This window comes from Rousettus aegyptiacus, unplaced genomic scaffold (genome assembly GCF_014176215.1).
Source record: "Rousettus aegyptiacus isolate mRouAeg1 unplaced genomic scaffold, mRouAeg1.p scaffold_m13_p_6, whole genome shotgun sequence".
Classification (NCBI taxonomy): Eukaryota; Metazoa; Chordata; class Mammalia; order Chiroptera; family Pteropodidae; genus Rousettus; species Rousettus aegyptiacus.
The window spans coordinates 12,363,996-12,426,257 of NW_023416309.1; the positions used below are offsets into that span (position 1 = coordinate 12,363,996).

Sequence of the window (62,262 nt, forward strand, 5' to 3'; positions counted from 1 at the left end):
TAAGCTTCATTTTGTGACCCTAGACTCTTTATAAATGTAATTTATACCTAATTATGGGTATGGTAGCACCTAAGAGGCCACTGGATGCAAATGAAGACAAAGAGCTCAAATCTATATCCTTCAGCAACAAAGCCAAGCCTAGAACTCAGGTCTCTAGGCTCCCTCTCCAATGCTCTCTGCAATTCCCGCAGATGGAGAGAAATTACCATGAGGCTACCATGAGCTACCATGTCTACTCCTTTTCTTTGGGTCAGCCACAGTAGTGTGCTGGTAAATATTGAATAAGCAGCTCTTTGGGAAACAAACCAACCAACAACAAAAAAAAACTTAACTTGTAGCTTTTTCCATTTTCCGTAGTGTAAACATTCCTATCATGGTCAATTTTAAATTGCCAATGTGATGTCCCTGGACGGAGTTGTGGGCAATCCAGCACACCACTGTTCCTTCCACAGTCGAGGAAGGATTCCAGAAAAGCTGGCGCTGCTTGGAAGTCAACCTAATAGGCTCCTTCCAATTTAGCTTTAGATCAATGAGTCCACCATCCAAGAAGGCTCAGAGTGGGAAGGTTGCTGATCGCAGATGAGGTAAATCTGTCCATGATAGCTTTTGATGCCAAAATAGACCAATACGCCAGTGTCATTAACTAGATGTGTAAATGATTCAGAATGAATTGAAGAAAATATGGTGTCATGGGTTAGAGAATGGACTGTGGCGCCAGAGAGCGTGGGTCCAATCCTAACTAGCTGTGTGACCTTGGAGATGTAACTTAACCTACCTATGAAATAGGGAGAGCAGCAGGGCCTGCCTCATAGGGGTTGTGAGGATTCAGTGAGAAGTATGCACACAAACCTCTCAGTGAAGTGCCGGGCACACAATAAATACTACCCAGATGTTCGCTATGTTTACAACTCAAGTCAGGGTGGTCAGCTGATACTACCACATAAGTCAGGATGGAAGACAAACCAGGATCAATACATAGTGATTGCTGGACTAGAAGCTCCATGAGGGCAAGGACTTTACCTCCGCTATGTCCCCACACACAGAACAGCACCTAATACATTTATTGAGTAGGCACTCAATAAATATTGGTTGCACATTGAGTATGGCATCTAACAATATGTAAATATTTGTATTTCTTTAGCTCTTGCTTTAATCGTATCCTCTATTTAAAAATAACCATGAGTAACCCTGGCTAATGTTTATGTCTACTTTTTCTAAAAGACCATTATCTCTTTTCAAGTTCATTTGAATGGAAATGAGAGCCTACCTCACTCTTAGTTAACCATACCCATGGAAATCTGCTGGTATAGATTATAAACCAAACAATAGGTCTTCTTGGTGTCAGGACTCCTGAATAAAGCAAAGGGCTCAGACAAAAACCTTCCTAGCACTAGCCTTATACACCTCCCTGCCCTGAAGTGACGGACGCAGCTAATCCCAGCCCAGGTCCTGACCACCACCCGCACCATCCACCTAGAATGAGGGAGGTGGTAATATTCTTGACCTGGGTGGGGGTTGGGGGGATTCTGTCTTCCATCTCTACTGTGCTCTCTCCTGTGTTCTCCTTCATATTGTCCCCCTCAATCCCCTTTCCTGTCCTCCAGAGCAGACCCCAGCCTGCCCCCTCCACAGGCCTCTCCCCACTCTCTACTCTCCAAGACTTGTTTGTTAGGGCATGAAAAATGGCTCTGTGGAATAAAGATGTTTCCCCTCTGATGAGCACATTTGCAGAAGATATGTCAGAGATCCTACGGGTGGGGTTGGGCAGTCTCTCCAGAAAGTTGTTTTTCCCCACCGCTTCTTTCCCTCCCTCTCTTCTCCATCGGCACCCCCGCCCTTGCTTACTTATTGGAAGAGTAATAAATATTGGGCCGACAGGCCCTTCTCACAGTTACAAAGCCTACCTGTAAGCGAGCTCAATAATTAGCAGTCTTGAAGATGATATATGACTTTCATTACCCTTTGGGACTGGAGACTAAATGAGGACAGAGCTAATTGCCGTGCAAAGCAGTTTGGCATGAATGAGAAAAATGCAGGCCCTGTCTCCTGCCAAAAAAAGGGCCCTATTGCTGCTCTGATCTCAAGGCTGGTTTCTGCCGCAGGAGTTCACTCGGTGTCCATAAATCATGGGCTGCTTACAGCTGGGGCTGCCCTGAGTCGTCAGCGGGCTGTGTGCTGAGTGACAGATCCCAGCCGACCGCATTAGAACTTCAACTCACTCCTTTCTTCTCCTCCTCCTGGTCCTCTTCCTCCTCCTTTTCTCACTGACCAGAAAATTAAACCCAGACTCCTTGGAGAGGAGAGGCCCAGGGTAGGGTGGGGGCTGTTGACTTGGGTGGGTTCTCGATGCCCATACCCAGCTGCTCATTCTCTGCACATTGCCTCCCCCCTGCCCTCAAAACATGCCCTGGGCCCCAAAGCCAGGGGAGGATGGCTCTCTACAACCTTGGAGAGGCAGACCCCTCCTGGAATGCTCCAGACTGAGCTTTTGTCCTTGGTTTGTCTTCTAGACAAATGTGGCCTCCCTTCTGGCTGCCTGTCTCCTCTTCCCCCACCACCCTTCAGGAAATACTTCCCTCCCCTTAAAGGGGAAGGACTGACAACAGCCACATGTGTGTCTGCAGCTGACAGCTGGAGTGCACAAGCCATGGAGGGCGGAGCTAGCCAGAGAGGGGCAGAAGTGACAGAGGGGACACCTCCTGGAAACATTTTCTTCTCCACCCCTCAGCCCCATCCCTCGGTCACTCCTCAAGGAGCCCATCTTCTGAGGGTCCATGATGAAACATGCGCTGGCCATGCAAAGCACCATCCCTGGCCCCTTCCACTCGCTTCCCTGGGTGAGGGAGGGAAGTCCCCTCCCTTGTGGTCAGACACCAATTTCACAATCAAAACTGAGCTCCCTGGCTTTTGTAAGGGCAATCACATAATTAATTCTTAGTGTTGCCAAATTATATTTGACACTTAATTTAAAACTCAAGGTTCCATAATGCAAAATCTTCTCCTGGCAATAGAGGTGACATGCACAGTGAATGTGTGCAACATGACAGCTGGGGTTGGCAGGGGTGAGGGAGGTGCCGTGTAACTCCCGGAGAGGGAAGGGGCTGACTTTTATTAAGCAGCTACTTTACACCCAGGGAGTTCCTGGGCTTGTTTGTTTATCTCTCGCACCCCATTCATTACCTCATTACCTGTCCTGCATCAGTTACGCAGACCCAGGAAACCAAGAACCAATGAGAGGAAGAGGTAAAGCTGGGGTTTATGATCTTGGGAGCCTCTCAATACTTTGTGCCATTTAACTCCTCCTTTAAGGATGGGGACAGGGTTTCCTTTGACTGGAAGCCTCAGCTGTTTCACAGGGATGGAAGTCAAGGCCATACTTGGGCTGCACGTCACAGAAGGCCTGGCTATAGCAGCTTAAACAATTACAGGTTGTTTGTCTCTCATAACAAAAATGCCAGCAGCAGGTCATCGGGAACTGGTGCAACTCAACAATGACTTCAAGAACCTAGACTCCTTCTATCTTCCCACACCACTATCCCTGTGTTCTAGCTTCTTACATTCTGGTTACAAAGTGGCTGCTACACCACTGAGCATCATGTTGTCAGTGCAGGGAGAGAAAAAGGGTTAGAGGGAAGGAAGAATAGGAATTCTCCAGCCAGGCCTCTGTCTTTTTGTTTGGGAAGAAAAAGCCCTTTCCAGTGGACTTCCCTTTGCATCTCATTGGCCAGAACTGCATCTCATATCCCCCATCTTCTCCTCCATCTAGACCAGTCATTGACCAATGAGTTGCCATGATTCATTTAACTCAATCATGATTTATCTCCTGGGCCAACCAGGGATCCAGTCTCTTAAAGATCAGCAACGCTCCAGCTGTTAATTGCACAAATCACATTGTTAACAGGGAAGGAGAGGGGGTGGCTGTTAGGTATGTAATGGACAGTGCCTGCCATGCCCAATCCTTACGTTTAGCTACCTCTTATTCTCAAGGAAGAGACCTGGATCCCACCTGGAGGAAAACTGATTTGCTGGATATGTACACAGACAGTTTTGGGGAGTTTTGGAAATTTTTTTCCCTCCTAAGCTACCATCTTCTCTGAGTTTTGCCTACCCGATTCTCCCTAGTGGTGGAGTTAGTATTTTGTCCTCTGGAACTGGACTTGTGGATCTATGTGTGTTGGGGGAGAGGTGACACCATGATCACTCCCTTACGTGTGAGCTCCAGAGCCAATTGTGGCCTGTTTGGAGAGACAGCATACTGAGTAAGTGAAAAGAGGGGTAACTCCCACAGCAAGGGGAGACCAGCATGCTGAAGACCACAGGCACGAAAATAGGAGCCTCATCATTTTAGTCATACAACTCACACTCTTGTTTTGTAAAGTCTTTGACAGTCAAATTGATCTAGGCTATTATAAGAGGATTGTTCCTCTCCCACCCCCACCTGCAGCTGGAGCAGGATGAGGTGTCACCCCACATCAGTCTGTGGCACCATGGTCCAGGTCTCACCACTGTCTCCCTCCTATTCAACTGGGGGCAGATTTACTTGCTGGCAAGGGCAACTCTCAGGAAGCAGGTGGGAGGCAGGTGGCACACTCAAACAGGGCTACTAGGTGGTTGCTGCACAGCAACAGTAACCAGTTTGCTGCCCATACCAGCGGACTCCACTGGCCATTTCTGGGCTCTTGGCTGCCTCTCCCACTCCCAGATTTCTGCTATTTCCCAAAACTTTCTCAAGAAGCTCCTCCATTAAGATGGGAAAGATGTTGAGAGGTTTCTGAGGGCTATGGCCCTACCTCAGGCCCTCCAGGTACAAATTAGGTCACATCTTTCTTTCCCTGAGACCCCAATGGCTTCTCATACCCTTGAGAATAAAACTCAAATTCTTTAACTTGACCTACAAGTAGGGTGACCTATAATCCCAACATTATTATTAGTAGCACCCCTTTCAGTCTCAAATATGCCCTGGCCTAGATGATAAATTATGTAGTCACCTTATCAGGCAGTTGGCTCTGCATGTCCCAGCCCTGCCTCTGTCCCCAGGCTCTTCTACTCTGCTCACACCAGCTCACATGCCTCTCTCCAGGCTGGGTCCTTGAAGAAGCCAAGCTCTTGCCTGCTCATGCCCCTTGTGACCAAGTCGCTCCACCTGGAACACTCTGCCCCACTCCTTCCTTACTCAGCTCTGAGGTCTCATTTCAATGTTCCTTTTACAGAAGGGTCTTCCTTTGTCTTTCTGCCATGAACCTTAATTATATCATACAAATGCTGTTATTTTTCTCCATTGCCAGAATCATCAATTCGATGACCTGTTTGTTTAATGTGTTTCCCCCACTACATGTTAAGTAGAGACCCCTGCATCTTCAAAACCTAAGGCTGTTGCACAATAACTGTTTTATGAATGAATGGACAAACGAATACACACTGTTTCTCCCAAATGCACACCTCCACTCCCAAGATACCAAGTTCACTGCGATCATCTGCAGAGAGATATAATTCTTGCACAATTTGAGCTTCCCAGCAATATAACACTTCACTCTGAGCTGCCCATCACAGGAGGAATTCAAACGAAGGCCATTATGGAATGAAAGACACTATACCATAAGGCTTTCCCTGCACCTGGTTCTCATCCTATCTCAGGCACGATATCAGACAGATTGTCTCCAACTCCACACCATCATATACAAGGCCTCAGTAAACATGGATGTGTCCCTTTATGGACCTGTGATAAAATATAGATTTTCCCTGTAGCTGAACTGATGGGTAATTAGGGATATAAATATATTTATTTAATACACATAATTGGGTTAAATCTCCCCCACACACACTTTTTTTTGGACAGCATTAATACTAGAAGTCTTGGGCTGATTATCCATCTTGAAAAGTGGAGCCTTAGACCAAATTTAATTTGATTAATAAAAATGCACCTTGCTTCTATTCTAACTATCATGATAAATTTGCTACCTGTTAATAAACAGTTTTATGTGCTATTGCCCACTCTTATGAAAAAGGCCTCAAAATAAGATGGATGCTATGGAGGTGGCCTGGACAATGTCAACATTTGCCCACGCCCTGGTGTAGGTGACAGGAACAAGAAAGAAAAAGGAGAAAGTTCTGGTAAAGGCTGGATCTCCTGGAATTACAATGACATGCTCCTGGTTCTCCTAGAGGCTCATGGGAAAATCCATTGTGCAGAATACTAGGTCTTGCTTCTCTTAAGACCTGCACTGGGCTGATAGCAACAACCAGATCCCTGCTGTAACCAGAGAGACCAGAAGTCAAGCCAGGAGAGACAAAAAAGTCAGCCTGGGGCCTGTGGGATTGCTGTGAGGAAAAAAGGAGAGGCAGGCCTCCAGATCAGCCCCAGCAAACTCAAAACAGAAAAGCCATTCTTCTCCCACCTGTCTTCCTAACTAAAACCACAAAAGACTGGTCCATCTGCAACCTGTCCATAGGCTAGCCCAGGCCTGATGAACTCTGGTGTGGGTCATTCAGAAATTTGGCAGAATGACTGTATGAGCAGCCTGGAGTTTCACCTGAGCAGACAGAAGGAAGGATCCTGTTCTGGGGGCAGCAACAGACAGCTTCGCAGACTCCAGTAGAATGCATTCAGACATACAGACAGACGTGTAGACAGATCTGTAGAGAGATGTGCAATCAGGGATAATAGATACACAGCTACGGGCACAGAGAATCACACTTGTTCATATGAACTGACCCTTCTTCTTCCAGCCAGTCCCATGACACACATCAGTCTCCTCCAGAACTGCTAGCCTCCTAGTTTTATGGCACTATTGCTGAAAGCAAAATAGCACTGAGTGCCTTCCACTTCCAGCCAAGATATAGTAACAGGGACTGGATTTACATTCCCACCTGAAACAACTAAAATATAGTACAAAGTCTATGAGACAGTTTTGAGACACTGAACATCAAGCAACAGAGATGGGAAATCAATGATGTAAGTGAGCCATTCACTTTTCCCAACTTACTGCCTTGAGAGAGTTTCCAGGCCACAGCAAAGGGAACAGTAATCCCAGACAGAGCTTAGTTAAGGAGGTAAGTTAGGGAAATGGAGCTAAGATGGTTTCTGAGGAAATCAAGGCATCTGGCATTTGCAAGGTAGAGTCTGGAGAGGAGAGAGTTGCACAGAGAGATAATCTCAGAGATGTGCAGCCCCCTCAAGTACTCAGCAAAGTACTGACCAGTGCCTGGTATATGAGGATGCTACCCAAGGCCAAGGAAAGAACTACCAGAAAAGATTAGAGAGCCAAGAATATTTGCTGTTTCCACCAGCCAAACTGGAAACCCTCATTTTTCACTGGGTTAATAGAATACCGAGAATAGTCTTAACTCAGTAATGGGACAAAATTAGCCCTAGACTAATACTACTCTGGTACCATCTAACAAATCTTAAAAGCAAGACCTAAAAAGATCAAGTTGTTTTGTGCAATTTAATCATATGCAGAGCAAAGCTCAAAAATATTTACAAGAATACAATGCATCTAAAAAAGTAAAATTAAAAATGTCCAGCATCCATCAAAAATTACTACCCATACAAAGAAGTAGGAAAGTGCAACTCATAAAGGAGAAAAATCAATCAATAAAAACCTAGAACTCGTACAGACATTAGAATTAACCGACAAGAACATTAAAACAGTTATAATTGTATTCAGATATTCAAAAGCTAAAGGAAAGAGTATACATGATAAGTAAAGACAAAAAAAGACCCATATCAGCTTCTAGAAACATAAAACTGAGCATAATATCAGTGAACTGTAGAACAACTCAAGCAGCCTAATATATAACATGTATATTATATATTATCTATATAACACACAAACACACACACAAATATATGATTAGAATCCCCAAAGAAGAAATAATAGCCAAAATTTTTCATCAAATTGCTAAAGATCATTTAAGAAGAAATAGATATCCTGAATATTCCTATAACTATTACAGAAATTGAATTTGTAGCTATAAACTTTCCCAGGCCCAGATGACTTCACTAGTGAATTTTAGCAAACGCTTAAGACATAACATCAATTCTACACAGTCTTCCAGAAAATTGAAGAGGAGAGAATAGTTCTGAACTCATTCTATGGGGCTAGCATCACTCTACCAAAACTATACATTACATTATTAAAAAAGCAAACTGTCACTATTGTAAACTATTACTATTACTATTTACTATTTGTAAAACTATTAGAAAAACATTATTAAAAAAGAAAACTATTGACCAATATCTCTCATGAACTTGATGCAAAAATTAACAAAATTTTATAAAATTGAATTCAATGATATATAAAAAGAATACAGTAGGACCAGGTAGGATTTCCCAAGAATGCAAGCTTGATTTAAAATCTAAAAATCAATTAATGTGATATACCATATTAATAGAATGAAGGGGATAAAAGCCAGTTGATTATCTCAATTGATGCAGGAAAAAGACTTTGGACATAATCCAACACCCATTCATAATGAAAATTCTCAAGAAACTAGAAATAGAAGGAAACATCATTGGCCTAATAAAGGGTACAATGGAAAATTCACAGCTAGCATCATATTTAATGGTGAGAGATGGAACGCTTTTCCATTAAAATCAAGAACACAATAATGATGTCCGCTCTTGCCAGTCTAGAAGTTCTAGACAATCTAACAAGGCAAGAAAAGATTTATAAGAAGTCATCTGGATTGGAAAAGAAGAAGCAAATTCTCTTCATTTGCATATGACATGATCATATATGCAAAAACCCATTGACATCTACAAAAATCTACTAAAACTAATAAATGAGTTTAGCAAGATTGCAAGATACAAGATCAATTTCCAAAATGGATTGTATTTCTACATATTAGCAATAAACAATTGGAAATATAAAGAAAATTCAAATTCTATTCTAGTGGAAATTAGAATGACTATCGTCAAAAAGACAGGAGATAAGTGTTGGCAAAGATGTGGACAAAAGGGAATGCTTGTATACTGTTGCTGGAAATGTAAATTGATGTACTTACTATGGATCATAGTATGGAAATTCCTCAAAAAATTAAAAATAGAACTACCAAAAAAATAAAAATAGAACATCCAGCAATATCACTTCTGGGTATATACCCAAAGGAAATGAAAACAGGATAACAAGAGATATCTGTACTCTCATGTTCACTGCAGTATAATGCACAATAGCCAATATAAGGAAACAACCTGAGTATACATAAACAGATGGATGGATAAAGAAAATGTGATACATATACACACACATACACGCACACATTGGAATATTATTCAGCCATGAGAAAGGAAATCCTGCTATTTGCAACAACATAAAAGACACTTGAGGACATTTTGCTAGAGAAATAAGCCAGACAGACAAAGACAAACACTGCATAATACCACTTACATGTGAATCTAAAAAAGGTCAAACTCATAGAAACAGAGAGTAGGAAAATGGTTGCCAGGGGTTTGGGGGAGAGGGACATAAGGGAGAAGTTGGTTAAAGGGTACACACTTTCAGCTATAAGATGAAAAAGGTCTGAGAATCTAATGTATAATATGGTAACTGTATTATATATTTGAAACTTGCTAAGAGAGTAGAACTTAAATATTCTCACACACACCACACACACACACACACACACACACACAGGTAGATATGTAAGTTGCTGGATGCATTAAACCTGTTAGTTAAACCTGATGGGGGAATCCTTTCACCAAGTATATGTATACCAAATCACCATGATATACACTTTAAATATCTTACAATTTTGACTCAATAAAGCTTAAGATTTTTTAAAAATCCTTTACAATACCATCAAAAACATGAACTATTTAGAGATAAATCTGACAAACGATGTGAAACACTACTATATTGAAAACTATAATCCATTACTGAGAGAAAATAAAAAAAGACCTAAATAAATGGAGAGATATACTGTATTCATAGATCAGGAGATTGTTAGAATGTTATTTCTCCTCAAATTGCTGTGCAGCACCAAAGCAATCCTAATCAAAATCCTAGCAAGCATTTTTATGGAAATCACAGGCTGTTTTTTTAAATTTAGATAGAAATACAAAAGACTAAGAATAAAAATAACTTTGAAAAATAACAAAGTTGGAAGTCTAGCACTACCTGATTTTAAGCTTGAGTTAGTAAGATAGTGAGTGTGGTATTGTCATTAAAACAGACAAAAGATCAATGCAACAGAAAAAAAATAGACACATATGTGTACAAATAATTTTAACAAAGATGCAAAGGCAATTCAGTGAAGAAATGTAGTCTTTTCAACAAATGATGCAGAAACGATTGGATATGTATACATAAAAAATGAAGTTCAATCCATACCACCTACCATATGCAAAAAAAATTAGATCAAAATAGAGTATAGCCTGTACATGTAGAATCTAAAACTATAAAATTTCCAGAAATCTTTGTAACCTTGAATTAGGCAAAAATTTCTTAGATATAACATCAAATAGATAGAAAAGGAAAAAATGATAAATTGGACTTCATCAAAATTAAGGTTTTCTACTCTGCAAAAAATGTTGTTAAGAGAATGACAAAACAAGTCATATATTGGGAGAAAAATGTGCAAATCACATATCTGAGAGAGGACTTGTATCAAGAATATATAAAGAACATAAAATTCAATAATAAGAAAATAATCCAAAAAAATCAGCAAAAGATATGAACACTTTCCCAAAAAAGATATACAAATGGCAAATAATAGTCAATAGGCAAACGCAAATTAAAACTACAATGAGATTCCACTACATACCTATTACAACGAATAGTTCAAATTAAAAAGGCTGACCATATTAAGTGTTGGTGAGGATATAGGGGAACTAACACTCTCATACACTACTGCTAGGAAAGCAAAATGGTACAATCACTTTGGACAACAGCTTGACAGTCTCTTTGAAACATACACCTAACATATGATCCAGCCCACTCCCAGATGTTTGCTCAAGAGAAATGAATGCACAGGTCCATATGAAGACTTGAAGACAAATGTTTGTAGCAGCTTTATTTATAATAGCCAAGAACTAGAAACAACCCAAATGTCTATCAACAAATGAATGGACAAACGAGTACTGTATTAAAAGAACAAAGTGTTGAAGATATATTTGTACACTTATGTTCATAGCAGCATTATTCAATAGCCAAAAGGTGGAAGCAACCAAAAGGTGCATGGATAGATGAATGGATAAATAAAATGTAGAACATACACACAGTGGAATATTATTCAGCTTTTAAAAGGAAGAAAATTCTGACAAATTCTATACCATGAGTGAACATTGAGGACACTATGCTCAGTGAAATAAGCCAGTCACAAAAAGACAAATACTGTATGATTTCACTTATATGAGATATTTAAAGTAGTCGAATTCATAGGAATGGAAAATAGAAGGGTAGTTGCCAGGAGCTGGGGTGAGAGGATAGGGGGTTATTATTTAATAGGTACAGAATTTCAGTTTTGCAAGATCTAAAGAGTTTTGTGGAGAAATGGTGGTAGTGGTTGTGCAAAAAATGTGAATGTACTAACACTACTGAACTATACACTTTAAAATAGTTAAGATGGTAAATTTTGTTATGTGTATTTTACCACAATTAAAAATTTTTTAAACTTTTTTTAAAAAGTGCCAGGAGAAGGAAGAGATTCCTTACACCTTGAAAGAATCCTAGACAGCTTCCTGGAGGAGGTGTCATTATGTGGTCCAGGAAGGACAGTAAGATTTACCTAGAGGACAGACATCGGGCATCCCAGGCAGAGGACATCTCAAAACAAAGGCAGGGGGGCTGGAGTGGGCTGGAGGTTATGAGGTCAGAAAGCTGGCAGCAGGGCACCCAGGGTTGAGGGGGGTAAGTATGAGGCTAAAAAGTAGCCTGGGCCCACCCCTCAAGGGCCTCCCAGCCTCAGCTAGAGAGGAGAGACATTTGTAAACATCAGCCCTGAGTGAGCCAGATGCACAGCAGTACGGCTCCATCAAGACGGCTATTCGGGAAGGGAAAAACTTGAGGTTGGCTCTGGACAGTCGTCAGAAAATAAACATGTCCCTGGACATTCAGGAAATGCTCAGCAAGGCTTTGTCCAGGAGGGGCTGTTTGCTTATTTGTGACTTTCCTGCTTTCCATCACCCTGTCAGTGGCCACCCTGCCCCCATCCTGACCCTGGCACCCAGCCAGGCCTGGTCTCAGTCACTGGCTTGGAAGAAAATCTGTCCCTGGGAGGGGAAAGGGGGCAGGAGGAGCAGCAAGAGTGCACATAGAAGGCCAGCGGGTGAGTATGTGTGTCAGAGCACATTTTCACACAAACAGTTCTGGGAGTATTATGAATAGCAAGAATGTGTGTATGCACAGGTGTGTTTGTCCCCATATGCATTCATGGGTCTGTGTGTACATGTGAAGGCTCATGTATGTCAGTGTTGTGTATGTGTGTATGTATGTGTGTGTGTGTGTGTGTGTGTCACACCAGGGTAGATGGGGGTCTGGGTGCAGCAGTGGATTCTGGGCCCAGATGACCGGGTTCAACCCAACTCAGGCAAGTTACTTAGCCTCTCTGTGCCTCAGTTTCTATATCTATTACATGGGAGAAGTAATGTCGCCTATTTCACAGGGTTGTGGTAAGGACTGAAATGAATTCATAAATAAAAAACATTTAATCAAATGGTACCAGTATACAGTAAGTGCCTAACAAATGCTATCAGTTATTCTTAAGTGTACCCTCATGTGTGTCTATATAGGTTCTGAGTGTAAAAATGTGAGCAACTTTGCAGTGAATGAGCATCGGTGTCCTTGAGGGTGCATATGCCACGTTTTGGGAAAGATCGGCTATCACCAGCCAGGTGCATGTCTGAGGGCACCTTCCCCATGCTGATGTCTGCCCTTAAGAGCCTGGGCCCACCCTCCCAGGCCCACCCTCCCTGTGGAGGCAAGCAAGGATTTTGGACAGCTTCCTCCCTCCTCAGCGCTCTGTCCTGCGCTGGCTTCTTCCTGCTTTGGGCTGCTCAAGCCTCCTGTTGTCTTTCCATTTCCTTAGGCTACAGAAGCATGGTTATTTTTTTCTATCAAAGGCCACTGACCCCAAAAAGAAATCAAGTAAGGGTTATATACAAAAATCAACTTAATCTGGGAACCGTTTTTCCTTGAAAAATAACAAAGGAACTCAATTCCTCTGCTTTTTACATCAAGAACAGTAAGTGGTGCCAATTCTTAAAAAAAGTCCTCAATCTCAATTGTGAAATTGCTTCATAAAGGATAAAGCACTTTACAGATGTGAGGAATTCTTTTCTTTTAGAGGCATAGCACACCCCACCATGGCATGAGAGGACCTAATAAGTGGAGGAAAGAGAGACCAAGAAGAAAGCCTGTGATCGTGAAGATGAGTGGTTCATGGGGGGGGGGGGTGTGAACTTCAACCCAGCCTTCCATGTGGATATAGGCTGGCCATGGCTCTCTAACCTTGAACTTTTCTAACTCTCAAATTTTTAGAGGTTAATTTCCAGACAGAAATAGTGGGCTTTAAAATAAACCTGGCCTGGATTCAAGTCTCAGCTCTGCCGTCACCAGCGGGGCCACTGTGTTAAACACTATGTCCCTAGAATTGTACAACCCAGCGGCCCACTTACCAGGTAGGTGAATTAAACTGTACTAAGATGAGTGGTGATCCCAAAAAGATATATCTGTGTCCTAATCCCAGAACATGTGACTATTACCTGATATGGTAAAAGATATGAATAAGAAGTAAAGGTTCTTAAAAGGAGGAGCTTATTTTGTACTATTTGGGTAGACCCTAAATCCATTGACAAGTGTCCTTATAAGAGAAAGGCAGGGGGAGTTTTGAGATAGACAAGAAGAGAAGACACAGACACACAGAGGAGAAGATGATGTGAAGAGGGAGGCTAAGATTGGAGGGGGGATAGTGACAGTTCCTTCCTCCTAGATTTTTTTAAGGATTAAATAATGAAATGAATGTACAGTTAGCTGTGAAACTCGGAGATCCTGCTTTAAGATTCAGAGTGGAAATATTAATCTCTCAGCTGTATCCCAGAGCACTCACTACTGGGGACACATGGAGAGCAAGGTATAAGATCAGCATCACAGTAAGAATTTTGAGCTTTATGTCTGCCTTCAAGACCTCGAAACCTGATTCTCTGCCCTCCTCACCTCCTGATTAGAATGATCCAATTTCCTTGTCTCTTCTTCTCCACCAGTATCTATTCTTCCCCTTATTTCTTTTGGTAGCAGCAACTGCAAGTGTCAGCTGGTCTAGAGTCTTCATTTCCAGACTCCCTTGCAGCTAGGCTTAGCCTTCTGAGTTCTGACCAATAAAATGTGAAAGGAAGTCATGTGTGTCCTCAGAAGAAAGCTGCATGCCCTCCCCTTTCTCCTCCCCTTCCTGAAATCTACAAGGTGGACTGATGGAGTCTCTTTCACTCAAGCAGATGAGGACAATACTCTAGAAGTATGCTGTCCAACACTGGACCTATTAGCCACCTGTGCCTACTTAATTAAAATTAAATAAAATTAAAAACTCAGTTCTTCAGTTACTCAAGCCACATTTCAAGTGCTCGATAGATGCATGTGGCTAGTGGCTATTGTACTGAACAGCATACATTGAGAACATTTCCATCATTGCCAACAGTTGTACAGAACATCACTGTCCTAGAGGATGTAGAGCAGCAAGACAGAAGGAACCTGGGTCCTTGGACAACTCTGAGCAATTACCCTACAGTCTCCCCTGCCCCAACTGCCTATCATCTTATATTTTTACAGGACGGTAATAAACTATCTTTATCTGTTGATGCAGCCAAACCAATATTCTAATAAATATTTTGTTAAATCCACCCCTCTTACAATGAAGTTACTAGAGGCAGTTTCGGTTGATTGCAACTAAAAATATTGATTATTAAAAAAATGAGTAAAACAAGAATGGTAATGAGGAGTCTGAGGTACTGATATAACAGGCAGGGCTTTTTTGAGGATGTGCTGTTATTGCTGAGACCTTTGCCACTTGCTCTGCCCACAGCAAAGGGACAGGTTTGACCTCTTTGGGTCACTTAGTGCTTGGGTCAAAGTGGTACACAAGATGTGAAAGAGAATGCCCCTTCCCCCACATGGACCTAGATTTATTCATGCACAGGAAATGGCTGATGCCAGTTCTGAAGCAGGAAAAGTACATGAGCCATGTCATACCAACAAGCAAGGACTTCCCAAAGACCAGTAGAGGAGTGTCAAAAGGACTCAAGAGCCGACTGAAGTGCTCCCACTGGACAAAGAGGGAACAAGTTGGGCATCGCCAATAAAACAGACTGCAATAGTTTGAATCGTATCAAACGTGTTTAAATCTATGAGTTTATAATGATACTGCAAACAAACAAAACAACAAACCCAGGAGGATAATAGGAAACTAACTCAATCTTTTGAAGACTGTAAATAAAAAGTTGAATCCAGCTTCCTGCCTTTCCTATAGCAAATGTATCACTGGTAAACAAATAGTAGATGAGGAGTTTTTCTTTTCTAGTGAATGAAAAATGAACAATAGTTTTTGCAGACACTTATGAATTTACAGATCTAGGCATTGAGAATCGATGGTCCCTAATATCACAAAAAGAGAGACAACCAGACGTTATATGTCTCCTGAGGGAAGATACACCTCTACCATTGAGATGGCCTTGCCAAAACAAGAAACAAAAAACAAAAAACTTGAATCTGATCAAACCTTTACATCCAACTTCCAACTTATAGGAAATCCAGAGTCCAGAAAAGTTAGCTATACATACGATTAGAGAATTCAGGTTATGAGAAAATTTCTGAATAATAACTCACTTTCTTCAAGAAAAATCAAGAAAAAAACAGAGGAGGAATTTATGAATTGAAAAAGACTTAGAGATACGTCAATTAATCACAATGTGTGGGCCATGTTTATATTCTGGCTCAAACTAAATTTTTTTAAAGTATAACATCAATGAAACATTTAGAAATTTGGATAATGGCTGGATATTTCATGATCTTAAGGAATTATTATTAATTCTTTTAGGTGTAATGGTATTTTCAGATGAGATGATGAGATATGGGTTGCTTTCATATAATCTAGAAAGGGTGGAAGTGAATGGGGATGTGGATGAAAAAATAATGGCCATAATTTGATAATTGTTGAAGTTGGGTGATGGGTACACAGGGACTCATTATACTATTCTCCTTCTGTTTGGATATTTGAAATTTTGTTTGATGTTTTCTTAAAGAATTATTTGTTATCTTTATCTGTTTAAAATTTTCTAAGAATATTAAAAATAATAATAATTCGCCACGCACAAAAATCCCAGGGCACAAACCAAGACAACTGGACTAAGGCAGATTTTGGGTTCTACTGCCTACCCCACCCTACCCAGAGGCACCTCCCCTTCCACCAACCAACCCACTTGTCCCATGCCTGTCCATAGGAATTTTATTTCAGGGACCTCAACAGCCTTCCTTGCCAAGTCTTTTTGTTGTTTTAATAACTACTTCTTCTTGTAATGTAATTCACATATCACACAGTTCACCATTTAAAATGTACAATTCAGTAGTTTTTGGTATAGTCACAGATATGTATAACCATTACCACAGTCAGTTTTAGAACATTGCCACTTTATCATATACACACTCTAAAAATTAATACCTTCATATCTTATATAAAAGGGGTTGGAGTCTTGATCCTTTCTCTCCCAGTAGGCCTCTGCAATTTTTGTACCAGCTTTCTCATAGTGATACAGTTCCATGTACCATTTACTTTATTCTCAACCATAGTAAGTGCCACCTCACTGGTCACTCCACCACAGAATAATGAAAAACAGCCTTCCAGGCCCAGACCTAGCACGAGAAGGAGCTGGGAGGCTGTGAACACACAGATCAACAGGAATCCTTAAACCATTCATAGGTGAAAGAAGAAGCAAGAGATGGAGAAATCCAGGTAGGGCTGAGGAGACTGGACTCAAGCGGGCCCCTAACACTGTAGGAGCTGCAGGTGCCCCTTCCCAGAGAGATGGGAGCTACCCACTCCTGCCCTCCTCTCAGGCAGGAAACCCCCAGGCATCACCACCCCTTTCCTGTCCCGAAGCCCCACTTCCGAGGCCTACAAATCAGATAGGCCACTAAGCTCAGGCAATCATACCTTTCAAAGCAGCAGTTTCTTTTTTTTGAAGACAAGTGATGTTTCCACTGTGGGCAGGCCTGCCAGGAGCCCTTCCTCCTTCCCATTCTCCCCTCCTAGGAAATCAATCTTCTTAAATCTTACTCTCCCGGAGACCATCTGGATGAAAACCATTCAGGAAACTCAGCCGGGTACTAAGCCCAGAGCTCTCATCCATCTTGCCCTGTCAGAGCCCAGCACTCTGGCCTTAAAAAATCTTACAGCTGGGGCCACCGCAGGCCTCCTGGCTCCAGGATTGAGTCCTGCCTGCCCTCAGGGCCACACCTTCCAGGCATCTCCAGTCCTCGCCCTGCCTCTGGACCCTAGGTCCTACTCTGCTACATCACCCAACTGTAATATCCAGAGAAGTAGTGTGGTAGAGAAGAAGTCATAGGCCCAAGGTTGGAACCTTTCTCTGCTGTGTGACTTTGACCAAATTATCTCTGAGCCTCAGTGTCCTCATTAGTATAACTGTAGTAAATAATGCCCACCTTGGGGACCAAATGAGATAAGTTACTTTAAAATCACTCTTCAACTCATTTATTCTGCCCCAGGCTTCTTGCAGTCCCTCAAACTCTCCGACCATCCTCCCACCTGAGAGCCTTTGCATTTGCTGTTCCCTATACCTAGAAACTCTTTCCCTGGATATCCTTATGTATGGCTCACTTTCTTCAGGTCTCAGCCCAAAATGCCACCTTGTCAGAGAGGCCTTCCTTGACCAGCCTATCTAAAACAGACACCATCACCCCCTCCTCCATTCCCCTCTACCTTTTACTGTGCTTTCATTTTCTTCAAAGCCCTTCATACTACCTAGTACATTAGACAGTAATGTGTTTTTTGACTGCCTATCCTCACTGGAATGTAAGTTCAGTGAGGGTGAGGACCACATATGTTTTGCTCCCTATTGCATCCCCAATGCTGGGACAGTGCTAGGCACATAGAAGGCACTCAACAAATATTTAACCAATGGAAGAATCAATGGCTGATTGCATGAACATGTCATCTTGCATGGTGCCTGGCCCATCACAAGCGCTCAGTAAATCAGAGTTATTGTTGACAAGAGAGGTATGAGGAAGGTTGGACTCCTGGGAATGAGTGGGGATAAAGAGAAGAGCTCTGATGGGACTCAAAGCTACCAACAGCCTATTCTGCAGCCAAATCTCATAGGCTATGGCACTTGGCCAAAGCAGGAATTTGCCATCAGAGAACTCAGCCTGAGGAGACCTTGAGCCCCACCCATTGCAAGCCCTGCCTCCGGTGTCCTCTGGGTCAGGGTGAGTAGAGAATTGAGATGGGCCAGATCCTGAGGCTGGACAGACCCTGCCACTCACACTTAGATGGGTATCCAGCTAGCTCCAGCAATGGGATTAATAATAGGCTCTCTGTCTCTACAGGGAGCCCAAGCATCGGAAGGGGCTGGTCACCATGACTGAGTTTATGGTGGATCCCCAGCCAGGTAGGGAATTAGGCCAGGCCCAGCCAGAGGAACAGGGCCATGAGTTTAGCCTGAACTGTGCCTCCAGGGGCCTGGGGTTTCCCAGTCCAGAACAGTCTAGGCCCCAGAGTTATGGAGGAAAAAGCAAATCTGTGCAGAAAGCGCAGCTCCATTCCTTTAACTATGTGACCTCAGGCAACTCACTTAACCTCTCTGAGACTGCATCCCCATCTGTCAGATGGAAATAATAATATCTACCTCAAGATGCTAACAAGAGGATTATTAACACTCTGCTATGTGTTAGGGGTATTACATTATCTCCTTTGATCCTCAAAACTTTCCTAACCTTAGATGTTTCTATTCTTACTTTACAGAGGAAATAACTGAGATTCAGAGAGGGTAGTGACCAGCCCAAAGCCACACGACTAGGAAGAATCAGAGCAAAACTCAACTCAAGTCTGCTGATTGTAAAGCCCTTTCTTAACTACCATCTAAAAAATGTACTTATGCACCTTGCCAGATACCAACAAAGTCCCAATCAATGTGAATATTCTTCTCCTTCCTAAGCTTCAGGTCTGGGAGCAGGTGAGCCTGGCTATGGGGGCTGCAGGGACAGGGAGCCTGGTGGCCCTTAGGCTTATTTGAGGCTGCAAAGACAGCCCCCACCTCAGCCTCACCAAGCAAAAGCAGCCCAGGCTGGCTTGCTGCTTCCAGCAGGCTGTGAGACACTTCCCTAACACCTCCTCCTCAGCCCAGACTGGCTGGGGTCGTCCTCACAGAGGAAGTTCAGCCAGGTCAGGCCTGCCCTTTCCTGCAGCCCCAGGTGACCCTCCACAACTTGTCCACCCACCTCTGGGCCAAGGATCCCCCAAGGTCCCTGCCTATGGCCTGTGGGGTTACACTGCCATTGGCATTGCTCCTTAGATAGGGGATAGCCGAATTCACATATGACCCACACCAATAAATCAGGGAGGGTTGGGGGGGTGGGGACATTCATAAATCCATATCAAACAGCCCCCAAATTATGACAGATGACACGGCAGTCATAAAATTGCACAAGCAAAACTCACCAAGTCATTAATTTCATGGCCGTAGAAAATAAACAGACACATTTTTTCGTGGCCCTAATAAATTTTTAAAAACTCAAAGAATGGTCCATCTGCTTCGAATAATTTTTAATTTCCTATTCTGTCTCATTCCCATTAGCTATTCCACTGAGATATTTGCTAAATTCTTTCATTTACCTCCTCCCATCTGTATTCAATTACCCTATTCCCAAATAGAGTGAGTTTTTGTTTCTCCTAAGCGCGGGACAAAATACCCCCGCCAGTACCTTAAAGCAAATGTTATGTGTGTTTTATTATCTGTTAGACCGTATGAGTCATTCTAACTCGATTGCCTGTGCGGAAAGGCTTGGAGAGCAATCTGATTTTGATGTTTTCTGGCTTGGGTGGAAAACACCTGCCCGATTCTCAAAGCTAATCTATTAACGTGGTAAATGCTGTAGCAGATGTTCCTGAGTGAGCGAGGGGCCGCACCGGGCTGTGACCGGCTGGAGTGTCAGGCACACAGTGGAAATGTTCAGAGATCAGAGGCCAGCAGCGTCGCTGGGGACCGAGCTGTCACGAAGTCACATTTTCCGGCTGCCCCCAGGCTCAGGCTGCCTGGTGACTCCTCACTGCCTCCTTGGGCTATCTGCGGTCACTCAAGATGGAAGGACATTTCAAGGTCACTTGGTCCGCCACACCGCACCGGTTTTTTACAGAAGTTAGACTGGTCCACAGCCATACAGCACACGGAAAAGGAGATTGCCCTTGGAGGCTGCGGACCCTCACAACCAGCAGGCCCTGCAACGAGCTGAGATTCATTTTGTGGAGCTGAGACAGGGAGAGGAGGACAATTCTGTAAGCACATGTTTCCCCCCCAGTGCCTTCTACCTAGAAAAACAAGTTCACTCAGGGGCTGTTCAGTCTAAAATTCTTCGCAGGCCATCTTTCCTCACCCTGCAGGAGCTAGGCCAGGCCTATGAGGGAGGATCTGGGAAGCAGGCTGAGGGGCCAAAGCCTTGCTCCAAAGTAAGTTAGTTTCACTACAGGAAACTGCAAAGCCCCAGGAACATGGACTTCCAGGCCAACCTGCAGATCTGGGGAGGAATCTGGGTTTCCAAAGCCAGGGATCCATGTAGTCACATGACAGGATCTATGCAGCTGCACTGTGGGTGCCCACATCCCCTCAGCCCTCATTATTTTGGTGCATGCTGATAGCTTCTTATTATAGGCATTTGCAACACTGCCTAAGAGCTTTTACTAGCCTGGGATAATAATGTTGAGTAGACCCTCAGAACAGGCCAGAGATGCCAGGGACTTGATTCCCCCAAGAGCAGCCCTAAAACAATGATGAATGAGAGTTAATGTGTAAATACTCCCAGCTCCCTTCCCCCCTCCCTTGGATGGGACAATTTTGAGCCATGTTCTACACCAGCATTCTCAACTAGGTATAATTTTGCTCCCAAGAGGACATTTGGCAATGTCCAGAAACATTTTGGTTGGATGGTTGCCACGGACATCTAGTAGGTAGAGACCAGGATGCTGCTAAACATCCTATAATGCACAGGACAACCTTCCCACAACCAATAATTATCTAGCCCAAAATGTCAGTAGTTCTGGAGTTCTATACCTTCTCCCAGAGGTCCCCATTAGGATTGGGTCCCAGATGCCCACAGCTATAACCTGCTCATTTAGGCACACTCCTGTGACTTCCTTCCCCTCCTTTACCCACTTCCCCACTCTCATTCCAGCACCTCCCACATAACTACTTTCACTCAAACCCTCGTCTCAAGGCTGCTTCTTTGGAAACCCAAGCTCAGATCATCTGTTACTACAGTCATGGTAACGACCTTGGATACCTATTTCAGCCATCTACATTCTTACCACACACATTCAGCCTCAGGGACACCCACACTGGTGTGGCTACTTGAGGACACAGACATGAGGCCACACCAGACCAGCTTGAGCAGGAGGTCCTTTAGTTCTACTTTGGTGGACCAAATGAGTGGAGCTGAGCTCACCCCAAAGAGTGATATAAGACTTTAGTATGGGTTCATTGCAATCTAAATCCCAGATGACTTCTTTGTGGATATTGACAAGCTGATTCTAAAATTCATATGGAACCACAAGGGACCAGGAACACCCAAAACAATATGGAAAAAGAAGAAGAGAATGGGAGGACTCACACCTCCTGATTTCAAAACTTGCTACAAAGCAACAGTGATCAAGATAGCATGATACTAGCACAAAAACAGATATATAGATCAATGAACTAGAATTGAGAGTACAGGAATACCCATACAGCTATAGTCAACTGACTTTCAGTAAGAGTACCAAGACCATTCAATGGAGAAAGAATACTCCTTTTAACAAATGATACCAGGACAACTGGAAATCTACATGCAAAAGAATGAAATTGAACCTTACCTCACACCATATACAAAAATTAACTCAAAATGTATCAAAGACCTAAACATAAGAGCTCGAAATATAAAACTCTCAGAAGAAAATAAAGGGGTAAGTCTTCATGTTCTTGGATTTGGCAAAGTATGCTTAGATGTGACCCCAAAAGTATTACCAATAAAAGAAAATATAGACAAAATGAATTTCATTAAAATTGAAAACTTTTGTGCTTCTAAGGACATCAATAAAGTGAAAAGACAACCCACAGAATGAGAAAAAGTATTTGCGAGTCAAGTATCAGATAAGGGACTTATATATTTAGGTATCCATAAATTTAAACTATTTTCTCCAGGAGAATTTAAATTTTATATATTGACCTTCTAAATCTCTAATGCCTGTTTTCTTTCAAGTGTATTATGTCTACTATTGATATAAATATGACAATTTTCTTTTGATTAGTATTTTTCTGGTATTCTGTCACTTTTCTACTTACAATCCTTATAAATCTGTCTTCATGTCTTAGATGTGTCTCATGTAAGTAGCATTTGGCTATTCTTTTTTTTGATCCAATATGTTTATGCATTTTAACTGGCAAGTTCAATTTCTTTATACTTATAGAGATTTAAAAAATATTTGGCTTTATTTCTATGACTTTATTTTGTGCTTCATTTTCATTTATCCTGCTTCCTAAGGACTTCTTTTCATCTTCTTTGTTGCATTGTTTTGGCTTCATTGAGATTTTTGACTCAATGCATTTTGCTTCCCATCTACGAGTGTGGAAGATAGATGTTCTATTTCTTATTCTTTTATTAATGACTTAGCATTTTGAAATGATTACCTAACTTAACAGTCTAAAGTTAATCAATATCTGGCTTTTCTCCTGAACAATGCAAAGTATTTTGAAAGCTTTAATTCCACTCAGTAAAGGTCTAGCCTTTTAGATCCATCTCTTGTTTAATCCCATGGAATAGATATTGTTTTGGACAGTCTATGTGTTTGTTTACATCTACCCATATTTTTGTTATTTTCTAAATTCATCATTCCTTCTCGTATCTCAGACTTTCTTCCTACGATCATTTTTCTTCTCAAGTTCATCCTTCAAAAATTCTTTTAATGAGGGGTTTGCTGTTTATAAATTCTCTCAGTGTAAGTATAAATAAAAATGCTTTATTTCCACCTTATTGTTTTCACATTTTTATTGAAATATAATTCACATACCATAAAATTCACCCATTGAAAGTGTATAACTTAGTGGTTTTAGTGTACTTTCACAGTTTTACAGATATCACCACTAATTCCAGAAGATTTTATCACCCGAAAAAGAAACCCTATGCCCATTAGCTATCACTCCATATTCCTCTCCCTCACCCCAGCCCCTGGTAGCCACGAATCTACCATTCCTCTCTATGGAGTTGCCTATTCTGGACATTTCATGTAAATGAAATCAGACCATTTGTGGCCTTTGTGTCTGGCTTCTTTTGCTTAGCATAACGTTTTCAACATTCATCTATGTTGTAGCATGGATCAGAACCTCATCCATGATTATGGCAAGTAATACTCTATTGTATGGATATACCTACCACACTTGTTTATCTAATCATAATTTGATGGACATTCATTTTTTATTATTTCAGTCTTACTAGGGACTGGTGTACACAGTCCTTAGTTGGTGTCATTTTAAAAGCCTTTTAAAGTTATCATTATTCTGTTTTTCATTGTTACACTATCAATACTAGTGTAACTAATAAGCCATTAGCTTAATTTCTTTAATTATAGAAGTTGTGAAAAAAAAATTTCTTTCTGGTACTTTTAAAATCTCATTGTCTTTGGAATACTTCAGTTTGGATATGATTATCTATGTATGGATTTTTTACTTATCCTGTTTGACACTCAATGGAGTTGTTGAATTTGAGGAGTCATGTTTTCTAATAACCACAGAAAATTCTTAACTCACTTATCTTTTTGAACATTGCACCTCTCTCATTATTCCTATAATTGCTTTCCAAAAATCTGATTAGACATATATTAGAGCTTTTCATTCTATCCTCCATATCTCTTTTTCATATTTTCCATTTTCTTTCTGTGCTGGATTATGTATAATTCTTTCAAATCTATCTTCCAGTTTACTAATTCCCTCTCCAGCTGTATCTATTCCATTTAACTGTTCTACTGAGTTTTAAATTTAATATGTGATATATATAAATTTCTAGAACCTATATTTAGTTATTTTTCAAATATGCCTGGTCATTTTTATAATTCCTTGCTTCTTTCTTGTGCTACAGAAGCTCTAGTGATGGAAGTTGTAGGCTGCCCAACAAGGTAGATTTCCTCAGGAATGCAATAGTTTCAGCAATTGTTTACTTCCTTGAACTGATGTTTCTAATTTGTTCCTCGACTCTTGTAATTCCCTTATTTTCTTATAAGCTATTCCATTAATTGAAGAGAATTTCAAAATATTTTTCTAGCATCATTAGATGTTTTGTAGCTGATTTATTTGTAAACATTTAATCATCATATAGATTTCAAATCCTCTTGTTCCTTTTCCAATATCTATGCTTTCAGAAAATAACTGTTAAGTGCCTACTATGTGCCAAGAACTGTGCTGAGAATTTGAGGAAGAACAAAACAGAGCCTGTCTCTGCCCTCTTGATTGCTTATAATATATGGAGAAGCCAGACACCCCACAGTTAATTGGTGTACTCTGATGGGGTAAGTGTTAGTAAATAAGTCCATACTGAGATATATAGATACCAGAACACTCAATAATCAAGTTGATTCTCTTTAAGTAAATATTCAACATTTAAGAGAGAGAAATAACTTACAAAGTGAAACCCAAGCTATTCTCCTACATTAGAAGGCATTAAGGAAGCTGTCTGTTATTCAAGTACATGTTGTAACTGCAACATACATCTTTTGTGAGGAGGATTTTGCCCCAACCCCAAACCCAAGCTACTTAGAAAATCAATTACTCTAACTACATACAGTAGCTGCCTAGAGGGATATTCTGGTAAGTTCTTCCATTTCCTTACATTTCCACTCCATCCCTTCATTCTAATGTTCTGAGTAACTATTGCTACACAATAAATCACTCCAAAACAGTGGCTTAAAATGATACCTATATGTTATGGGTTGAATTCTATCCCCCAAAAGATATGTTGAAGTCCTAACCCTCAATACTTCAGAATGTGATCTTATTTGAGGAATAGAATCATTGCAGCTATAATTAGTTAAGATGAGGTCATACTGGAGTAGGGTGGGTCCCTAATCAAATATGACTGGTATCCTTACAAGAAGAGGGAAATTTGGAGACAGAGACATAGGGAGAACACAATGCTAAATGGAAGCAGAGATTGGAGCGATGCATCTACAAGCCAAGGAATACCAAGCACTGCTACAACCACCAGAAGCTAGGAGAGAGGCATGGAACAGATTCTCTCTCAGAGCCAACAGCAGGAACCAATCCTGCTAACACCTCGATTTTGGACTGTAGTCTCCAGGACTGTGAGAGAATAGATATCTTTCTTTTTTTTTTTTTTTTTAACCCAGTTTGTGGTTATTCGTTACCTAGGCAGGCCGTGGAAACTCATACGTGATCATTTATTCTGCTCATGGATCTGGACTCCAGGCTGTTCTCACTCTGGGACTGTCATGCATTGCAGACATTTGGTGGCTGGGGCTGGGTTCCTCTCCAAGGCCTCCTCACACACATGTCTAACATCTGGGTTGGGAAGACTCAAAATGATTGGGGCTGGAGGAGCTGGGGCCCCTCGGGTGTCTCTCTCACTCCATGTGGTCTCTGCACACGGTGGCCTCCAGGGAGATGGACTTCTTATAGGGCAGCTGACAGCTCCCACAGCAAGTTCCCAAGAGAGAATCTGGGAGAAACTATTTGGCCTTTTCTAACCAGCCTTGCAAGTCACAGAACATAACTTCCATTCCATTCTGTTCTCAGAAGCCAAATCAGATTCAAGGCAAGTGGACAGAGACTCCACCTCCCGATGAGAGGAATGTCTAAGAATTCATGAACACATTTTAAAACCTCCCACCAGCTCAGTCAAGGGGAACACCTGGCCTGGGGGATAGGGGAAGGCTCCCTATAGATAGCAATGTCTGCCTGAACACCTAGGCAGGAAGAGTTAGCCAGGTGAGCAGGCCATGGGCCAGAGGGAAAAGCCACTCCCCTCCAGCCCAAGCCCTGAGCCTCGCTCCCAGCTGAGGCTGGAAGACTCACCCATCTACTGTCGTGACTGCTGGAGCCTCGGGCTCACTCACTCCTTGGCTAAGGCTCTATACCAGGCCCTAGAGATCTAGACTCTGCCCAGAGACTGCCCAAACCAAGGGGTAAAGGGGAAGCCCAAGTGTATTGTATGCCTGGCAAAGACCATTCTTTCTGCCCTTAATCTAAAGCCATTTCGGTCCTGCCTTCCCCATTAATCTGGAGTAGATAGGAGGCCCCTTATAGAGAGCTCCCACACATTCCCTGAGGTTTGGGGGGTCAGTTTCAGGGTTTGGAGCAGTTACTCCAGCTGTGGCTCCCTAATTCTCTGCCTTCTAGTGAGTCTGTAAACATCTCCTCAGCTCTACCCTCCTCCACTCTGTTGATAAGGAGACAGATGCATTTCTAGTTATGCTGTTAGTCTGTGGAGGCCACTTTTCTGTCAAGGGAAATATCAAATTGTCTGATCACCTGGAAGTATCTCCCTAATCTGGGACACTGAGGGCATACACACACACACACTTTTCTCTCTTTTCTCCATGAGGCCTCTGACCTCCAGATGAGGCTGAACAAAGGATTATGAACAAAGTTCATGTCACCCTTTCCTCCAGTCCTACCGCCTCCCTTGGAGCAGCAACCAAGCCTATCAGATCAGTGTACGGGGGGCAGGGATGCCTGTTCACTGAGCATCAGCCACAGTTCAGCACTGAGCCATCTGTCCTTGCAAGAGAGGTACTCCTGTGTACTCCATGACATGCTGAAGAAGCTGAAGCCGGAGAAGAGCAGGGGAGGGGCGTACTAGTTTGTGTGAGCTGAGATTCATTGTCAGTTTGTCTCAACATTTATCTCTAAAACCTGGGCGCTTTCTCTTCTCCCTCCCTCTTATCCTCCTCCTACTCTATTTCTGCCTCTCTCTTCCTCTCCTTCCCTCCCTCTGTCTATTTTTGTGTCTCTGAGCTTTTTCTCTTTCACTGTAACCACCTCCTCCATGCGTGCGCGCGCGCGCGCGCGCGCACACACACACACACACACACACACACACGGGTCTAGGGCTGTTTAGAAGCCAGAACTATCTCCAAAACAGGTTTGGCCTTCCCCTCAGTCTTTGGTACCAGGATCTGGCCTCACTTATTCGGAAAACTTCATGAAGGAATGAACAGTAGCTACCTGCTGCCTCCTTCTCCCCACCGCAAAAGGGACTTTTCCCAGGTCTCCAAGCTGAGACCTAGGGTGGGATAGATAGGAGAAAGGATGACCAAAGGCCAGAATGGCTAAGGAGAAGGATTATTCCCAGTGGTCAGACTACGACAGGACACATGCAGTGGAGAAGATAGGATTTAAATTATTATTGATAATCAAAATTCCTCCCAACCTGAAATCTCCATCTCAAACAGGTGCTGCCACTTGTCAACTGTGTGACCGTGGCTGTGTCACCTAACCTCTCTGAGCCAACAATAATCCCTACTTTAAATTATGATTCAATGGGATATGGACTATTATTGATTCGTTTGGAATGCTTTGGACTGCAAATAGTAGAAAAGCCAACCAAAACTTGCTTGAGCAATAAGGATACTTACTGATTTCACACACTAAGATTCTAGCAGTAGGAGGTTTCATGCAATGATTCAGAAATGCCTTGAAAACCATTACTTTCTGTATTTCCGTTTCACCATCCTTAGCTTATTGTTTATAGCTCATGCTGTTCCTTCATGTTTAGAAGATAGCTGCTGCAACTCCAGACATCATGTATCACGTTCAAAAAAAGAAGAAACATAGTAATAATGAGCACCCTTTCAGATGATCGATTCCACTGCAGTTGACTCAAGGATCCCACCTGGAGAGATTCTGCCCCGCAACAGTATATCTGCTGTGAAACTCATCCTCACCTCAGATGGTTTGCATTTTGAAAATGCCTTCAAAGAAAAAGTGATGCTCCATTTGGTAGGACTCTATGCACATGTGGGGTTAGGTAGGGGCAGGAGATGGCTTCCTGGTACCTCAGGTCATATCGCAGACCTTCAGAGCTGGAAGGGACCTGAGATAGCCTCCCCCAAGCCCAATCACAAATTGGGAAAACTGAGTTCTGAGAAGAGAATTGATTTCTTCACAGTCACACACCAGAGCCAGGACCAAGGATTCCTGGCTCTGAACCCCTCTTAGCACTCTTGGGAGAGTCTTTAGAAAGGAGGGCTCAGGCCAGGAAATGCAGGTGTCTTAGGTGGGTTCTCCAGAAGCAGAGCCTGCATCAGAGATTCTTATCCAAATGATGGTAGGGGTCCTCAGCCTTTTTGGCACCAGAGACTGGTGTTCTTATGAGAATCTAATGCTTGATGATCTGAGGTGGAGCTGAGGCAGTGATGCTGGCACCGGGGAGTCACTGCACATTCAGATGAAACTTCATTCGCTCACCTGCTGCTTACCTCCTGCTGTGCAGCCAGTTCCTAATAGGTCAGGGACCAGTCCACAGCCCGGGAGTCGGGGAGCCTTGGACTAGAGGAGGCTCTGAGAAGGGGAGTCAGGGAAACAGGAGAGGTAAGAAGTAAAAGGTTCACCAGAATGTAGTCTCAGCTAGGGTCAGGCCACAGCCTGGTCCCATGGAGGATTCCAGAACACAAGTGGCATCACAGAGTTAGTCCTACCTTGAGTCTTGGGGAAACCTTTTGTGCCACGACATCAGTCAGTCATTGGCCACAGTCCACCCAGGTTGTGTGGGGCAGTACATGGCCTTCTGGGTGGAGGTACTCTCATTTGGTTGAGGATTCAGCTGCGATGAAGGGGCAGCTGTGAGCCATTAGCACCAACCCTTCAGCAGCTGGGGGATTGGAAACCAGCAGGTTAGAGGGAAAACAGGCAGCTCACCTCCCTAGAACCCCGAGTCACCCCGGCATTCCCAGCCACAGAACAGTCTAGACACAAAGGCTTGTGCCCTCTGCAACCTCAGTTTCTCTGTTTATAAAATCGGCAAGCAGGTTCCAGGTTCCCTTCCAGCTCTGCATTTCAAATCTTCTGTGGGTCCATTTCCACCTTGCCCCAAAGTTCCAACCAGGCAGGCCCCTGCTCACAGACGTCCCACTTGCCCAAGCAGCTAAAGAACCAGTGAGATCAAAGTGGGGTCTCTACTCAAACAGGCCTGAATCCCACGAGACAGGCAGAAGCAACAGTGTTCAGGTTTGTATATGTCCCTAGCCTGCTGAGTGGGCCTGGGGAGTCAGTATTTCTTGAAATGTAAGTACCGAGACTACACTGGGTTGTCAGTAAATTCATTATCCCATTACACAGGCCTGAATTATTCAGCGCTCTTGAGGCCGCCTCAGGAATGCGCCGGAACACAGTCAATGCCGGCATTAGTGGGATGGATGGAGTCAGGCCTGGGGCACAGCTGTTGCCAGAATGACAGACCTGGGCCTAGAGAGGCTGCCAGGGCTTGAAGGCACAAGGGGGTCTGGCTAGCAGGACCTGTGCTTCGGGTGTTCCCGAAGCCTGGGGAGGAGGTCGTCCATATATACGCAACCCCTATGACCCCTCAGGAAACTGCCAGAGTGTGTCTCTGGAGCTCCACATGCTCCAAGGAACCCCAGGACAGAAGATCCAGGCTCTACCTCTTCCTGACTGTGTGACCTCCAGCAGGTCATTCACCTCTCTGACCCTCAGTGTCTTTCTTTGTGAAATGCAGCGATGATGCTACATGTTCCCAATATCCATTCTCCCTTTTAAGTTCAATGATAGAAATTATTTTTCATTGAGCACATTTTTCATAATCCTCTAGAATAAAGACTTTTCCTAGGCTGAAGTGTTGTCATCTGACTAAGTGCTGGTCAAAGACATGCAAGTAGAAGTATCCTGTCAAACCCTGAGGAAATGTCCTTAAACGAAGAGGATGAGTCCTATCTTGTTCCTTCCTTTTTCCCAAAAACTGGGGTAAAGTTGTGATGGCTGGAGCTCAAGCAGTCATCTTGCCCAATGAGGAGAAGCCACAGAAGGAGGATGACAGCACAACAGCATAGAAGCCTCCGTCCCTGTTGACCCCAGAGCCTCCTTACCACTTCCAGGTTGTGTCTATATAAAATAGAAATCAACTTTTCTCTTGGTTAAGCCATTGTCCTTCTGGATTTTTTTTCTGTCACTCACAGCCACACCCAACCTTACCTTGTTGGGCAAGTCTGAGGGTGAAACGAGACATTGTAGGAAAAGCAGCCACTTCAATGGCCATTTCATCTAGGACATGTCAGTGCTTAAGAACTCGAAGTCTTGAAACCAGAAGATTTGAGTTCAGATCCCAACTCCACCACTTATAAACCGCATCTTCAGGTGAGTTGCTTCATCTCTGTGCTTTGGAGTTACTATGAAGTTACAAGAAGTCCCTGGCATATAACAAGTGCCATATAACTATCAGCAGTTAGTGTCCCATTTTTCACCTCGAGGGATTCCCTATATAGCTCGGGGACATGGGTCCCCATAACATCTCCCAAAGCTTCATCTCAGTCTGGATTTCCCCCTCAGGGTGACTGTGCTCTGGGGGCAGCAATGCCAGGGGGCATTCTGAGCTTCAGCCGTGACATGAACAGCTTTGCTTCAAGGGAGAAGACCCCAGTCAGAATCAATGGGGGTGAGAGGCAGAGACTGGGCTCCTGGTTTGGAGCCCAGAAGAGGGACTGCTCCCTGGGGTCCAGATGAAATTCTTACTCAGGAAGAGAGAAAGAGAAATAAAGACCCCTAACTGGCTGTGTACCCTGGGCAGTGTCTCTCCTTGCTGGGCCTCTCGAAGACCAATATGGAATATGAGTGAAATTGTTGGGTTTGAGGTGCCTGAAAGTGGTGGGGTCTGGGACTAGGGCACATAACCCATGGGACGATGGGGGCAGGTATCATGTCCTGCCAGCCAAACTGCCATGCAGCAAATTTAGGCCAGTGTTGTCAAATCTTCTGCTTTTTCAAAAGAAATGGAAATCATATCTGAATTCTTTGTGAAATTTTCTTATTGTTTGGTGTTGGCTCCATTCTAACAAACAAAACACTGATCAAGGCAAATAAAACACGGCCCCAGGCCACCTTGGAGGCAGCCAGATGTAAACAAGCACTAAGAGGCCTCCCAGGCGATGCAGTGAGATCCTGAGTCCCCAGCTGTATTTCTTGGTGTTTCTGGGGGAAACAGGCAAATGCTGAGCATGGCGGTGGCATGGGGGTGCCATGGAGGAAAGAAAAGGCATGAAGGAAAGAACGGGGCTGGGAGTTCGTCCTTGGCTGGAAGGCAGATGCTGTGGGCTGGACCCAGGGAAGGTGAGCCTGACCCCTCAGCAGCCTCCGCTGTTCAGGTTCAAGACGACAGTGAGGGCTGGGGGAGACAGGGGGTTGCCTCGCAACCTCAGCCAACACTCTGACTCCCAGAGGTTCAGGTTCTTCCTCTGAAGTAATTCAACTGGAGAACCTTCATCTCCAGCATGAAGCAGCTACCCTGGCCAGCCTGCCCCTGCTGAGGCCCTGCCCAATGGGGAAACCTCCACACCCACAGCTTTGGGGACACCCTGGGGCCCTTGGGGCCTGTGTATAGAGCGGAGTGCTGCTCCTGACTCCTTCACTCTGCCACCAGTAATGGGGTTACATAGCCACACCCTTTGCCCCGTGACCTCACAGGGGCACCCTATGGAGGGGGTAAAGCACACACCGTACCCTGTACCTGGGGCTTGGCCAAGTGACACTGGCCACTGGAACATCCGCAGCCGTGACTGAGCAGAGGCCTTACAAGCACTTGTGTGGTGGGCCTCTTGCACCTGTGCTGTCCACTGGGAAAGGGAATTCCCAGTTAGAAATATCTGAACCCATCACCAGAAGCAAAAGCACCCCGGCTGGCCCACTAAACCAGGAGCAAGAAAAGTAGGTGGTTATTCTGGAAGCCTCTGAGATGTGGGGCTGTCACACAGCACTGTCACAGCAGAAACCTGACCATTATGCCAGGAGGACATGGGCTTCCCCCAACCCTAGCAAGCTGCACAAAAGGTTGGGAAACCCATCTGGTAGTCTGCTGTCCCAGAGGCTTCTGTGCCCGTGGCTCTGAGACAAATAGAGAGACTCCCACTGGAGTGGGGAGACCCCACCACCACCACCACCAGGCTGTGGGCCATGCAGAATTGAAGCCAATCCCCATGTCCTGGCTTGAGACCTAGGATGAGGCACTTTTATCTGAGAGCCGCCTACAGAGTGCAGGTGATCGTGCCTATCTCACTGGGGGTTGGAGGGGCTCAAGGAGAGGCCTACAGCAGGGCGAGGGTGCCCAGTGCTGGCATTTTGACTTGTCAGGTGGGGGTGGGGGGACTGGACCCATCATTAGTCCATATCAGTTACCTTGAGCTTCAAGTAAAAGAATATACAGCTAATTGCTGCTTAAATACAAAGGGCTCCATTTTCTAGTGTAACAAATAGTCTGGAGGTAGGCAGTTGCTAGTGGTGGTTCAAGGGCTAGATAATGTCTTCAAGGGCCAACACTCCATCTTTCCTCACGCCATCCTCACTGTTTGTTTTATTCTTAGTCCTTAAACTTGTTGACTCATGACCACAAGATGGCTGCTGTTGTTCCAAGCATTTCATCTTTGTATAACCCCATTCAAGGTAAGAAGAGGCTGAGCAAGAAAAGGGTTTTGTTTTGTTTTGTTTTGTTTTGTTTTTTATCATCAGGGAGGAAAATCTTCTGAGAAGCACCCTTATATCTCTGGCCAGAAATGAGATGCAGGAGAGGGTGAGAATAGATAACTTACAAAAAGGACCAGTATGGCTGTAACAGCCTCAGACTGACCATAGTTCTTCCCCTAGAGTTGGTCACATTGTTGCCTGAATAGTATCAGGCTCCTGCTGGCAAAGCAGAAGAAGGAGAAGGAAAGGCTTGGAGGTAGAGGGTAACAGTGGCTCAGAGATAGAGGGTAACAGTGTCAGCTAGAGCAGTGACAATCCATCCCACAGAAGAGCAGTACCAGGCAGGCCTCTTAATTGCAAACCATAGAAGCTGCTCTGGCAAACAGCAGATTTTACTTTGTTACAAATAATAGAATCCACTTGTTGCAAATAGCATATTCCACTCTGTTATAAACAGCAGCCTCTGGGAGGACCAGAGAATCAGGCATGGATGCCCCACAAGTAAGAACCACACAGCTACAAGCCCCACCAAATCACATAATAGGACTGTTCTATTTAGAACACAGCCACCATCATAGTCCAACTCTGGGTAGAGGCTCCACCACAACCACCCCAGCAGAAACAGGCACCACCCCCCGCATCTTGCTTGCCAGAGCATCGTTCTCCTTCACATAACCCTAATTCACACTATTCACATTTGCATTCAAGTCTTGTGCTGCGCATCTGATGGGTGGAAACTAGGTCTCAAGCCTTCTTAGAAGTATGTGTGTTTGTCTCCTTTTGGGGGAAGGAAGGACTTGCAATGTAAGCCAGAGTCTCAATGTGAAGAGATAAAAGCTGCAAGGAGACTTTCTTTTCCAATTCCCAAAAAGGCTCCATGAAATCCCAAACATTTAAAGACTCCTGAGGGTCAGCCAAGGTGTTCAGCAGAAGCACTCCTGGCCACCCCAACAAGAATGGAGGAAAGAAGCAGGGGACACCATGAAATACACACCTAAGTCACTCACTGGGGACTTGCAGAAACACCTGAGTTGAGCCAGAGAAACTGAATCATGGGTAAATTGCTGGTACGTGGAAAGTGCCTCCTGAAAGAACGAAATGAAGTTCCAGAGGACTTAGGAGCTCTGGACATGGATCCAGCAGTGAGATGTCAAACCTTTATGGAAACAGAAAGAAACAAGTTCTCATCTGGCTCTGCCTGCCACCTGCCACCAGGGAGCCTTGGTTTGCACATCTGGAAAGTGGAGATGATGTTAGCTATTAGAAAGAAACAGTCCCGCTTCCCATTCTGTTCATGCCGCAGCAGGGAATCCTGCGGATTTAAATATCTAATCCTGTGCTTCTAAAGGAGCGGGTGCGGGAACCAGGCAGGGGTATAGTAATCTGTACAATCATTATGAGAGGATGAAGGTTGAGACGGGAAGAACTCTGCCATCCTCTTGTGATCTCCACCACCAATGTTATTTCCATGGTGGTCGTTTTAGATGGCAAGGAGGACTTTGCAGGTGTAACTAAGGTTATTAGCCAGCTCACCTTAAAATATGAAGGTTACCCTGGATTATCTGGATTGGCCCAGTGTAATCACAGGAGCCTTTATAAGCCAAAAAGGAAAGCAGAGCGATCTTAAGCGTCAGAAAGATTCAAAATGCTTTCGCTTGCCTTAAAGATGGAGGAGCTTTGTGAGAAGGAACTGAATCTGCCAATAGCTAGAGAGCTTGGAAGAGGGCCTCGAGCCCCAGGGTAGAACTACAGCCCCAGATGACACAGTGACTTCAGGCTGGTGAAACCCTAAGCAGAGAATCTGGCCACACCTTGTTGAACTTCTGCCCTACAGAACTGTGAGATAATAAATGGGTGTTGTTTTAAGCCACTAGGTGTGTGGTAGTTCATGAGGCAGCAATAGAACATTAACACAGAAGTATCATCCCCACTTTATAACCGAGGAACTCTGACCTCACACAGCCAGAAAGTGAGCAGTGGGACCAGTGTTTGAACCCAAGTTCATCTGACACTGGAGCCCATGCTGGCGCTTCCCATTTGGTCTATCTAGATGAGGAAACTGAGGCACTAGAGGCTGGGGCATTGCCAGTGCCAGTTCTGCAGTGCCTCAGCACTGAGAAGACAGGAGCAGACTGAGGACCCCCTATCCTCCTCAGCTCATCTCAGGAGCCTCAGAAGCCCCTGACCCATGGTCTATCTGCATCCACCCACTCAGCCCGAAACGGCCCCCTGGAGCCCTAGAACCAGGGTATTGCCTCCATATGGGAAGGTCTTACTGAAAAGGTGCCGTCCTTTCTGGGGAGTTTGGCAGACCTCACCCAGGTGTGGTCAGACTCTAGGCTACAGTTTTCCTGTGGAGAGGAGAGGCCCAAAGAAGGCAAGTCCTGGAGAGAGCCCCAAAGGCACCACTGGCAGCCCACACCCACTTCGGGGGAGCCCACTGAGTGCAGGAAGGGGCCTGAAGGGCCCAAGGCAGGAAGAAGATTCCTGGGGCAGGGACAAGGAGGGGACAATCAGCCAGCCACTGAGGCCCTTCAGGTCCTGGTGGACTCTACTCCCATGTCCTGACTTCTCTGATCCATGCTCCAAATCAGAGGAAACAGCTGTCCCATGGGCCAGATCAAAGATGTATTCAGTTCAGCTGACACAGTGCTTAAAAAAAAATTTAAAAAGCTGACCTGAATAATTTAAATTGTGAGGTTTCACATTAAAAGCCACATTTCCAACTTCTCTTGAAAATACCGTTAAGTTCTGGCTTCACTGCACCCATCTTCCCACATGGCAGCATGGGCTGAAATGAAGTGGCTACTCTGCCTTTTGATGAGGAAGGAATTTGGAATGCCACAGTCCCCACTGGTCCCTATTGCCCTCCCCTCACCACCTGCCTGGCTCCTGAAGATAACTGAGTTCCTTCCAATCCCTTAGGCCCAACTTGACCCATGACATAGTACTCTTCTGCCCCTGCCCCACCCAGTACTGAGGAGCGAGGTGGGGAGCGGGAGGTGGGGTGCGGGGAGGCTAGCCTGTGTCATGTTAGCAGGACTGGAAGATGTAAAAGTTGAGGCATTAGGGTAAAAACTCAGGTGCTTCTTCCAGAACGGTTTTTGCAAACAGCTATTCCCAGTGACCTGGTTTGGCTAGGAATTGGTCAAGGGCCAAACCCCTGACTTCCTGGCATGAACCTAAGGGAATATACACACACTCATTTCCTTTGGCTTCATGAGCCTGTGGGCTCCTTGGTGCCTGATGGGGCAGCTGTATTTGGCTCAAAGAGCAACAGAGAGAGGTAGAAATGGTCTTCCCCCTACCCCTGGGGCAGCTGCCCACATCCACATGGCCCTCTGGGGAGGTCTAGCCTCCCATCCCTCAACTCAGGGCCACCTCTAAGGAAAAGAATCAAACCTATTTTGTCTTCAGCCCCCTGGCCTTCTAGGAAAAAGCTCTGCAACAGATTCGGAGGCGACACTTTGCTCCCTTCATTGTGAACTGTGATGCTGGCGCTGCAATGGAAGAGACAAGAAATGAAGAGCAAATAGGGGAGGGAGATGGAAAAATTAAATTTTGCGTGATCAGCAAGGTTTCAAACAATCGCTCGCCAACTGAAGTGGGTGCCACGTCTATAAGTCATTCTGTTTTATAGACCATTAGGATCTCCAGAGAGAACCTGCATGGAGACCACTGCTTTTTGTTGAAATTAAAATGTCAGAGAAAAAGAAATAGAACAAAACAGGGAATCTGCAATTAATTACCAGGCCATAAAAATTCAATAATCAGGAGGCAGAGCGGCCGCGGGCCCAGAGGTATCAGAGCCAGCGTAACAAGAATGGAATACATTAATCTTTTCAAATTAGTTTTTTAATCTGACGGGGATATATGGTGACATGCCTCTCCTCCCTGCCCGCGCGCCGTCCCTCACCCCTACCTCAGCACCTCCCTGGCTCCGGCCTGAAGCCAGGCTGGGGAGGGAGGTTCTGATGTGAGCTGGCGGCCTGGCTAAACCCGGACCCCCAGACAGGGGACAGATTGGAGTCTTTAGCCCCAGCCAGAGTCCAGGGCTCACATGCCACCTGGCTTGGTGGAGGGGCCCCATCAGTGGTGGCAGAAAACCGCTTCTTGGGAGTCTTGTTCTGGCTGCAGCCCAGTACGTCAAAGGAACTCACAGGTGTTTCCCTGCTCTGGCCAGGGTGTCAAAGGGTTTAAGAGAGCAAGAGGGGGTCTGGGGAACAAGTATGTAGAGCGTCATCTCTCTGAGTTTTGGTTTCCTCCTCTGGAGAATGGGAATAATGCCACAGCATCACAGGGAGGCCTGGTGCTCAATAATAGGCCCCCGCTGTTACTATTTTTACTGTCTAAACTGGCTGCTCAGACAGCAAGAAGCCTGAGGCACCGCCAGCATCCTATTCAGAACATTTATTTAGCACTTGCTGTGTGCTCAGCTCTAAGGGAGAAGAGACCAGCAGCCTCAGTCCTTACCCCGGGGAATGAGACTCTGGTCAGGTCGGAGAAATATTTATAGGGCCAAGCAGGATGCAGATGCTCTAAAGGTAAAGGGGCAGGAGCTTCTCCTCGGAGCCGGCCGCTTGCCTGGTGATAGAGGAGTGGGAGGAGCTGGACAGCAGGACGTGGACCCACCCAGCACCCAGGCCCCGGGGCTGGACAGCCGGCTCCTTCCCCCCAGCCTCCGGCCTGGGGGCACCAGCTAATTGGTTAGAGCGCCAGTCCCACCCCTGCGTCTGATTGGAGGCCATGCCTCTGGCTCCCCGAGCTCCGCCCCGGAACTGGGCCCCCTTCTGCGCAGCCAAAGGCCCAGGCTTCCTGCAGCTCATGTCTGTACTTTGCTTCAAGTTTCTCTCCTGCTCAACCTGGTCTTCAGCCTCAGCCAAGCCGCCCTCTAACTGACCGCCCCCCAACTCCAACAAGCCTGCTTTTGGGCCTTGCTAGTGCTGAGCTCTGCCTGGGGAGCTCCCAGTGTAATTCTAGTATGGCCAGGACAGCTGGAGAGCAGCAGCAGCGTGACCTTGTGCCCTGTGGAGTTTGACTCCTTTTAAATGTTAATAGTTGTAGCCCACTAAGTGCTGAGCCCTGTGTAAGTTCTTCACCTGGATTTTCTCATTTCATCCCCTGGAGTGTCGGGACCATTAATAACCCCATTTTACAGAAGGGGAAACTGTGAAGCTGGGGTTACTCACCAGTCCTGTGTGTCCTGCGGTCTCTGAACCCAGCTTCACTAAGAATACAAGCCAGGACAACTTATTCCGCCTCCCCGAGTTTAACACACAGTAGGTGTTCAATCAGTGCTCACTGGATGATGTCCCTGCAGAACAGCCTGCAAGGAGACCTCACCTGCCCTCCCATCGCTTTCCTCCCCAAGATGTCTTCACTCCAACCTACGATCATAATAGCAGCTGCCACTTATCAAGCACCTACTGCGTGCCAGGCTGTGGGATCTGGTGCCATTTACAATTAGATTGTGGTCTCTGTTTTACACAAAGGAAACTGAGGTTCAGAGAGACTAATGGGCCCAAAATCTCATACCCACGTCTATTTGATACCCAGGATTCTAACTGCAAGGACATTGTCTCAGTGCCCCATCAACCTCATCTGCCCCAGCCAACCTCTGGTCGTGCTCTGCAAACCAGGTCGTTCACTCCTTCAACCTGACACCTTTGGTCGCTTCCCCCAAAGGCCTCCTTTGATTCTCAGTTCTTCTCAGGGACTCCTTTAGTTTCTATCGCCATGTACTCATTACTATCCTGTTACACCGACGGCCCACCTACCCTCCCACACATGCCCCAGGGTACTTCAGCGGAAATGGTAGAGATGAGGAAGAAGCATATCAAATTTTTCCTCCCTGACCCAGGTCCGCAGACCCTAGGTGCTGGTCTTGCTCTCCGCCAGGCGAAGTTCCAAGCGAGGCCACCGGATGGCGCTCGGCTCGCTCGGGCAGAGCTTGCAGTAGAGACTAGCAGCCGCCAGATGGCGGTCGAGGCCACAGCTCCGCGGGCAGTACCTGGACAAGGCGAAACAGGGAGGGCCCTAGGGTCCCAGGGCGTTCCCGGGTGCCCCAGAACAAGTGACCTTGCTGCCGCCGCCTTCTGCCCGCGCCATGACCCAGCCCATGCCCCGGATTTCTGTGCCCGCCGCGCTGGCCCTGGGCTCGGCCGCTCTGGGCGCTGCCTTCGCTACCGGCCTCTTCCTGGGTGAGTAGGGCCGAGCCTGCCGCAGCTTCCGCAGAGCCCCCGCAGGCGGGACGGGCGCGGGAGCAGAGCCCACGAATCCACACTGGCTGCGGCCGAGGCTCACCTGTGGCGCCCTGGAGTTTCAAGCCCTTACCCAGCACCCCCTTCCCCGGCAGGGAGACGGTGCCCTACATGGCGATCCCGGCGAGAGAAGCGCCTGCTGCCCCCTGAGGACAGCCCCCTGTGGCAGTATCTGCTGAGCCGCTCCATGCGTGAGCATCCGGCGCTGCGGAGCCTGCGGCTGGTCAGCAGGGCGGGGAGCGGGAACAGGCGCCCACCTCGTGCCCTGCGGATCCCACGTGGCTGTGTGACCCTGGGCTGGGCGGTGACCTATTCTGGGTTTCCATGCTCCCGAGCCCGGGTGCGGTGGGCGTTCCCCTAGGCCACACCAACAGCCTCACCCGGAGGGTCCTGAACTGTGAGTGGGGCTGGGCTGGGTGACCAACAGGTTTGGTGCGACCCTGTCCCCTCCCTCCCCCAACACTCAGATGACTCTGGAGCAGCCGCAGGGGGATTCCATGATGACCTGTGAGCAGGCTCAGCTTTTGGCCAACCTGGCGCGGCTCATTAAGGCCAAGAAGGCGCTGGACTTGGGTAGGGCCCGCGGCCGCGATCACTGGGGACCGAATTCACCAGCCATCTCCCTCCTGTGGCCTGATCCTATCCGTGTTCCTGTCCCTAGGCACTTTCACAGGCTACTCAGCCCTAGCACTGGCCTTGGCGCTGCCCCCGGCCGGGCGCGTGGTGACCTGCGAGGTGAACCCGGGGCCCCCAGAGCTGGGGCGGCCCCTGTGGAGGCAGGTGAGCGTTCTACTTCAGGAGACCGACCACTCCACTCCCAGCCCAGCTCCATATGGGACGTGCTGTCTCTGACTCCACTTCTTTTGCAGGCCGAGGAGGAGCACAAGATCGATCTTCGATTGAAGCCCGCCCTGGAGACCCTGGGTGAGCACCGGAGTGGCAAGGGCCTTGGCGCCATTTCTCAAATGGGGCCACCGGGTGCGAGCTAGTGACCAGGTCCTCTGGACAGGTTTCGGGCAATTACAGCCTCCCACAGCCCAGCCTCACGGTATACAGCCACATGCAGGGTAGCAGGGCTGGCGCACTCGAGGCCAGAGTCCCTGAGAGGCCACAACACCTGAACTGGCTTGGGCAGGGGCTTCCGGCCGTCGGGGCTTTTGGACTCAGCCGCATCTGCCCCTCCCTTCCCCGCAAGACGAGCTCCTGGCTGCGGGCGAGGCCGGCACCTTCGACGTGGCAGTGATGGACGCCGACAAAGACAACTGCACCGCCTACTACGAGCGGTGCTTGCAACTGCTACGGCCCGGAGGCGTCCTCGCTGTCCTCAGTGTAAGCTATAGAGGAAGAAAGAATCCTCTCGGGCTGGGTGTCTTTCGCCCTTGGCCCCTCCCTATGCCACGCCCCCCAACGCCCCACCCAGTATTCAAGTAAGCTCCTTGAGATATTGCAGCCCGAGTCCCCAGGCTTTACCCAGCTGCAGGCCTCGCCCCGCCTCCTGCCCAGGCACCTCCCTCAGAGGTCCGTTCCACCATGATACCCCGTCCTTCCGCAGGTCCTCTGGGGAGGAGAGGTGTTGCAGCCTCAGCCGCGGGACCCGCAGGCCCAGTTCGTGCGAAACCTGAATGAGCGCATCCTACGGGATGCCAGGGTCCACATCAGCCTCCTGCCCCTGGGCGATGGCCTCACTTTAGCCTTCAAGATCTAAGGTTGGCACCTAGCTGTGGCCTCGATGGAAGGGACCTGGAAACCCCAGCCATCGACCCAGTTTTAAATCTGTCAATAAAGTGAGGTCTAGACGGGACACATTCTTCTGAGCTTCCATACGCGGCACTTAAGTAGGGTGGGGAGGAAAGGCCCAACATACGCAGCTTCTTGGGCAATAGGTAGCCTTAAGGTCGGATGTTCATCCCCTCCCTGGCAGTCCTTAGGGCAGCCTGACACAAGGGCTGTGGCCAGAGGCCCCAGCTCCTGAAGTTTGCCTCCACTGCACAGACTGACTCTGAGGGCTGGTGGTGTAGAGCCCTCCTTAGTCTCCCTCCTGTACCTCTCTTCCTAGGAAGGACAGACAAGTGAAGTTCCTGTTGAGTTAGTTCAGCTAAGCCAGGTGGGGAGACAATACCTGGATTGTGACAAAAGGCCTTGCAGGGGAGTAGCTTTGCCAGTTCTGCCTGCCACTTGCCCATGTTTTCACAGAACTGTCACCTTGACCTCTGTGAACCAGGCCACTTGACTTAGACCTGGGAACTTCAAGGGTGCCCTCCCCGAGTCCTGGAGGAAGGTGGGACTGGGTGGGATCACTGGCCAGAGGTGTGAAACAGTCTTATAGGTTGGAGACCATCAACGTGGCAATCTTTAACAAGATCTCTAGAGGAAGATGAAGAGAAAGTTAGGCTTTCCAGCACCATCAGCTAAGCATGGTGGTGCAAAGAACCAAGTGCTTCACTTTTCTTATTTGAACCTCCCCAATCCCACAGAAAGATCTCTACACTACAGATGGAAGTCAGGCTCAGGTATTAAGTGTTCTTTCCACTAATGCCTCAAGCAGAAAAGGCATCAGCCTAGAATACAATAGGTTTTGCCACCACCTGGTTAGGCCTGGGTGGCAGAAGTCTACCAGGAGGCTGCTAAAACCAAGACCCACATGTGCTCACAAGTGGCAACCTTCATAATCCTAGAGCAACTGGGATATATCTTGCATTTTAGACAACACTCAGGCCCCTGGCTATAAACCTACCCTTCTCTCTCCAACTCATAAAAGTATACCAGGATGCATATGTGTGAATAGGTCCAATTTTCTCTAAGTAGATCCTTGATAAATTGGTAACTTTTGTGCCACATCTTACAGTTAGTCATACCCTAGTCCCGAGCATTGGACCAGGTGAACTCTAATCACGACATGAGGACCAACAGTTAAGGGGCGGCAGGCCATCCAGGAGGCTGCAGGTGTCACCAGGCCTAGTGTCCATGTTTCATCCCTGCCCCAGCACCACTAGCAGTTTGAGAGGCTGCTAGTCTACTTCATACTTCTCTTATGTGTCCCAAATGACCAAACACAGTGAGACCAAAGGGGGCCTTTGTGCCCCCAGTACACCTGCATGGAGAGCTTGCTTAGGTTTCTAATTTCTCTTGACCTGGAAATTTTCAGCATGTATCACTTTTAGGGTAATGAGTCTCAGAGTACTACATTTTTTATCAGTTCTCTCTCAGGCTCCAAATTATTTCAGGTCTAGTACTGAATTTGTTAAAACTCTCCCCCAACTCTAACCTTTGATCCTATCCTTCGAATTGTCTCTTCCCATCAGAAAAACTTGCTCTTTCCTACTTTTTCAACTAGAAACACCTATTACTTTCTGCCATTGAACACAAGTCCAGATGAAGGCCAATGACCACAGAACCTTGAAGGTACTGCCCCTGGTCTCGGACTTAGGCCCAAGCTTTTCAGTCAGTATCTACCTGAAAGAAACTGAGTAATTACCTCTCGGTGAGTCCACATACTCCTCTCTCAGTCCCTCTGATACTGCCTACACCTTACTCCATTTCTCTACACCTAGCCTCATCCCATCTAACTAGGACCTAGTTCATTTTCTGTAACAATAGGTCGCAGGGATATTGTTTGTGTATATAACTTTTCAGCATCATCCCTTCATTTCATCATTTACTCTCCAATCTTTCCTAGAGTTAACAATATTCCAATATAATTTTTCACAAACTTACAAACTAGAGATGTAAAGACATATATCCTCTTATTTTATTGTAATCTAAAAAGCTCACGGAGTTACTCCAGGGACACATGACTTTGTGGCACAGATTTTGGTAAAGAGCAAAATGCTCACTAGAAAAATTAAGTATTAGCTAGATACCAGAGAGATTTGACCCTAACTAGCAAATTTTTAACTCTGTAAATACTTGGAGTCATTAATTATGTATACTTGTTTTATTCATAATTTGTAATATTTTAAGATACCAAAGTGATTCTAATGATTGAATTTAACAAAAAAAATTTTTAACCTCATCTTAAATCCACTGATCCATCTCATTCAATGGCAATAGTCAATGTTAAAAGAACATAAAAACAAACAACAAACATGCACACAATTGCACAGTTTTCATAAAGGTCTATTTCATTATTGATGGGTAGCGCATTTAACAGTTAAATACATTTAAATAATGTATAGGTGACTGCATGACTGCAGCATTGGTAACTAGATAGATAACCAATTCAACTAGAAACCAGCTAACAAGTAACTGTCTAAATATTTAAAATACAGCTCTTGTTTAGATCATCCTTTGTTTTGATCACCTTCTTGGGGGGAAAAAAGCCTGCTGGTCACACTGGAAATATATTAAGGCCAAATCTTCTGATATCCATTCCCAGAGGTTTCTTTAAGCTGGATTAAGCCTCCAACTCCAGGGCAAGCCCAAGTTTGTGGCCTCCAGCATTAATGCTCTTCCCATCTACCAGAGCAGACAGTGTAAGTTTCACACCTATAAACAAAAGAAGAGAACCATGATGTGTGTGAAATACTTCATGAGAGTCTGCAGTCTTCTTTGATATTACGCCAGGGTCAGCCTGTCACTTTTCCTCAGTGTGTCAGCTGACCCAAAGTTCCAGCCACCAGAGGGCACCTAGGAGTAGCTGAGATACCAGAGAGACTTCAGAGGGCACCATCCCAGGTTAAGGAATCAAATCACATAGCATAAAAATGTTAATAAAGTTCAAAAGTGCTCTCAAAAATACAATAATGTTTAATATGCTATCCAGACTGAAAGAGACTAAACAACTATAACTGGATCCTGGAAAGGAAAAACTACAAAAAAGAAACATTTTGGGGACAAGTAGGGATATCTGAATAGACTACAGTACGTATTAGGTATTAATGTTAATTTTCTTTGCTGTGACAATAGTATTGTAGTCATGAAGAACCAAGTGTTGCTTGTAAGATATGCACACTAGGGCTGTGTCCACATGTCTGTAAAACACATTTAAATAACCCACAAGGGCATGTCAAGAAAAGAAAAAGATTTTGCATACAGACATGGAAAGATAAAACAAATGTGGTAAACATTAGTAACTGGTGAATATGGGGAAGGGAATATGCGTGTTCACCTTAATGCTCTTTAGGTTTCCAACTAGTCAAAATACAAAAGTCTGGGGGGAAATCCCTACTTGGAGGAGGCAAATGTTCCAAGTGCTCTAGAACCCTGCTATCCAAATGATGGTTCAAGAATCGGGCACACTGACATCATTTAAGAGCTTGTTAGAAAAACAGAAGCCCTCATCCCAGACCTATGGAATAAGAATCTGCATCTTAACAAGATCCCCCAGGTGATTTACATACACACTGACATTTGAGAAGTACTGCTCTAGAAAACACAGCAAGGTTCAAAATATTATGTAAAGTAAATGAGGAAGACTGAACAACCAAAGCAATGAATGAATTTTAAGAAATAAAAATTATAAGACATTTTAGGTACAAGCGAGGAAAGTGAACAGAGAATGGATATTAAATAATAATGGCATCACTGTTAATTTTCTTAGGTTGATAACAGTATTGTGGTTTTATGCAGAACACTCTCATTCTGGAGACATATCTTTAAGCATTTAGGTAAGTGTCAAAATAGCTGCAGCTTCCAAACAGCCCAGGAAAAAAAAAGTGTGGAGAGGAGAACAGAATACAAAATTGTGGCAAAAAGTAAATGTATTCATTGTACTCTTCTGTCAATTCTTCTGTATGCTTAAGAGGTTTGCAAGAGAAGCCGAGAAATGAAAACTAATTTTTAAAACACTATCAGAAAAATCCTACTTTATCAAAAATACTTACCAGGCCTCAGGGTCTGAGTGTAGCCCACTCCAATTAAACTAGAGTTGTTGACTTTTGCCTAAAATAAAATGTAAAAACCACCTTTAAGAAAAAATTTTGAAAGACAAAGCCCCTACATGTTTTCCTATCATAGGAATATATCATTCCTATGACATGTTCAGCGTTTGATTCACATAATAAAATTTAATATTATTATTAAGCCAAACAAAAACCAGGTGCCACTTAGCTCTTATCCATTAAACTCAAAATCAAATTAGCAGGAGATAATACTCTTGCATTCTACTAGGATGTGCCTACAGATCCCAAAATTATCCTTATAAGGACAAGAACCTACGCACTCTCACAAAAATAATCTGTGTTGACTCTAATCTAGCACAATAAAACCATGCCAAATGTGGCCAACGGAAGTCCACCAAGGCTCGCTTGCTATGTGATACACACTAGCCTCAAAGTGGGATGTAAAGTTTAAATCCATGACTTTGATGCACATACGTTACTATTTTGGGTGATCTTCTGAAGAATCAAAGCCATCAGTGTTCAAAATCTCCAAATGCCAAGCACTTCCTCTAGTAAGATCAATTAAAATTTTACCTCACATTTTCACACCTCTTATTAATGCCCCTGGATCTTAGCTGTAACTAGAGTGTGCTTAAGAAAGACATTCCAATGGGCATCATTACCAATCCAGGTCCCTGCTGTCGTCCTTGGACAATTCTATTATTTTGCGATTTAGTCTTTGAATGGCTGAAAAGAACACTGGAGAACAAGACATGGCAAGGAGTAGCTCCCTTCTCTTCCACTATTAACATCATTAAACCTAAGGTTGTAAATGGGAGCACCTGGTTCCAATCTCCAGGGCCTAGAGGTTGCTCTTTGCTCTTCAACACTTTGAGAGCTATGACTACAAAAAGGTAACAAACAGCCTCTGGGATCAAAACAGATTTGGAAATGCTTTGATGTCTATACTCTTTCATACAAAGCAGCCCAATCCAAACGAGGTAATACAGACAAAAGTCAAATAAACAGCACTTATACTCACTTGGCACTAAAACCAAGACTTCATAAGCCACCAATGACCATTTCTGAAGAAGAAACGCCCCACCAGTGACCATCTGTGTCCAACAAATTAAGAGCCTCAGAAAACTGGATACAAGTTCCTACTATTTTAGAATAGGAGTCAACCATGAAACTGCTGGGGCTTAAGCCTTTAGGTGATGCCTGACTGGGGCAACAGCAGCACTACTTAGGTGGGAAATGCTAGATACATTTCCAAATAATGCCAGGAATCACTCAAGGATACACAGGCTCCAAGTTCCTATTCCATTTTAGACTATGAGAGAGCTGCATCTTCTGCTGGCACTAAATCTGTGATAGTGCCACAGACCTACATTTGAAGAGAACAGCAATGGAGCTATCAGAGACTAGTGTGCTAGGTGAATCCTAAGGATTTTATTGTTACAATGCAGTTAGAGAAGGGGAAAATAAATGAATCACTGCCTTGCCAATGAGAAAAGCATTATCGGTGCTTCTCATTCTCTTTGATTGCAACCGTGCTAAGAAAAAACAAGAATGGGGCTAAAACTTAACTGCCTAAGTTATCCAAATACTGTCCTTAAGAATGAAGATCCCTTTATAATAACAAATAATTCTCATGGAAGGTTTTACTCTCTTTCATTCCCAGTACCTAAAATATAGGCAATTCTTGACGAGTAAACAACTGACACATAAGACCAGCTGCTGCTCTGCCTGAAATAGGGGCCAGCACCTCTACACCATGAGACACTGCACTCCCTCCTACCCCAACTACAACTGAAAGAAAAAATAACAGAAAAAGCTCAAGGACAAGACTACAGTGGTCACCTGACCCAGTTAACCTGGGATAGGGGGTCCTTGGGATGCAGGACTTTCAGTAGTAAAGATGGCATAGGCTCAGGCAAAGCAGGATGAGCTAGCTGGTAACAGTAACAGGAGGGAAAACAAAAGACATGCAGTCCAGGCCTGGTTCTACTACTTCTTCCCTCTCACCCCTAGCAATGGTATAAGTTCTTTCTCTCCAAGTTTTGGTTTCTTCACCTACAAAATGGCATGTAGAGCACTGAGATTAAATCTGAAGGTATTTTGTATACCATAAAAATACAAAGTAACAACTAAAGTTCTTACTCCTAAATGAGAACTGCCCAGAACCCAAAACACTGGCTTCCCTGGGTGCAGACAGTCTTGGGATTCAGTTATTACCTATTTATATTGAGATGAAAAAAATTCCTATGGCCTGGATATCAAACTTCTAACACCGCCTCCACAGAAAAAAAAAAAACAGTATTCAAAGTTACTATCCCAATGTGTGTAAACTGGGGATAATGTGAACTACAATTTAATTCTCAACACAAGTCAACATAACCAAGATTAATTCCCAAAATCCCATTCATTCTAAGCCTACAATAGTACTCACAGAAATGGAAGCAGTGGGATCCAACTGATATTTAGCTGCAATGCCAAAGCGAGTACAGTTGGTACCTGATGTCCAAGCAAGGTTTACTGAAGTGTCAAGATCTTCACATACTTTCTGATAAATTGATCCTCCAAATTCTGTCCCATCATTACTATAAGATACTTGAAATTAGTAAATCTAGAACAATGTAATCTGACAAAGGTACTAGGGCTGATAATGTAGCATTACATTTAAATAAAAGCAATTCTCACATGGTCTCTAGTGTTCCACTAAAAACTTTCATTTTAAAAGGCCTTTCTATAAGCTATGTCCAAAACTAAGGGTTGGTTAAATAAATCATGGTATATCCATCCAGTGGGATTACCATACAGCCACTAACAATCAAGTTGTAGAATACATAATGCTATAGAAAAATAATCAAAATGTATTACAGTAAGGGAAAAGAGTTATAAAATAGCCTTTTCAGTATGTACTTTTTGTATACACATATAAAAAGTGAAACCAAAATATTAACAATTAACAAAGATTATATACTTAATAGGATTATGGGAAATTTGGTTTTCTTCTTTGTACTTTCTATTATGTACCAATGCATTATTTTTTCAATAAGAAATCCTTTAGGTTCAATCTACATTAATAAGAAATTAAAGGAGACATCAGTAACATCCTAAGGTTCTACATCAAAATATCCAACAAAAGAAACACTCACACATTAGTGTGTAGCTGGAAGTCCCCGGTCCTGTAGCCCACTGCAAAGTTATTCCTTGTCAGCTTTGATTTGGCACTGTCAAAGGTCATCTGGTACCCAGCAAGCCAGCCTTCATAACCAAAGACAGCTGAACCATGGATAGCAGGGCCAGCAAAATCAAAGTCAACATCGCAACCAAGGTTTATACACTCCCTCTTATAAGAAGACTTGATTTTACCACTTTTCTTTCTGGAAAAAAGAACAAACTGATTTAAAATTGATTCCAGTAGAAAAGATTTAGACTCACAACTTCTGCACAGAGGCACAGAGACTCAACTAACGGGACTGCCACCATCATAGGAAGCCTGCTTTGCAGAACTGGCAATCTATCACAGAAGCATATTTGAAACATGTTAATTACCCCAGTTAGTGCTACAATTAAGAGACAAATATTTGAAGGCAAGCCAGTGACAGCAATCATAGAGTGTATGCTCCCAAGGCAAACATAGAAATTCACCAAAAGGCAGCTGGGTATGCTATCAAACAGTAAATATGCATCTTTCCTAAATATACAAAAGAGAAATGCTTTTAAATTTAAAGCAGGTAAAAATATCCATGCTTACCCTGTGTTTGGTGAAAAGGTGGTATCAAATGTCAGTTTCAAACCTTGACAAATCTATTTTGAAAGAAAAAGAATTTGTTTTCAGTTTATTGCCTTTTTGAAATGCAGAAGCAAAATAATTAATACTAAAGCACATTTTCTAAATGTTACCTGGTCTTCGATTGCGATTTCTGTTCCCAGAGTGTTATCAGTGTTCCATTTCTCTGTGAAAGTCAGACCATACTCACACCATTTATATTTGGTCTCCAAGGTCCCGGTAACTTTTCCAGTGTCTGTATTAGATGAACCAGATGTTGAGAATTCCTAATAAGACAATAAATAACTTCATGAACTTTCTTGTAACCACTGAAGAATCCACTACCTTACACAAACCAATGAAAAAACCAGCTGAAACAGTAAATTCATCAATCCTTTTTTCCAGCTCATCAAATATTCCTACCCTCTGCTACTCATGATATACGACAGTGATAAATTAGCCTCTAAATTATTAACTGCCACTTTACAGCTGATATTTCCAACCAATCAATCACAAGTTAATCTGTATCTAATTCTCAAGTGAAAAACAAACTGTACAACTTTCAAGAGAAATTCCAAGGTGATTTTATTTGGGATTCAAAAATCGTTAGGGGGAAAAAGGGAATAAATGTTTTGGCACTGCATCCAATCTATTTGATATTGAATAAAAAACTAAGTCACTATGGTTGATCACAGATTAACCATTGCAGAAATCAGAGTTTATAATAATAGATACTTCATTCATTATGAAATGTTTCCTGAAAGTCCTTAAAGAAAAAGTACCCCGCGGTAGGAATTCACACCATAAACAGATCATTGTTTTTCTAAATTCTTAGGTAATCCCAATATTGTTTCTGAGATAAAAAACGGTCTTCACCAGGTTTCATGCCTTTCCAACCATCTTTCACATTCTCATTAAAAAAAAAGAAGAAAAAAACTATGAAGAGGGAATTATAGATTTACTCTACAACTGGTTTGTCATGCAGAATATAAACTATATTATGCAAAACAGATGATAACAGTAGGAAAAAAAAAACAATCTAACACAGGGATCAATTTGAAGTACTTTGTTATCTTTTGTTTGTAGCAAATATACAGTAACTTTCCAAACCCCAAGTGCACATCAACTGAGAAAGAACACTTATCTGAAATTTAAAATCTGCTACAGATAATCCAGAAATCTAATAATCTTCCAGAGCTCAGTATACAGGCAGGCAATTGAAATCTTCCAAGATGAAATATTAAGAAGAAACACCAAAAACTGTGCATTTAGAGAAAAGGCCAATCATCTTTCACTTAGGAACTAGAACATCTGTATAATTATTGCTCTGCAGTGAAAGAGACACAAAGCCTTAGGTCTCATATACAATCTCCTAAAATCTGGCTTATGTTAGGAAAGAACACACTAGATATAAAATTAGGAGTCCTGGCATCCATTTCTGTAGTTTACTAAATGAACAACTGGGGAAGACACTGAACTTTTCTAGAAATCAGTTTCCTCAATTATTGTAACAAAACCTACCTCTAGAGGATCAAACTAACTTGACACTGTGAAAGAGTTACACATTTTCATGTGCTCTGCACAAAAGGAAAACATTATTAAAATAACATATACAGAGTATGATCTCCTAGCATGGAGAATAGGGAATGTGTATGTAGCTGTTTTTACGGAGTGACACTGATTAATGATTCTTGAGGCCCTATCCACTGCCATCCATCAATCCATAGAATGAGAGCTAGCTGATATATGTGTCAAAGAATCCTCAAAACACAAAACCAAGAAGACCATATTGTGGGACCAAAACTAGACCAGGTAACACCACGGGCAGAGTGTACACCCTACACCCTTCACTCCATCAGCAGAGTTTTGGCTTCTACATTCTTGTGTGGACTGGACATCTCTGGAGTTCAGGTAAGTAAACAGAAACAGCTATTAATGGGACTTAGTTGGGGCCAGGTACACATTACAAGATCAGTATCCATGCCTGAATTACTCCTCTACATCCTTTATGACCCTAATTTCACAAAACTTTCCTAACCCTGTCCACCACAGCTCTTCCTTTCCAAGAAAGATTCTAATTTATCAAACAATCTAGTACTACATATATTTCTCTAATTGTTCCCAAGTTTAAAATTTATTTTGTCTCTCCGATCAGCAAGTAAGTCTTTTAAACACAAGGCCTGAGTCTTTTTATGTTTCAACAAATTATAGCAAGTGTTTATAAGGGGCCTCAGTAAATTAAGAGTAGAAACACAAAAAGTAAACAAGAAGTCACTGCTCTGAAACCTGTTACATTAACCAAATAAGTCACTCAACGACATCGAATACTCATGCTCCTTTCAGATCCAAGAAACCAAATAGACGTGACAAATATAAAACCCCAGAAATCCAAGTCTAGGTATTAAGAAACTGTAACAAGATTAATTTTAATGCCAGTTACATGAACTAAGGGAGTGACAACAGCAAGAATTTATCAAAATAAACGACAATATTCAATATATACATATTATGCCATTCCCCAAAATAATCTCAAAACAAAAATTTTAGAGGAGGAAAAGAAATTACATAAAACTAAATTTTACTCTACTTCCTTTGAGGAACTTTGTTAGGCAGAATCAAGAAATCAAATACCAAAATATGAACCTCTTTAAAAATGTCCAGATCAGGATTCTCTAAATCCATAAGGATGCTAGAACATGACCATTATATAAATATTAGTGCACTTGAATTAAGAGTTACTGCTATTTTTATGCCCAGAACTCTTAATGCTTTTAACAGGCACTGAAAGAAAGGGTTATGAAAAAGTATAACAACAGGTTTCCTGCCTTCAAGTTTGTAATTTTACAAAGTAAACAGAGTTCCACACGACCAGTCTTTCCTGAGTTCCTTGTGCATACATAGTATATGGCAAAAGACCACATGAAAAAAGACCAAAGCCAAAATAAATCAAGTTACATTCAAAACCTTTAAAACAAAATTAACTTCTTCTGCCTTAAATATAAAATAACTAGACATCTTCAGTTATGACTATTTTATGGGTAGCAAATTATAAGGGCTCATCAGAACTTTAATTAGATAGCTAACACTCACCACACCACTGCATGACTTTGTTTTCACATCCAGTTTCACCAACCCAAAACCTTAAAGCAGAGAGCAAATGATAACAATATGATTCTTTCATGTAAAAATGCATACTAACAGTTTTAAAAAAATCAAGATTTCACCTATTTAGGAGGAATAAAAATGTATGTTGATACACAAAATTTAAATTAAAAAAAAAAAAAAGACTTAAACTCTTCCATGTAAAAAGACAGAATTTTCTCCACGTAAGGGACAGAAATCTCTATGCAGCTTTGCCTAGTGTTTTGGTGTATTATCTGGTGTGGGCGCGTGCACACACGCACACACGCACACATGCACACGCACACACAATCTTTCAAACCACTTTAAAACCTAAATGTCAGACTGGAAAATTAATTCAACTTTAATTTCTGAATAGCCAATAGTTTATCATAATAGACACTTAGAATGTTTATTCCAAAGGTGTATCTCCCTTTAGGATTAATAATCTAAAAAACCGAGGGAATAATTTAAAGTGGGAGAGTGAACCAAAATCTTCAAGAAGAAAACCCAAATTTACTTGAAAAAGCCCACGATCCATTAGGAGTCACCACCACAAAAGCAAAATAGTAATTTCTAATAACAATAGTACTAATTCTAGTCAACCAAAGCCTAAACTACATCTGAAGGGAATGAAAGCACAGCTGTTTTTTTCTTAAAGGTAAAATCCTTGAACCAGACTTTGAAAAACTGAAAGAAACTGGGGTAGAGAAGAATGTGAACTACTACAGAACTAATTTAACAGAAACTTTATCTAAAATAGAAGCATTAATGCAGCATGATATTTACAATTTGAAGAAATTATTAATTTAATTTCCCTAAGCAATCCGAACACACATTTTCGCTAATGATGCAAATTTTTTTAAAAAGTTCTTACCAAATCCTTTGTTGAAAATATCTCTGGCAGCTTTGCCAAGGTCAGCATATGATGGAGGAATACACATTGCTGGTGGGAAGAAACATTCCAAGTGTTAAGGTTCCTGCTCTCTCACTTTCTGTCCAAGAACTAGATTATGACCCACTGCTATCTTTCCTATCTTTAAATTCCAGCTGTCCAACTTACTGGATATGTGTTTTTGATACCACTAAAAACTACAATAAAATTGTAACGATCCATGAAGGAGGCATCCCCAACAAAGACTTATTTCTATAATGGATAAACACAGTAAGTAGCTTTACATCTAGTGAAATGCCTTCCAAAATAGAAAAAGAGGCTTTCTATTCCTAAATTTACAAACTGCCTACAGCCTCACCTCCTAAGATTAGACTAGTATAAGAATCAAACACATGTATACACATGTATCTATCCATATAGATAGATCTGCAAAATTCACCAGAATGGGCAGATTTAACCAAATGAGATAAAAGCAAAACCTAAGACAAAGCCCCCTCACCCAATATACCCTTTAGTATCTTTATTGAGGTCAAAACCAACATTCTAGAGTGGGTCGAGAAAGGTACATAATTAATACTTTGGGAATTTAAATATTGTAACTTAGAAATAACACGGCCATCTATATTTCACACAAGTATCTACATCAACTAAATATCAAATAGCACTTAAAACATATTAATACGATACTCAAACTCAAGTCCTCAGCCAATACAGTGCAGCTTGAGTGCAAGCAATCTGAGCTCCTAACACCAGCTCATTCATTCTACAAAGTGCGTCCACGCCCTTAGGAGCACGTGTAATGAATGACCTTGCGCTCTTTCACGGGGGGGGGGGGGGTACTACTTCCTCTAGAAAAATGACTGGTCCAATCCTCCAAAAATCGCATCAAACTATTAATAACTTTTTGCTTTTAAGCTGGTCAAAGACACGTCCAAAAGCCAAAGGTGAATGCGGCCAGAGACCAACTCCCCTGGCCTAGTCCCTTTATCCGAAATCCAGAAGCCCAGCGCCTCCTCCACAGAGCCGGGAGGGTCAAGACTGTGGAGTGGCTATGGAAAAGGGTGAATTTCCAAGTCCTAAGTGAGATGGGAGAAAGAAGTTGAGGTTTTCTGGTCGACAGGTTTGGACTCCCCCGACACCGCCGCCCCATCCCGCAGGGATGCCTTGTCTACTTACGCCGCACGCAAGTAGATCCGTAAGTCGCCATGGCGAGGCCGCGGGAAGTGGTGATCTGCGGGAGGGACAAGAAGTGCGGTCAGCAGAAGTAAGAGGCGGGTCAAGGGGCCAGAAGGGGGTCTCAGACAGAGAAGGGAGAGGGGGCGCGGGGCGGCGCGGCCATCTTAGGGAGCCAGGGCCAACCCCGCGTCCGGCTCAGGCCTCCTGTCTGGCCGCCGAGGCCTAGGCCCCCAGGTCAGAGTGAGGCGGGCGCGGCGGTACCTAGTGGTCTCCTGAGGGGGGCCGCCGCCGCCGCCACTCCGCTCGCAGCTGAGGCCGCTCGGCTCGCTCGGGATCGGGCTGCAGCTGCCGCGGCTGGAGGGCGAAGTGAAGGAGACACCGTTCCGCCCGCCGCAACCCTGTCCTCCCCCCTCCAGGACCCTGCTGCTGTCCCCAGGGCTGTCCACTGCGCCTGTCCCCGTATCGCCACCGGCTGCCCACTCCTACCTGCTCCGGCACAACCACAGGGACCGGGGGCACCCCCGCCCCCTGGGTGGGCTGCCTCAGTCCGTCGGCTGGGCCCGGAAAAACAGAAGCTGCCGGATCTCGGGTCAGGCAGCTACGAGGGCAGTCCCAGAGGCGAGGGGGCGGGGAACGGCGAACGCCAAGCGGTAGGGACCGCGCGTGCGGGGGATGGGGCGGAGGCCTCGCGCGCGCTCGTCACGGGCGGGGCGGGGCGCCAGGCGCGTGCCCGCTCGAGGCCCGGCGCGACTGGGCGTGGCTGCACACGATGCGAGTCACGTACATCTCTGTCTCGCTTTCCTGGTTGTGGTTCTCAAGCCCTGCAGACGGGCCCCGGTATGGGGCGTCTGGCAGGGTCCGCTGAGCGTGCTCCTCATTTTCTCTGAGCAAGTGCAGCGTTCGCTACTGAAACAGTCTCTCCAGACCCAGAGAGAAACGAGTGGGCACAAGGGCACCGCCTTCCAACCCTTCGCGCCCCCTCTTCCTTCGTCTGCCTTCTAAGGCAGTGTAATTGCCACGCTGGGCCGGACTCCGCCTAGAAGGCACTCTTGAGCTGCTTCTCTCTGAACAAATGAGCGCGTCTCAGGGTGCCCCGCCTCTTTCCCTGCTGGTGCCTCAGGGTTCCTCTTCTGCCGCCTCCTCCCAGCTTGGAGATGGGGCTGCTTTACACGCGCACAAAACAGGCGCTGTCGTGGCGAGGCAAGCCTGCTAGAAAATTTAGGAACCATGACCAGGCCTGAGAAAGCTGCACTCAAGCGACCTGGTTATACAGAAGAGTGAAGAGCCAAGGGAACAAAAAAATGAGCCCTCCAGTGAGATAGAAATGGAGTCAGTTGAGGCTCCGGAATCAATCGCCAATCTCAGCAATTTATCCCTTCTGTACCCCATTTTCCTTATCTATAAAATGACAAGTTTAAATGAGATGAAGTGGTCTTTAATAGTCATTCAGTCATAGACTATAAAAGCTCCTCCCTCACCCCCTCACTCGCCCTTCCCCCATCCCCTCAACCCCCATTTCCTCTGGCTCTGAAAGCCATCTGCTCAAACGCTGCCGAGGTTCCACCTTCCTCCTAAACCAGAAAGGGGATAGCTAAATAGGCTTCCAGAATCCAAACCTAGATTACAGCTGCCATGGTGGATTTCCCTCCAGTGAGCAAGCCCAGGCAGCAATCTTGCCTGGCTATGGTAGGGCTTATTAATGTAAAGGGTTAGGAGGAAAGAGGAGAGTCTTTGCTCCCAAGAGTTCAGGCACTAGAAACCCTAATTAATTTCGTCATTCAAGCTCAGACAGGTTGGTCTGAAATTAGCTTGGCTCCACTAGGAAGCTAGTCTGCTCTGGCTATGTTTGATGCTATTGTGAGACTAATGGGAGACTGCTATCCCGTTGCAACTGCAGCATAACATAACACCTCCCAGAAAACTTAGTCTCTAGCTCAGTCACCTCCATTACCTGCAGTAGGGCTTATTCATGTTGGAACTACAGTAGTGCCCCCTCATGCATGATTTTGGTTTTTGTGGCTTCAGTTACCTGTAGTCAACTGCAGTCAGAAAGACAATCCAAAAAATAAACATTTCAGAAGTTTTAAACTGTGCTTTTCTGAGTAGCATGATGAAATTTAGCTCCCGTCTCTCCCTCCCTCCCTGGACATAAATCATCCCTTTGTCCTGGGTGTCTATGCCCCAATATTGGTTATCATATCAACTGTCCCCATTTAGCAGTGCTTGTATTCAGGTAACCCTTATTTTACTTAATGATAATGGTCCCAAAGCACGAGAATGGTGATGCTGGCAACGTGAATATGCTGTAGATAAGCTGTATGGATAGGAAAAAGACATAGTATATATAGGGTTCAGTACCATCTGCCATTTCAGGTGTCCACCGGAGGTCTTGAAACATATACCCTTGTAGATAAGAGGCATGGAAGAAGAAGGGATTCTGCGGAAAGTAACCTCTTCGCCATAAGCAAGCCCTGTCCATTGTTCTTGTAGATCTAGGTTAATACACCTTTGAAATGCCATAAGTAATACCCCTCCAGAGAAGTAACCACCCTCAAGGAAACATAAAATCTGGGAGCATTGGAGATCTTGCTTCCTGGCAATGTCGTCAGTTTGGCTCAAGTAAACTTATAAAAAAAAAATTTTTTTTTTAAAGAGAGAGCACATAATCTTGTTAACTATCCTATAATTCAGTCCCTGCCTTGCTTTCTCCCACCTTCACGTAACCTTCCTTAATGTCAAAAACTATTATTCTACAGAGCATCTGAGATCTTGCTTCCTGGCTACTATTGTCAATTTTTGTTCAAATATACTCATAAAAATTCTCTACGGGTTTGGATGTTCTTACAAAGACATTGGGGACTACTGTATCTGCAGCATTTTTAATCTCCAGAGAATTTTACTTTGCCACAGAACATTAATCTGAGGCTTCACCCAAACCCCAAAAATGTACACGATACCTCGTAACCAGAGGAATCATGGAAGTTTATTTAAAAGTTGGATTCAGTAAATATATATGAGTACTTACATCCAAAGCCCTTGAGACCAAAGCCGCATTACCTCGTGTCACCTAAAGGGGAAGCAAGGTCCATTCAGACACAGTTTCTGCTCTCATGGCACTTATTGTCAAGTGTGTGTAGAGGTATCAAGAACTTTGGAGAATCCAAGATTTTACCCTACTTGCAAATTAGCAAGTTAGTCTGCCATGGTTTCATAAGTTCGTAGATTATGACAGAAGCATAAAACTCAAAGGTTAGAGACAAAGGACTTTGTTATTTGTGGTACGGCAAAGAGCGTTAGCTTCGTGTTCAAAGTAGCTCTCTTTGCCATCTGGGTCCCACAAGGGTGATTCAGACCACCCTAGGTAGAGGCCGTGCACACCATATGTTTGTGTCACAGCTGCAGAATCCTGAGGTTAGAAAACTCCCTGTCTTACAAGGAGCTGCTAACAAACCTGCCCCACCTTTGCCCCAGAGGGAGACAATCCCGTACTTCCCAGAAAATAAAATCTGCCCTCTACCCTAAAGGGAGACACTACCTCTAGCTCCTAAGGATGTTTATGTAGCAAAAAAGATAGTTTGAGATCAAAGCTGTCACAAGACCTGCAGAAACACCAGGGAAACTTGTGTCACAGCAAAGGATGGAGAATTCAGGAGTTGCAACTACAATGCTAAATATAAGCATAAGAGAACTGTGGGCACAGTCAGTCTGAGGAAACACTTGCACTTAAGTTTGAAAGTAGGACTTGTCAAAATGACAAAGCCAATAGGTCAAGGATTGAAAAGCAAAATTCTAGAAGGAAGCATGTGCAAAGCCATACCAGGATTGAAGTGGGAAGAATCATTTGGAAACTACAAGTAATTAATTAAAGCTGGAAAAAAAAAACTATAGAAAAAGTTGAGAGATTAGTCTAAAGATGTTGGCTGGAGTCGAATGCTGAAGGCCCTGAAAGTAGCAAGTGAGGAGGAGTTAGTGTGACTAGGAGTAATATTTCTAACTTGAAAAACCAGGAGCACAAAGGTTACACTCCTTTGTGGGAAAAGCTACAGGAAGAGGGACAGATGTGAGGGTGAAGAGGATGGTTCAATTTCAGATAAGTATGAAAAGCCAGGGGCCACATCTAAATGAGCTGTCCAATAGGAAGTTATGAAGCCTAGGAGACAGGTCTGGGTAAGAGACACTGGCATGAAATTTTTAATTTTAATTGTGATTAACCATAGGTGTGATTAAAGTCAATGAGAAATAGGGTAGGAAAAAATGGTGGAAGCCTTAGGAGCATTGGAGCTAGTGAAGAAAACTGACAAAGACAGGCCAGGAGGCTAAAAGAAAACTCAAGAGGGAGTACTTTCCTAGAAGCCAAAAGGGGAGAGCACTGGGAGAAGGAGGCAGTGCTTCACAGGAGCACATCCTGAGGAGCATTCGAGTGAGGTAAAGACAGAGTATTAGTTACTGTTAATTAAAGCGTAAAATAACATATTTTGTTATCTGAAATTTTCTGTGCGTCAAAAATTAGGGAATAGCTTAGCTGGGTGGTCTGGCTCAGGGCCTCCCATTGGACTGCAGTCAGGATGTTAGCTGGGTCTACGGCCATGCCACCCTGAACACACCTGATCCAGTCTGATCTCAGAAGCTAAAGCAGGGTTGGGCCTGATTAGTACTTGGATGGGAGACCACCTAGGAAGACCAGGTGCTGTATGCAACAGGGAGGGAGGAGATGTTAGCTGGGGCTGTAGTCTTCCGCAGGGGTGACTGTGCTAAAGGATCCACGTCCAAGATGGCCCCCTCACGTGGCTCCCGGCAAGAGTCCTTAGTTCCTCACTGCATGGATCTCTCTATAGGGCTGCTTCAGTGTGTCCTCATGACAAGGCAGATAACTATTCCCAGACCGGGTGACCCAAGAGAGAAAGACCGAAGCCACAATGTCTCTATGTTCCAGCCTCAGAAATCACACTGCCTTATCCTATTTGTTAGAAGTGAGTTACTAAGACCAGTCCACACTCAAGGGGAGAGGAATTAGGCTCCACCTTTTGAAAGAAATGTCAAAGAATTTGTGGATGTATTTTAAATCACCACAGTCAATGCTCTGGTCACATTTTTTACATTTCTCCTACATGGAAAATATGCTAACTCCCTCCCCAAACCTCCAGCCTTCATAGCATCGGCAAGAAGTTTCTCAGGTGAAGTTCCTTACGCACAGCAACTCCAGTACAATTCCTTCAATCTGAACACCTATGAACTAAAGAAACAAGATGTCCCACACACATCCAACACTCACAGGGAGAGAGGCACAGGATTATTGCTAAAGACACCCTTGATCAAAAAAGGTGGGGGACAGGATTAACTTGGGAGTCCGCAGCAGTTCTGAAATCTCGTCAGACAAAATTTGAAGGGTCCTTTATGAAGACTCAGTCCTACTCCTGTTTGTGCCAGATAAGGTCACATGGGGAGAGCCAGCCCTAGATACACATTCCTTCTCTCCCTGTCGCAAGGTGTCCCTCAACATGAGGGGTATGCCCCAGCCACATATCCAAGCTTTATCCCCCCTCACATACAAAGTCTCCTTGACCACCCCCAGGCTTAGGATGTGTTGCTGGCAGTTCAGTCCATACTCAGAAGAAAGGGCTCTGGGGAAGAAGTACATGCAGGCTCCAGAAGCAGGCTCAGGACTTCTTCAACAGGGAAGACTGATATCTTCTGTATCCAGAGTTTAGTCCATAAATAGAGAGAATGGGTATGAGCTTCGGTGGGAATGTTCCCTTGGCTCTGTAGACTCCTTGCTCTATAGGATAGGCACGATTTAGCTAGTGTAGGGCCCTCTAAACTATGAGGCCCAGGGTGGGGCTTCTCTTGCCTAGTTTTAAGGGCAATACTGGGGCCAAGGCCCGAGAATCTTCATGCAGTAGAAACAAACATTGAGATGAGATGAGAGAGTGAGAGAGAAGACAGTAAGTTTTGGTTATGGTTAGAATATAGGATGCTGGGATGTAAGGGTTAGCAGTGGAGCATTGTGGGTGATGAGTAGCCATAAAAGGGTGGAGTGGAAGTGAAGTTCACTGGAGTTGAGGTGGTCAAGGAAAATGGGTGAGGGTAGGTTGTTGGAGCTCTCTGCCCCCACACATCCAATACACAGTGGTAGGATAGGCACCAGTTGTTGCCAGGGATAGTTAAGTCACCAGGATATTGCTGGGATAAGAGGTAGACAGATAAACTGTGAGGTAGGCACTAAAGTCCTCAGGGAACCCAGGGGAGTGACCAGGACGCTGGTCATAAAAGATAACAACAAGCAGAGGGTAATAGAACTGATGGCATGAATCTCAAAGCAGGTGATTTTATAGGAGTGTGGAGGAAGCAGCCACCCTTCTTATCCCCAGGTCCAGTCCTAGGGTGGAGGAAGGTGAAGGAGAATGAACAGTCTTCCCTGGGATCCAGTATCCATAGGAAAAGGTAGTTTCGTGCTAAGGTGAGGAGACTGAAGGAGTATTCAGTGGTGAAGCTGAGGGCTTAGGGTAGTTTGCTTACAATAGAACAAGGTTCTCGAAGGCACCATAGGATGAGGTGGTAGGGTGGGCAGCAATAGGAGGACAAACCAGGAATAAGGAAGCACAGACAGCACTGGGATGAAAACTAAGGAAAGCACAGATGAATAGAGGGACTTAAAAATATTTTGGGGAGTTAGGGTTAAGGGGCATCCTAGGATTAACTGGGCTCAAGAGTCAAGCCAGTACTTGTGGAAAATCCCTGAAATTATGCATAAAAGACAATGTGCCTACTTTTGTGCATGCAATTTTGGGCTGTCATTCTTAGGGACACTAAAGCATGAAAAATACTGATCTAGACGGTCTATCGAACCCCAGCAGTGACTAAGGAAAAGGAGGAGCTTTCTACAGCTCTCCAGATCACATGCAGGTAGACTCCATTCTAATTTAGTATTTAATATAAATTGTAATGATTAAAGCATATAGTGGGGTTACAGATTAACAGGATACAATTTAAGTGTAAACTTCATGTAGTTCCTCTCAACTGATATTCCAGTGTAGTGATTCTGGTTTGATACAGAGACTGATATAAAACTATTTGTCATCCAGTCAGCAACCTGTGGTCATACTCAGAATTCTAGTAAGAACACTGGTGAAACATTGTTTTGTTCCTTGAAAAAGCTCAAATCTTCCTCTGTGGGAAACCTTAGCCCAGAGTGGGAAATACAGAAAGGTCCTGCTCAAGAAACTTCAGTGGCTCCCATTTACTCGTAGGATAAAGTCCCTGAAATAAGAAAGATGGACCATGGTCCTGCTCTGCCTTCCATTGCAGTCATCTTTCCTCCTGCCACCTGTGCTAGGTCGGGGTACAGACTATTCCCAAATCACAGGCGCTGCCTTTGCTTATGGTGTTCATCCCACCGGAATGTTTCCCGATCCCGATGTTTTGAGCTAAATTCTCTGAATCCTTTTAAAGCCCATCTCAAATGTACTACTACCACAGTTTTTTTTCTGATTTATCAGCTATACATTCATTAACTTCCTCTGAGCTTCTATAGCATTTGTTTCTTTATGGCATTTATCAGATATTTTCTCAATTTTTTATTATGAAAAATTTCAAACATACACAAAAGTTGAAAGAACTATATAATGAACACTCATATATCTACTACCTAGATTCTACAATTACCATTTTTTCTGTATTTGTTTTATCCCATATTTATCCATCTATCCATTCATCAATCCCTCTTACTTTTTGGATGCATTTCACACTTCACCCCTAAATACTTCAGCATTCATATCATTGACTAGAGTTCAATATTTATTTATGGTTCTTTTTTAAAGTAAAATTTACCTAACATCATGTTAAAAAAAAAACAACAACAAAACTCTGATTTCTGCCTTCCCTATCAAATTCTTTGTGAGAACCATTTCTCAACTCTATCCCTCACTCACCCACCCAGTATTTAATTATGATGACATCAGTAATGATGAGCACAATCAGAATAATCATAGCTAACATACATCGGGCACTTCCTTTGTGCCAGGCATTGCTCTAAACCCTTCATATGCTTTATTTAATTCTTATAACAACCCTATGAAACAGGCACTATATAGATACCTGTTACGGATATCAAACAAGAGCCAATAAAGATTAGACAACTGGCTCAGGATGCATAGCTAGTTCTTTAAGTGGTGGAGACAAAATTTAAACCCGGGTCTGTCTGAACATATGCTCTTAACCGCCATCCACATTGCTTCCCCATTTTCAAGGCCTTACCCATTGAGGGTGACTAATTGTATTTAAGAAACATTCAAAGACTTCACTGCTTTTGACCATTCTTGCCATGGTCCATTAAG

The 62,262-nt window shown here is 44.2% G+C and overlaps 2 protein-coding genes and 1 non-coding gene across 5 annotated transcripts; 2 read left to right on the plus strand and 1 right to left on the minus strand.

Annotated features, from left to right (window-relative positions):
* Positions 1-38,855: 38,855 nt before the first annotated feature.
* On the plus strand, positions 38,856-40,942 carry COMTD1 (catechol-O-methyltransferase domain containing 1). 2 transcript variants are annotated; one of them, XM_016160255.2, is made up of 7 exons: positions 38,856-39,081; positions 39,237-39,364; positions 39,609-39,714; positions 39,803-39,921; positions 40,011-40,065; positions 40,337-40,470; positions 40,694-40,942. In XM_016160255.2, the coding sequence occupies exons 1-7, from the start codon at positions 38,988-38,990 to the stop codon at positions 40,844-40,846; spliced, it is 789 nt and encodes a 262-aa protein (XP_016015741.1). In that variant the 5' UTR covers positions 38,856-38,987; the 3' UTR covers positions 40,847-40,942. The 2 variants fall into 2 exon arrangements, with proteins under 2 accessions (XP_016015741.1, XP_016015740.1); XM_016160254.2 differs by having other exon boundaries at positions 38,988-39,081; positions 40,277-40,470.
* A 2,118-nt stretch (positions 40,943-43,060) lies between these two features.
* On the minus strand, positions 43,061-54,585 carry VDAC2 (voltage dependent anion channel 2). 2 transcript variants are annotated; one of them, XM_016160253.2, is made up of 10 exons: positions 54,416-54,585; positions 53,930-53,984; positions 52,736-52,804; positions 51,829-51,878; positions 48,873-49,025; positions 48,724-48,776; positions 48,122-48,349; positions 47,413-47,563; positions 44,964-45,021; positions 43,061-43,626 (listed from the first exon to the last, which is right to left on the minus strand). In XM_016160253.2, exons 2-10 carry the CDS (start codon positions 53,958-53,960, stop codon positions 43,535-43,537), a joined length of 885 nt encoding a protein of 294 aa, XP_016015739.1. In that variant the 5' UTR covers positions 53,961-53,984; positions 54,416-54,585; the 3' UTR covers positions 43,061-43,534. The 2 variants fall into 2 exon arrangements, with proteins under 2 accessions (XP_016015739.1, XP_016015738.1); XM_016160252.2 differs by having other exon boundaries at positions 54,191-54,585.
* Positions 54,586-58,505: 3,920 nt separating this feature from the next.
* On the plus strand, positions 58,506-58,625 carry LOC118604651. The gene has a single exon (XR_004951788.1). It is a non-coding gene; the product is annotated as a 5S ribosomal RNA (ribosomal RNA).
* Positions 58,626-62,262: the final 3,637 nt, after the last annotated feature.

Bases quoted from the DNA above. Each gene is read 5' to 3' on its own strand.
- VDAC2 (XM_016160253.2), bottom strand. From the start codon at position 53,960: ATGGCGACTTACGGATCTACTTGCGTGCGGC. The intron at 49,026-51,828 runs GTGAGTGTTAGC...TTGTCTTATTAG, and splicing joins CAAAGTCATGCAGTGGTGTG to GAATTCTCAACATCTGGTTC. The intron at 47,564-48,121 runs GTGAGTGTTTCT...AGTATCTTATAG, and splicing joins TTCCAGCTACACACTAATGT to TAATGATGGGACAGAATTTG.
- COMTD1 (XM_016160254.2), top strand. From the start codon at position 38,988: ATGACCCAGCCCATGCCCCGGATTTCTGTGCCCGCCGCGCTGGCCCTG. The intron at 39,082-39,236 runs GTGAGTAGGGCC...CTTCCCCGGCAG, and splicing joins CGCTACCGGCCTCTTCCTGG to GGAGACGGTGCCCTACATGG. The intron at 40,066-40,276 runs GTGAGCACCGGA...TGGCTTGGGCAG, and splicing joins GCCCGCCCTGGAGACCCTGG to GGGCTTCCGGCCGTCGGGGC.